Source organism: Lemur catta, chromosome 17 (genome assembly GCF_020740605.2).
Source record: "Lemur catta isolate mLemCat1 chromosome 17, mLemCat1.pri, whole genome shotgun sequence".
Classification (NCBI taxonomy): Eukaryota; Metazoa; Chordata; class Mammalia; order Primates; family Lemuridae; genus Lemur; species Lemur catta.
Window position 1 is genome coordinate 51,111,357 of NC_059144.1, and position 67,278 is coordinate 51,178,634.

The following is a 67,278-nucleotide window of genomic DNA, read 5'->3' on the forward strand; positions in this document are numbered from 1 at the left end:
CCCAGGGACCAGGATGGGTGGGGTGTGGGGAGCCGGATCCTAGCAGCAGCCGCCCCAGAGTCCGGCAGACGCTGAGAACAGAGAGTGCCTGGGAGGGGAGTTTTCAGGGTCCCTTGGGGTCAGCTCTGGGACAGTTGCCATTTTTAATCTGCACAAGTGATTTAGGAGCCACTAGGGCTGTAACCCAGATCCGCTCAGAGCAGGCCGGGGAGGTGCAGGGCAGTGCGGCCCAAGAGCTGCCCCTCCCCCGGCCGTGTGCAGAGTGGGGCAGTGGGGACTGTGGATGCAGCTTCAGCCTGTGGCACAGGCCAGAAACCTGGGTTCCTGGTGGCCCTGCCCCTCCGAGCTCTGTCTGCGGCCTTGCAGGGTCCCCCCGGCATTGTGGGTGGCTCAATGCGGCTGGCTCTCCACTCCCCCTCCGACGCTCCTCCACTCTCCGTGCTGAGGCCCAGAGACTTCTGCATGGCTGCCGGGCAAGGGGCCTCCCCTGGGGTCTTGAAGGAGCCCCATCCCTGACTTTGTAGCACAGACGCCTGGGCCTTAGCAGAAGCCAGCTTTCAGCCCACCCAGCTCGCAGGTGGCAGCTGCACCCCAGGAAGGAAGGCCTGGGCATGAGGGTCCTGGCCTCAGGCCGCGGAGCCTCCTGGGGCACTTCCAGCTCCGTGGCATCTCCACTCAGGACCATGACTCCAGCCTCCCTGCGCCCAGCCCCTGCCAACTCGACCTGGGCTCAGGCTGTCTCCCCCTCTCCAGGTGCAGGGAGGGCTCGGCTGCAGCTCAGGCTGGAGGTCTGACCGTCCATACGGCTTTTCCACTCTGCAGGGTGGCTGTTGGGGTTGGGTTTCGGGATCCCGGAAGGGGATGTGCAGTAACCTTCCCTCCCCTCTGCAAACTGCAGTCCCCTCAGAGAGGTGCCCTGAGCCACAGGTGCGGTGGGAGGGGGGTGAGCTGGTGCTGAGGTGGGGACCTAGGTCACCCCTCCTTTCTCCAAGGGCTGCCTTGTGGACCGCCCCTTGGTGACATCTGACCCTGTGAAACTTTTTGATGGTTCCACAACGTGGAGGAACCAGGAAGAGGCGGCAACCTCTCTGTCCTCCAGGGGTCTTGGCGCCCTTCGTGGAGTCAGGAAGCACATCTGGAACCCTCCGAGCTCAGCCCTTCTCCAGTCCCGTGACTGGTTTCCCAGGTCCACGCTGGAAAGGCAAAATGCAAAGGATCCACGAAGCGCCAAGACCCGGCTCTCAAGCCAAGAGCCAAGGGACACCCGTGACTTCCATGCACCCCATCCTCCCCCACCTTTCCCCTCCCGCCCAGCTTAACATCCCCTCCTCTCCGAGATCCAGGCCGTAGTTTCCCTCTGGTCATTACAGGCAGCTGGCACCAGTGTCCCCCAGGTGAGAGGTCTCCAAGGGACAGGGAGCGAAAGCCGGACCGGATCGCCAGGCGGAGTGGAATGGCTTCTGGTGCTGGTCTGGTCGGTGGCCAGGATCAGTCAGAATTCATTAGATTTACACACGACACAGACAAATACTAAGCGCACGGAGCGGCCCCACGTTGCTGCAGAGCCTGCAGAGACAAGCTCCTTCAAAGGACTCACCGGCTGGCACAACCTTTTGGAAATGCAATTTGGCAAACTCTCTTGGCCTTGAGAACACCCTGCTTGACCGAGCAACACAGTTGCAGAAATCTAGGGTATAAGAAGAGCGCCTAGAGGCGAGGGTCCTTGGACAAGGGTGTGCACTGCAGCCATGTTTGCAGACGCAGAAGGTCTAGAACACGTGTGTCCACCAGCGGAAGGATACGCTGGGCATCAGTACACGGCCCCAGAGGGATGTGCGGCCACCCGCGAGGGCAGGCAGCGGTGCTCACGACAGACGCACCCTGGAAAAAGGCGAGCGGCGGAGTGATGTGTACACTGCATCCGTGGCTGTAAAAGCAAATGACAAAATAGCCCCTAGATAAGAGTGTGCGTGCTTGGAAGGCAGATAGAGAAGGGCGTGAAAAGACACAGCCCAGGTTAGTAACTGGATACCTAGGAGGGGGCGTGGAAAGGACGGTTAACACTTTTTACATCCTTGTTTCACTGGTTGCAGTGAGAATGTTGCACTTTTATTAACAATAACAATAATTAAACACTCACATTTTATCAAAACCTGGGTGTTGCAAGGATAAGACCTCTGAAGGTCTTCTAAGCCAGGGGTGAGATTGGCCCCAGAACATAGGATGGATGACCCTTCAAATTCTGCAGAAATCGTGCAAACTGCACCCTGCCCGGGGAAGGGTGGTGAGTCCCAGGGAATTCAGATCACATCAGGGCTGCAGGGCTCTTGACTCCTACCAGAGTTTATCCTGACATGGGGAGCCATGTGGCTGTCCCCCCCTTGCCACCTGTCAGAACACGAGGTAGGGGTCAAGGATTCTGGAGTGACCTTGACCCATTCCCACAGGGGAGGAGAAGTAGGTCTGGGGCGGGAGCCACCTGTAGGCTTGGGGGGCCCAGAGGCTTAAGCAGCAGTGTTGGGCAGGGACAGTGACTTCTCCCCAGTTCCTCGTGGGGCTCTGGCCCTTCCCCCCTCCTCTCCACATACACACAGCATGGTCACCCGAAGGGTGTGTCCTGTGTGGTCACAGGCTTCCAGTGTGGTTGAAGACTCAAAACGGGACAATTTATGGCATCTTCTCTCCTGGGATAGGTGTCGGGGGGGAAGGGCTGCTCAGAAGTGTCCTTCATCCCGGGCAAGAGACAGAGACAGAGGACAGGCCCCGCAGGGAGCCAGGAAGGAGCAGGCTCTCACAAGCCACGCCCCCCACAACCCCACTGTCCTTGCGGGCACTGGGTAATTAATTCTCTGTGACTCCAGATGTTCAGCAGCTGTCCTGGCCACTTCCGCCCCTTCTTCTGACCTTGCATCCGCCAGGAAGCATCCCCTCCTGTCCTTGGGCTCCAAGCCACCCCCACCTTCCCTGTACCCCATTTCCTGAGCAGAGGCGTTTGTGCAGACTCAGCTCCCCCTCCCGCCAGGACGGCTTCAGCTTTCCTGAGGCCCAGGCAGTGCTCCCTGAGCGTGGGGCCGCTGTGGTTGGTTTATGCCCAGCTGGATGCCCTCTGCCAGGGGTTCTAATCTTGGCTCCTGCCCCTCCAGCCTCTGGGACTGGTTTTCTCTCTCTCCTTTTCTTTCTTCTCCAAGGTTGGCTCTGCAGGCTCCCAAAGCATAAATCAAGGGCCTCCAGGCTCCTCTGTGGGGGAGGGTGACAGCCCAGTGGGGTAGAGTTCTCAAGACCAGCAGGCCCTGTGGGGGTGGGGTGCATGCTCAGATGTCTGGCTGGAGGGCACAGGGGGCTCAGGGGGGTTGCCGCCACAAATGGATAAGCAGGGACACAGACCCACCCCCTGCCCTGCTGCGGATACTTCCCTGAACAGATGGGGGCAGGGGCACAAAAGGTCACTACTGTTGCAGCTGGTCCGGGCTGGGGGGCTCTCTTGGAGAGGGGCAGCTCCCTTCCTGTCACATGCTTTCCTGTCTCAACGGAGCTGGTGGTTCTGGGGCACTCGGGTGGGCTCCCATGGGCTGGTGGGGTCAGGGGCCAGGACACAGGATAAGGCCTGGAACCCCTGGGGGCCAGTGGCTCCAGCCTGTTGACCTCTGCCCCTTGGAGTCCAAATTTGATCTCTGGCTCTCCTCCTCCTCCTCTGAGCTTCTAGCTTTTTGTTTTTTTGAGTTCAGGGCAGGTGGGCCTGGCTGAAGAAAAGCCTCCATTTCCAAAAAAGTTTCAAAGTCTCAGAGTAGATCAAGGTGGGAGACTGCCCCCAGGAGGAGCGGGCTCCTCCAAGTAGGATCTTCTCCTGAGGAATCAGAACAAAATGTGGCATGTCCAGCATCCTGTGTGCACAATCCTCCGGGACACCCGCTGCCGCGTTTGCAGGGTCCAAACCAGGGACGGGAGCCTTCAAGGCACCCTCCCCCACCACTGCCTGGACCTGGGCTAAGGAGGCAGGACCCCCAGTCAGGTCTTCTCTGCTGTGTGGCCAGGGGTCACTCTTGTGGTCTCACACAAATGAGGCTGGAGCCCATGGGCCTCCCCACACCTAGAAGAGGTAGCATCTTAAGTCTATGAAAGAGGTTCCCGGGAGAGTCAATGTCCCCACCTTCCCCCAAGGTTTCCATCTCCACCCTGGACCACATGGCCTCCATTCCCCACAGGGCCAGGGGTGGACATTTCAGGAGGAGAAGAACGACCAGTTCCCACAGGAAGCTCTGCCCATCCCTGGCCCCAGGTGTGGCACCCATGGGCTGGCTCCTGGGGCAGAGCTCCTGCTGCCGCCCAGCACCTAGTGCAGACAGAAGGGTGGGGACCTTGACCAGGAGCACCGGTGGGCCCTGAGACACACCCCCTTGGTCCTCAGAACCTGACCAATGAGTAGAGGAGCCCGAAATGGGATAAAAGCTAGATAATCAGGAAAATCTGGATCTCAGCTAGCTGTGTGTGTGTGTTTGTGTGTGTGTGTTCACCTGCGCTGGGGGTAGGATTGCCAGATTTAGCAAAACCACAACAAACCTAAAAACAGGGTATCCAATTAAATTTGAATTTCAGATAAACAATTTTTAAATATAAGTATATTCCATTCAATATTCGGATCACACTTATACTCAAACAGTAATTGCTGCTGTGGCATTCACCTGTACTGTAGGTAGTCCCAGCTACTTGGGAGGATCATTTGAGTCCAGGAGTTCAAGACCAGCATGGGCAACAGCAAGACCCTATCTCTTAAAAAAAAGAAAAAAAAAAAGAAGTTAATTGTTGTTTATCTGGAATTCAAATTTCACTGGGTATTCCGGATTTTATCTGGAAACTGGGGATGGAGGGAATACCTCGCACCCTCACTCACTCACTCTGCCAGTTGATCCCTGTCCTTCTGTCCCCAGCCTCTGAGGACAGCAGCAGCAAATTCTCAGAGCTGGTGGCGGCTGTTTGGGCCAGGCAGTGCCCAACCCAGACACAGAGCAGGGGAGCAGAGAGGGGTTGCGGGGGCTGGGACTCCCCTTCCCCCAAAAGGCTAAGGTCTCTCAGGCAGGCCTGGCTCCTGGGCTCGGAGGCTTCGGCTGGGCTTGCCTGATTCCCTGGTTTTAGCAGTTTTGTTTCAGGTCTGGGGAACTGTTCAGTGGGGAACCCTGAGCCCCCGCCCTTCCCTGGGGCTCCCCCTGGTGGCCTATAACCAGCCCCTTCCCCCTCAGGTGGGCTGACGCTTCCCAGTGCAGGAGAAAAAGGGGAACCCACCAGAGCCCTCCAGAAAAGAGGAAGGTACAGCTTGTGGGGTGGGGGTGGGGGCTCAGCCAAGGACTGAGAAAGAGGAACCCCAGCCAGGCAGGACCCACCTGAAGAAGGTCATTGCCGCTGCCGGCAGCCAGTGAAAAGAGGATGCAGAACAGGGGGGGTTCTGGCCCACACTCACCCCTTTCCTTAGAGGGAGGTGGTCGGGGCAGGGCGAGCAGCCCTGGTCCTGAAACCAGAGGGCGAGGCCGGGTACTCACGGCAAGCCTTCTTCCCAGAGAGACCCCGGCATCCGCCAGGCGGAGGTCAAGGCTGCCCCTTTCTGCCGCTCTGGCTGTTCATCTCCACTTTAGGGAAGCTGCTAAGGTGTGGGTGGGGGCCGGTGGCCCGCGGAGGGTGCGGCCGCCGCGTGTCCCAGGGCGTCTGGTGCGGGGGCGGGGCAGGACAGAACTTGAGGTCCGCCACCCCGGAGCCCTTTGTGCGCTCATCACCCTAGTGTCGCCTCTGCCCCAGCGACAGCGACTCACAAAGCTGGCCCGTGCTGGGCGGAAGCAGCCTCCCCTTGGCCCTGGAAGGCCCAGGTCACAAAGGCCCCCAGGGCCTGGCCTGCGGTAGGCATGCCCCAGACAGCCCTGTGCGGCGCCCGCCCCGCAGCCGCCCGCCGGGCCGGGCCTGGGTTGTTCCGCGCGAACCGGCCCGGCGACTGGGTTTCGGGCTAGCGCGGAGCGGCTAGCCTCGGCGTCCATGTGTGTCATCTGCTTCGTGAAGGCGCTGGTGCACGTGTTTAAGGTCTACCTGACTGCCAACTACAGCTACAACTTTCGCAGCTGGCCGGTGGACTTCCGCTGGGATGACGTGCGCGCCGCCGGCGGGGGCGGCAGCGGCCACCAAGCGCTGACGTGCGCCGCGGCCGTCGCGGGCGTCTGGCTACTGCGGGACGCGGCGCCGGGCGGGGACGTGCGGGGGCGGCTGCCCCGCGGGGCACGCAGCCAGGCGCAGTGCCTCCTGCAGCAGATCCGCCAGCTGCCGGGCCAGCTCGCCAGCTACGCGCTGGCGCACTCGCTGGGCCGCTGGCTCGTGTACCCGGGCTCCACGTTCCTGATGGCGCACGCGCTGCTGCCGCTGCTGCACCAGGGCCAGGAGCGCCTCGTGGAGCGCTACCGCGGCCGTCGCGCCAAGCTGGTGGCCCGCGACGGCAATGAGATCGACACCATGTTCATGGATCGGCGCCAACAACCCGGCAGCCACGGTCGTGGACTGCGCCTCGTTATCTGCTGCGAGGGCAATGCTGGCTTCTACGAGATGGGCTGTCTATCGGCGCCGCTCGAGGCCGGCTACTCGGTGCTGGGGTGGAACCACCCAGGCTTCGGCGGCAGCACGGGCGCGCCCTTCCCTCAGCACGACGCCAACGCCATGGACGTGGTGGTGAAGTACGCGCTACACCGCCTGCGCTTCCCGCCGGCGCAGGTGGTGGTCTACGGCTGGTCCGTCGGCGGCTTCACAGCCACCTGGGCCACCATGACCTACCCAGAGCTGGGTGCGCTGGTGCTCGACGCCACCTTCGACGACCTCGTGCCGCTGGCACTTAAGGTCATGCCTCACAGTTGGAAAGGGCTGGTGATACGCACCGTGCGCGAGCACTTCAACCTTAATGTCGCTGAGCAGCTGTGCTGCTACCCCGGGCCAGTGCTGCTGCTCCGGCGCACGCAGGACGACGTGGTCAGCACCTCGGGCCACCTGCCCCGGTTGCCCTCCGGCGACGTGAAGGGCAACCGCGGCAACGAGCTGCTGCTTCGTCTGCTGCAGCATCGCTACCCAGTCGTGATGGCACACGAGGGCCAGGCCATCGTGACCCGCTGGCTGCGCGCTGGCAGCCTGGCGCAGGAGGCTGCCTTCTACCGGCGCTACCGCGTGGACGACGAGTGGTGCCTGGCGCTGCTGCGCTCCTACCGAGCGCGCTGCAAGGAGGAACTGGAGGATGAAGAGGCCTGGGGGCCGCATGGGCCCGCCTTCCCCTGGCTTGTGGGCCGGGGCCTGAGCCCCAGACGGCGCCGGCAGCTTGCGCTGTTTCTAGCACGGAAGCACCTCAAGAATGTGGAAGCGACTCACTGCAGCCCGCTAGAGCCTGAGGACTTCCAGTTGCCCTGGGAGCTGTAGCCCACGAGCCAGTGGTGGTCTGCATGCTCGCACACCTTCCAGGCTTCTGTTGGTTCACCTTCCCACACCCCCAGCCAGTAAAGCTAGCCCTGCCAGGGCATCCTGACCTGGTGTCTTTGGGGGGATGGGCAGTACATGGGGACCTGGTGCCCTCCTTCACCGGGGCATTCTGCCCTTTCCTCTGTTCTTCCCTGCTTCCTCCCTCTTTCATCTTCCTCCCAAAATGCTTCTGGACATTTGCACCCAGCTCCTAAAGGGAATGCAAACATTAACCTGACCCAGTTTATGGCAGTGCTGTGTGATGGGTGCCTTGATCATCACAAGAGGATGATGGGAGCAGGGGCTGTGGAGCCATCGGGAAGAACTCTTCACCTGGCCTGGGTTCCAGGATGGCTTCTGGGAAGATGACACCAACTGAGTGTTGAAGGGTTGCCCCCAGCTGTGAAAGGAAGACATTGGCATTGTAGGGATACAAGGCAGGTCTTAGTACCTAGACATTCCCAGAAGTGTGATGCTGCTAATCTGTAGCGTTTTCTCCCCACCCCTACACTTCTGGCTTCTACAGGAGGGGATTCACAGAGGGACTACAGACTCAGAGTAACAGGCACAGTGGCATGTGGGGCTACAGACACCTGCACTGACACTAATTACTGGGTGTCTCCAGTAGCCAGGGCTGGGCTGGGTTTTGCTCCTGACTCAGGGATGCAACATAGAAGGAGAGACAAGGCCTCTGCTCACCACCGTCTATAATGTCACTTCTTTATATTCTGCCCTGAACTGCATGAAGCGGGGACTGTTGGCTATCCCTATTGTCCCTGGCCCCTGGACAGGCCAGGTTAGGTTAGACAAGAATCTCTGTAAAAGGTGGCAAGTGGGAAGACTTGAGAGCACCAGAGCAGGATAAGGCCATGATGGTGAAGGCCCTAGGACCATGCAAGAATACCAGGAAGACACCTGTGGGAGGAGGTGGGCCAGATGAAGGGAGGGGCAGTGGTTGGGGCTTCCGTGCCTAGACAGCCAGTGCCCGCAGAGTGGCCTGGCTGGAAGGGGGAAGTGCAGTCCAGAGGGATCAGATCCTAAAGGGTTTGAATACCATTTAAGGATTTCCTTCCAGTGGCAGGTAGAAGCCAAAGAAGGAAAATTGTGGGACTTGTTTCAGTGGGGCCAGCTGCCTGGTGGTTACACACCTCTCCTTTGAAGTCAGGCAGACTCTTGTTCCAGAGTCTCCTGGTAGCCCTTCATCCGGCTGAGTGACCTTGGGCGAGTTACTTTAACCTCAGTTTCCTCATCTGTGAAGTGGGGAGGGCTCCAGTACTTGCTCTGTGGTTGCTGTGAAAAGGAGGTGAGATGACACCGGGGCGACACAGGGCCGGGCCGCAGGCGAGGGCTTCCCTGCAGTGTCCACGCCCGTGTGAACTCCGCGGGCCGCGACGAGCTGGACTAGGGGAATTCAGAGACCGAGACGCCTCCAGCCAGGTCCGAGCAATTCAGAGGGCAGCGGCGCCTGCAGGGCAATAGGACGAATCCCGGTCTCGTCTTTTTCTGCGTAAACCCCATACGATCAAGTCTCCATAAAAATAACTAAAAAAAAAAAAAAAAAAGACTTCCGGGGGGGAAGGTGACCCCCAGAATCCGGTAGTCAGAACTTGAAGGGATCTCATAGGGTCTGAGTATGACCCGCAGAGGGGCGCGAGCCGTGGCGCTCGTAGGCATCAGCATACGTCCCCGACGGTCCCCGGGGGCTCAGCCCTGGCTTTCCGCAGCACCACGTTGCACGGTCCTCCCACTTCCCAGCTCCCCGTGCACCGCTGCTCTGACCGTTCTACCTGTGCGTCTCGCTGGTGGAGCCAACCACAAGATGGATTGCCTCAAAACTGAGCCTCCTTTTCTTGCGTCGCCCGCAGCTTCGGCCTATCAGGTTGAACCGGATAAACCGGGACGGGGCCAAGCCACGCTCTCATTGGACGCCTCTTGTGGGGGGCGGGACGAAGGCGGACCAAGCGCCCGAGCGGAAGTGGGCTGTCGCGTCGCTGATTACGTAAGGCCGCGTCGACCGAGGAGGTTCCGCTGGCTCGTGAGTACGCGGCGAGCGACTCCGGGCGCGGCCTGTTTGTCTTCTACAGCTCCGGCAACCGCGGCCCAGACGCCAGCTGCGGCCCGGCCGCCGCCTGAACATGGACTCCGCCGGCCAAGGTACCTGCCGGCCCAGCGCCTCCGCCGCAGATCGGCCCGGGCCTCCCCGCGCTCGGCTCCTCCGTGGGGTCTCCCGTGCGACTCTGGGTCCCCTCAGCTTCTGCCCGCCCGCCTCGCGACCCCTCTTCAGCTCCCGGGGCTCTCACCTCAACCTCTCAGGTCACGGGGTGCATCTTCCGCCCCCGGCTCGGACTGCTTCCTGGCCTCTCCAGCTGCCCTCCCTGTCTCCCCTGGGACCGCTCTGAGGTCCGCTTCCCTGGCGCTCTCCCTTGTTCCCAGAGTGTGCGTTTCCTCACTCCGGGCAGCTCTCGTTATGCCACTCATTCCCCACCCGGCCCGTGCACTGCCGCCTTCCGTCTCTGCGAAGGGGCCTCGGGGACACTCCTGTGTGGTGGCCCTGGACCCGGGCCGAGGTGTTGAGGGCGGCTCCGGGGAAGAGAAGGGGAGGTGGAACCGTCCTCCCGTACTGCGCAGCGCCCCTTGGGCGGTAACTCTGCTAGCAGCCCAGCCTACTTCGGGGTTGCCTCGTGGGGAGAGGGATGGAGAGAGTCTGGGGCACACCCCACGTGCCACGCCAGTTTCCAGAACAGACACCCCAGACCAGCATGAGGTGGCATGTGGAGCGGGCCCAGGAGCTTAAAATCTTGAGAAGATAATACAAGTCTGTCTTCCATTTGAGGGCTCTAGAGAGGGGATGCTAAATTTCTACGTTGTCATAACCACACTGGATAAGTCCAGGAAGTTTTTCTAATGTTTGGCTTGCATCCACATGTTAATTATTAGAATTCCTGGGTTCTGGTACATTCTGAAGGTTTTTATACTTTCAGTGGCTATTTACAAAATATTTGAACATCAAACGTCCCCAGGTCTGTTAAATTCAGGAGGCTTTTCACTGTTTAGTTTGCGTCTCTAATTAAGCATCAGAAGAACTAGATTCTGGTCATAAGAATGATAGAAAACATTTATTGAGCACTTACTGTGTGCTGGACACCATTGTAAGCCTGTTTCTCAAATGATCTTTTACTATTTTCTGAGTAATCCTTTGAGATTGGTCTTTCTATTACCCTGATTTTTCAGATAGTATACATTTTTTTTTTTCACCTAGGGCGCCAGCCCATGCTTATTTTTGTAGTGACTTTGTTAAGACTGTCCTGGCCTCTTCAGTCTCCCCCATAAATCAGAATGTGAGTGGCTCCTACCTAAAGGGCTGTGGTGAGGTTGGTATCTCGCAGAGTGATTGTGAGGTGCCTGGCACATGCTTGGTTAAGTGTCCAGTTTCTATCTTGAGGGTGATTTCCGTGGGATCCAATTTTAGCTTCATCAGCAGAAACTGTCCAAAAGCCTTCTGTTTCAGAAATAGAAAAGAAAAAGAGTAGAGATTTTAAGGCACTTACTGAACTGGAGTAGGTTGAACACAGTGGATGCAAATGATGAAATAAAATCGTGTAGGTTGGTCTCAGATAAAAATCAGAATCAGTTGATAAAAAGTGGGTATAGTTCATGTAGTAAACATCTGTTGAACACCAAGAAATTGTGCAACTCCAGCTGTGGGGGACATGGAAACGGAATGGGATGCAGCCGGCTACTTCTGAACAGAACATCTTTAAGTGCGGTCTATTTTTAGTAGACTCTTTAGGATTTATACAGTTGACTAACATATCTGTAATTAAAGACACTTTCACTTCTCTCCAATCTTTATGCCTTTTAACTTACTTTTAAACATGTTAGATCAGTGTGCTCATTGCTTTTATTAAAAAGCACATTAGACACCACACTAAGCTTGTTTCTTTACAAACTGCTTGTCAAGAAGGAAGATGTTTTCAGTACTAATTGCATAAGAGTACTGAACAACGATCACGTGTCTGGAGGTGGAGAGAACTGAAGTCGACCATTTTTCCCTACATGATGTCTTGTAGACTGTTAGTGCGGACAGGCAGATGCATTTAACATGAAGAAAAAATAGTGACTGCAGGAATTTGAATCTGACCTGGGCATAGCTGAGGTGCATGGACCTCTCCACATGCTGGTAGTGTCCTGGCTGTGGGATGAGGGTCAAGGATGTGATTAACGGGGGTTTTTGTTTTGCTGACTCCCTGCAGGGGTTGGGTGACTAGCACATGCTCCTTGTATATAATTTTAGCACGTTCCTTGGCAGATGAGTTGGGTGGAAAGTGATCCTTATTGTGTTTAAGCTATAGTAAGTTCCTTTTCTGTAAAAACTGGAACATCTGTTAGGTTGGACTGTTTTCTTTACAGTGCAGGTTTCCTGCTTCACTAGAGAAGCAGGGAAACCAGAGTTAGGGTTTGGGTGCCTTGGGCCAACATTTCTAGTACCGGTATTAGATTTGCGTCTCATGTGGCCTGAGGTCTGGCTGCTCTCATTCTGACGCCCAAACTGTCTTCACAGACCTTTCAGAGAAGAGGTATTAGTCTCCTGAGTCTCCCTCCCGCCCTTACTTTCCCCCAGTGGAGACCTCTACCCCATTTAACTCCTAGGAACTTACTTGACACTTGCCTGCCTCATTTTGTCTCCGACAGACATCAACCTGAATTCTCCTAACAAAGGTCTGCTGTCTGACTCCATGACTGATGTCCCTGTCGACACAGGTGTGGCTGCCCGGACTCCTTCTGTCGAGGGCCTAACGGAGGCTGAGGAGGAGGAGCTCAGGGCTGAGCTCACCAAGGTGCTGTGGCTTGACTGTCTGTCTTGGGGTGACCATGAATCAAGGCTCTCTTGGGTCAGCGAGAGGCCAGTGCTCTGGAAGAGTTGCCCTCCCACCCTGCCCTGTGTTCCCACTGATTACAGGGCTCTCTCTGCATGTGCCCAGCTCCATGTGTTGGACTCAGAGCCACCTGACAGTGGAGACAGGGCCTGATTTCTTCCTCCCACCTCTGCCTGGCACCTCATAGGTGCTGTGTGAGGAGAATGTGCACACAGGGGTGGCCTCTCTTAGCATGCTATCTGCTGGGAGTTTCTGTGTTGGAATCAGTACTTGACAGTCATTCTTAAGACCCCATGAATCTCTCTGCTCTGGATGTTAATTTTTCTTCTAAAATTACTTCCTTTGTAAAAAGTGCTTTTCACCCTGTAATACGGAGTTTAATAGTGACTCACTTCAGATTCCGGAATCTAGGGAAATGAACATTGTAGAGTTTGGAACACTACTCATTGCAAGCCTCTGCTCTGTTTTAAGAAGCAAGGCCTTTATTTTATTTTGTTTTAGATATGGGGTTTTGCACTGTCACCCAGGCTGGAGTGCAGTCGCACTATATATAGCTCCCTGCAGCTTTAAATTCCTGATTCTCCTGCCTCAGCCTCCTGAAGTAGCTGGGACTGCAGGCACATGCCACCACACCTGGCTAATTTTTTTTATTTCTTCTAGAGGCGAGGTCTCATTTTGTTGTCCAGGGTGGTCTCAAACTCCTGGCCTCTCAAAGTGCTGAAATTACAGGCATAAGCCACTGCACCTGGCCAAATTTTTCTTTTATTTATTTATTTAAAAAAAATTTAGGCCAGGCGCAGTGGCTCAAGCTTGTAATTCTAGCACTTTGAGAGGCCAGGGTAGGAGGATTGCTTGAGGCCAGGAGTCCAAGACCAGCCTGAGCAAGGGCAAGACCCTGTCTGTACAAAAAATAGAAAATTTAGCCGAGCATGGTGGTGCCTGCCTGTAGTCCCAGCTACTCAGGAGGTTGAGGCAGGAGGATGCTTGAGCCTAGGAGTTTGAGGTTGCAATGAGCTGTGATGACACCACTGCACTCTAGCCCAGACAATGGATTGAGACCCTGTCTAAAAAAAAAAAAAAAATTAATTAATTAATATTTTTTTAGAGACAGGATCTCGCTGTGTGGCCTAGGCTGGAGTGCAATGGTGTGTTCATAGATCACTGCAATCTGGAACTGTTCGTAGTCAATCTTCCTGCCTCTCAGGGCTTTGTTATGAGGCATCTTTCTGTTACCCAATTCAAACTGCCTTAAGCACAAAAGGGAATTTACTTTTTGGCTTGTTTTTACGTAGTTCGTTGCAGCATGTATAAGGATGTTAGTCACTTCCTGTGATGGTGATGGTTCATCATGTCAACTGCATGCTTTGCAGGTGGAAGAGGAAATCGTCACTCTGCGCCAGGTGCTGGCAGCCAAGGAGAGGCACTGCGGAGAGCTCAAAAGGAGGCTGGGCCTCTCCGCGCTGGGGGGTCTGAAGCAGAACCTGTCCAGGAGCTGGCATGACGTGCAGGTCTCCAACGCGTAGGTACCTGCCCCACTGTGGGGCTGCCCTGCTGGCTGGAGAAAATGTTCAGCAGGGGTGTGCCTCTGCCCCAGGGGTAGAGAGTGTTCGTGTTTAGGGGTAGGGTGCCTTACAGGAGCAGGGTCAAGTGAGCCTGTCTGGAAGCAGCCATCGGGAGGCCCCAAGTCTTCAACCTGGGGACCGTAATGTTGTTGATTCAAAGAGCTTGGAATCCATGTGTGTTTTAGAAAGGTGAGTGGCTAGTTGTCCTGGCAGAAATAGACAGAAAGGATATATTTTGGGGTCCAGTCTGAGAGAGCACTAATTAGGCCCTTAATGAGAATGGCTTTTCTGTGGTCTCCGTAACTGTGTCTGCTGACCCAGACTATACCATGTGGCCCCAGGACCTCTGACCCAGACGTCACTCAGCTCTCTGAATTTGGGAAGCACTGCTTTCTGACTTGGCCTTGTCTATGTGGCTTCTCTGAAACCTATGGGGGGTGGAATGTTTCCCAGAATCCACGTTTCCACAGCAAGATTCAGTTGCATTTTGTGTATCTCACCTATGAAATGCGCATGTTTTTGTCGTAGGACACTGTAGGTTTTAAACCTCAGAGGGTAACTGTCAAAGAAGTGTGGCCTGTGGGCTGTGCCCTCCCAGCTCCCCACAGCAGTGGTGCTCCCTGAGAGCCTTCAAGTGGAAAACAAGGGCTCCTTTCATGTTTCATGTGACAAGAAAGGAAACGGTCAGTTCTGGCCCGCTGGCACCCTGGTCTCCCCAGCCCTGCACAGGGTGTGGCCGAGGCAGTGGGCCCTGCTCTCAGGCACGCCAGAGAGACGGAGTGGCTGCCAGCCGGCCCTTCTCCGTCTTCCCTGGAATCTCACCTGCAGTCTGAAGCCTGAGTCGCAATAGCTCTTCTAAATAATTCACCACAGACTTTCTGTTTTTAGCTACGTGAAAACTTCTGAGAAACTTGGAGAGTGGAATGAGAAAGTGACCCAGTCGGACCTGTGAGTGCCGTCAGCACCTCCCTGCTCTTCTCACCTCCTGACTCTCCTTAGGGGCAGGGGGGCTGTGCACACTTGGCACAAACCGTGTTTTGGTGTTGGCTGGCTATTTTTTCTCACTATAACTTTTCTCCTCTCAAGTATAAATGAAACAATTCTTTAAACTCTTGTGGAACAGGTACAGTAGCTGAAAGAGATTCACTCAGCAACCAGACCACACTTAAGTCCCTCCTGCCTGACATGCGTCCCTTAGATGAGAGACCCGGCTGGGCTCAGGCTGCACCTTTGACTAGCGGACGGCTCTCGACAGGGAACAAAGTGGAGGGCACCACCTGGCCTGATGTTGTCAGTGGTGAATTTTTGTTGGATTGGGTTTTTTTTGTCTTCCTTCGCCTGCGTACTTAGCTCCAGCTGTCGGGTTCTCAGAGCTTCACTCCTACCTTTAGGGGTGGTTTTGAGAGGAGGGTGTGGTGGAGGTTGTGCTGTTGGGAAGTGAAGGCCTCGTGGTCTAGGAGGCAGTGTGTTGTCCTCACACGGAGTGTCAGTAGAGTGGAAGTAATGCATGGATAGCTCTGTGTCTGTCAGAGGTGTGCCTCAGTGTGACCCCTGGTGTTGTGAGACCCTTGAAGTAGATAATAGCCCTTCATTTATCTGTGCTCCAGTCTGATTACAACCTCTTTGAACTGAACAGGGGAATATTTAAAAATAGCCTCTGTGGGTCTTTTCCATTTCTTGTTTAGAGGGAAGTGCTGTCACGGTTGCCACGGAACATGGGCAGAGAGGAAGTGGTTGCTGCCGGGTTTGTCTCAAAGGTGCCTGGGGGCCAGGTCGGCTCGCTGTGTGCATGGAGTGTCACGGTCCAGTGTCACTGTGGGAGGCAGGTGCCAGGAAGCTCTGGTGGTCCGTGAGCACTGGCACAGCAGCCAGCTGTTGCCCGAGGTATTCTAGGAGTGCTGGTGGGCTGCGTTGTGTCTCTAGGGCTGCACTCGAACATTGCTGGGGAGGAAGTGTTTCCTGGGTTGAGACAGTGACTGTCGTCTGTGCAGTTTGGGCCCCAGCGGACAAGCAGTGCAGGCTCCATCTGAAAATAGTCTTGGGAGACTTGAGTGCTATTCTCTAAAACCACTGAGGTCAAGCTGCTGGGATACTGTTTCCAATAAATAGTTGTTCAAAGAGCTTTGGACACTGGGACTTCTGGCCCCTCTGAGAGAAGCCTTGTGGCTCAGTATGGACATTGGTGGCTGGTGCTCCACCTGCCAGAGGCTGTTCCCAAGTGTCACCCCTGACTCTCTCCGTGGAAGAGTTGTCAGATTGGTGTTTCCAGAGCTGGAGGCGTTTCTGCAGTGACAGCCCAGGAAGAGGGCAGCACAGCTTAGGGGACAGGGTGGCTAAGGATGTTGGCCATGCCATGCTCTCAGCCTAGTTGGGGCCCCTCTGGTCAGGCTTCAGGAGGGGGCTGTGGGGGAGGCTCTGCTGCCCGGTGCGTTTGCAGGGAAGGGGGTGAGAGCAGCTTGCAGACTTTCCTGACCATGTGTTTGCAGGTTCCTTTCAGCCAGTAGCACCTGGAGGACTGGAATGAGAACATGGCCCGGTAGATGACGTGAGCGTCTACACCTCTGGTGCTTGGCCCTCGTAAAGCCGTGCTGCACCTAAATAGTTACGATGCTGCCAACACTGTCTTCTCTCAGCTAAGCACTTCTGCATCTGAGCAGAAATGCGGAATTGAGTCATGAAACAATCACCTCATTGGAGTCTTTTTTTATGATAGATCTAGGTAAAAACTCTGGTGCTAAGAGTGGGCACCATGTACTTCTGCAGTTGCTAGCTGGTTCATTTTGAGTTCTTTTGGTTGCAGGTGACAAAGCACAGTTAAAGGTGGTGTCAGCTGAACAGGAAGGAGGGAGTCCTCACCTGGCAGAGAAGCCCTGCTCCTAGCTTTGTAGTCCCACAGCACTGTGGCCCAGTATGGCCTCGCTGGACCAGTGGCTGTGGCCAGGGACCTCTATCCTCTGTCTGGCTAGGCCTGGATCACTTACCCACCCCAGGTGGTGCTGGGGTAGCCCCCAAAGGCTGATGCAGGAGAAGGGGAGGAAGAGGAGCACCCGCCAGATGCTCCATGCTGGCCGACGGGCACACTTGCTGACAGCTGGGGGAGACTGCTGTCTGTCCAGGGCTCCTTCCCCAAAAGGTCTAATTAACTCCCAAAGGGGAGCTGGCTGGGTTGGCACAGCCTGGCACTCTCCAGTACGGCTGGGCCCAGTTATCTGGGTGTAGACGCTGGCTCTGACCCCAGCCCCCTCACCTGAGCTTAGCCTCCCCACCTGTGTCATGGGGTGATAATAGTCACAGCCTCCCCGTTCACCAAGGACTGTGTGTGTGTGTGAGGTTCTCGGAAGGGTCCCGCGGCACTGTGAGCCCACGGAGCCTACCACAGAGACCCAGGATGGGGCTAGGAAGGAGAAGCAGCCACACGTGTTGGGTGGGGACCTGCTGTAGGGAGAGAAGGGCCAGCGAGGTGCCGGTGGTGGCCTCAGGCTGTGCAGGTGGTGCCCATTGCTTCCAGGGGCATCCCTAGCTTGGAGGTTCCTATTTCTGAAGGAGACTCACTGTGACCCTCCGTTTCCACACCCAAGAAATGCTGGGGGCTGTGGTGTGATCGCAAGTGTAGTTCCTGGCTGCTGGTGTCGGTGGTCTCCGCCCTGCCCCTGAGGCACCCTGCAGACCTTCCCAAGGCAGCACCTGGCACAGGTGCTTGTTACTCTTCTGACTTCCGCCTCCCCACCTCCACCCTGTGGGCACCAACAGAGATTCTGTGAGGATTTTTCTCTAAATCCTCTGCTTTAGACTATTTTAGTTCAACAGACCACAGAATGCTAACATGGTTTTATGTATTTGTTATTTCGGGAAAAATGAAGGTTGAAGATGTGTTCTGAATTTGCATTTTTGAAACAATGTTGCAGGTCATTAGTTACCTTTTCCCTGGTGTTTTATTTTAAAACAAGGATTGTAGGTGCAGATAATCTTCCTTACTTCATTCTGAAAGGCAAGCATGTGGTCTGGGCAGGCCTTAGGTCGCTTCAGCAGGCAGTGCACAGCCGCAGCCTGGCACGCGGCCGGGATGGGCTGGGAGCCTCCTGCGGGGAGTGGGGGAGGGCCTGTTGCTGATGCCCGCTGCACCCTGGTGACACTCACACTGGGGACGAGAGCCTGCATCTTCTCCAGAGGCCTGTCGCCTCCAACTGCGACTCCCTCGGGGTTTGCCAGGCTTGCCAGCTCTTGAGGTTGGCCCTGGTGACGCCGAGACAGCCTCAGAAGCCCGTCTCCGCTTGGCCTCTGGCTCCCTGGCTTTGTTCAGTGAGGAGCCGTGGCCAGGTGGCTTTGGGTTCGGGTTCTGTTTATGGGTTTTGTCGTGTTAGAGGCTGCGTGTCTTTTGGGGGCAGCTGGACAAGGGCAGCAACTTCAGGTGTTGACTCTCAAGGTGGGCCCAAGAGTGTCCCTGTGCCGCCGTGTCCTTGCTCACATTGAGGTTACAGAGCTGTCTCGTGTGATGCGCCCACGTGTGGGTGACACTGGAGGGCGGGAGGGCACCGATGTGACAGTCTTCCCTGTGGCCAGGACCAGACCCTTGCACTGAAGGTTGTGTGAGAACGGAACCCTTCCATTTTCTGAAAGGACGTTGTCCAGATGGCACTGGAGGGCGGAGAAGGGGCCCCCACGGGCCACACATGCTTGCTGTGGAGCTCGTTCCCGAGTGGGTGTGGTTGAGCTTGCATTTTCTCCCCTCCGGGGACTGTCGTCTGTGGGAAGAGGGGAGGGAGCTCTTTGAGCCTGCGCTGGGCTGGGCAGGGAGCTGATGGGAGGACTCCTGGCTTCTCCTCTGGCTCCTCCTGCCCTGGCACTGCCTGCCCGGATCCAGGGCCTCAGTGGCCTGTCTTCTCTGGGGCAGGCAGGTGTGGTGCTTTTCAAGCAGTCAGAGATGCTGAGAGGAGGCAGGAGAGTGGGCTGAGTTTCAGGTGAGGTGGAGGCAAGGTTGACCAGTAAGACAGAAAACAGGAAGTGTCCGCAGGGCTGGGAGGTGGTGACTCCATGCACTGCTGAGAGTCGGTGGGTGTGTCTGCAGCGCTGGCCACTCCTGCTGCCACTGCAGGTGCCCCCGGGGCCAAGGAGCCCTGGGCCGGGTGCCCTGCACAGCCCCCAGCAGGTCTCACTCCCAGTGGCCTCCCTCCAGCCTTCCCCTGGGGTGCTCTCCTGTGCTTTGGTTCCTGGCCGTGGCCGTGGCTGGCCCTTGCTGTTGGATGGTCGGCTGAACTGGTGTGTCTCCTTCCAGCTACAAGAAGACTCAGGAAACTCTCTCACAGGCAGGACAGAAGACTTCAGCTGCCCTGTCCACGGTGGGCTCTGCCATCAGCAGGAAGCTCGGAGACATGAGGTGAGATATCCCCGCCCCGGCCTCTCTGCCCTGGGACCTGGTCAGGGACAGCGAGGTGTGACACGCTGGAGGTGCTGCAGGAAGCCTGCCTAGGCCCGGGGCTCAGAGGCGCAGGCCCTGGGGGTGTGGCCATGCCAGCCTGGGCCAGTCTGCACATGGACCCTTGTTTGGGGGGTCATCTGCTTCCCTTTGGCTGCCTTTCTTCCATTTCTGTATTCCTCAGGGGAGAGGCAGTCGTTAGTGCCGTTGGGTAGCTTGGGGGTGGCAGGAGTTGCCGCTTGCAGCTCCAGTGAGAGGCAAGGACTCTGACCTGGGGTTCAGGGTGGGATGTCAGTCTGGGCAGGTCACCAGCCCCCTCTAGGCCAGGTGCTCAGCAGGGCATTTCCTTAGGGGTGTTTGCCTAGCCCAGGTGTCTGAGAGTATGCAGCCCAGCTCAGAGTGTGATTTCCCAGAGGCTGGTAGAACCTTCTGGCCATCAGAGGTGCCTCAGAGCAGGACAGAGGCCAAGAAGCGAGTGGAGAGCCAGGCACTTGGTGGCCACACACAGCAGCTCCCACCCAGCTTGGTGGGCCAAGCACATTTGCCCGCCATTCTCTGCTCTGGGCTCTCCGGTCACACCACAGATCTCTGACACACAGCAGGTGATAGGGGGACTGGGCCCTGGAGCCAGAAGCCTTGGTGCGAACCCTGGCCGTGCGTGTCTCAGGCAAGGCCTCTCTCACAGGGTGTGAGGGCCAGGTGACAACCATAGTGTGGGTTGTCACCATCATCAGCAGCATCCTGGCTCCAGCCCCCACACTCAAAACCAGTCCCCTCACTTTCAGACCTCAGGGAGTGCGTCCCTGTAGCCCCCGCCCCATCCCGACAAAGGCAGTTTCTGGGCTTTGGCCTCTCATAGTCGAGAATCTTCCGGTGGTGCCCAAGGACCAGGTGTGCTGGGCGCCGTGTGGCCCTTCCCCTCTTCCCTTCTCGTGGCTCTGCAGGACTTGGCGATGTGTGCGTCTCTCCCTTGGGCTGACCCCTCTGAGCCTGCTTCAGGCTAAGCCTGTCCCACTGCCTGGCTTGGGGTGGGCTGATGGGGCCTCGGGCTGGGGTCCTCTGCTGCACCAGCACGCTGCCCTGACCACTGAGCCACAGGGGAGGACACAGACATCCACACCGGGGACCCACCCAGCCATGCCAAGGGGACAGCTTCTGCCTGGGAGTTATGCTCACCTTTTATTTTTGTTTGAGGTGTAATTTACCCCCACCCTACAACCTTTGTTTTGAGAAGTGTCCAACCTTCGGAAAAGCTGCACGGTCAGTACACATTGTGTGTTTCTTCTGTGCATCTTCACACCTGGGGCTGCAGCCCGCAGTAGCTGTGGCTGGGCCCTGTCCCCCACTGCTGAGCTTGGGCACAGGAGGGGACCCTGTCCCCCAGCTGCAGCTGAGCTCAGCCTTAAAGGCTCTGAGCTGGCAGCCAGGGTCTGCCATGACCCCCCGCAGGCTGTGTGGGAGTTCCCCCTGGGGCACCTCCTGTGGCCCCCTGATCTGCATGGCAGCGAGTGCGGTGACAGTCTCTGACCCCATGCAGGGGGCTTGCTCCCAGGGACGGCCACAGGGTGAGCCCCAGGGTGAGGAGGGACCACACCAGGCTGTTGCCTGTTTCCTCCTGAAAACGCCCGTCTTGCCACAGAGCAGTCGTAGCACGGAGCGTTTTAAGGAAGCAACAGGTATCTGCTGTGCCTGAATTGTGCTCTGCTAGGAGTGTTTTCACCTTTGGAGTTACTCGTTTTAAACATCTTCACTCCCTTTTGAGTGCAGAGCGTCCTGGGTGGAAATCAGGTGGGTGTGCGGAACCCTTGGTGCTCATGGGAAGGGCTGGGCAGGAACCTGGCCCTTTTGATCCAGGTGTTTTTTTCTCTTTTTAAACGAGAAGGTGTCGCTCTCTCGCCCAGGCTGGAGTGGCACGACCATAGCACTGCAGCCTCGCACTCTTGGGCGCAAGGGATCCTCCCACCTTGGCCTCCCGAGTAGCAGGGACTGCAGGTGTGAGCCACCATGCCTGGCTCCAGGCAGTTCTTTCTGTGGCCTCTTTTTCTGCGGCAGCACAGGGGGCACAGTCCCATTTCGCTGTCTGCTCCTCCTCCTAGACAAAGCGTGCAGCCCCCACTCTCTCCTCAGAGACCTGGGAGACCCCATGTCATATGGCCCCAGGGCCGTGGCTGGCAGTGCGGGCGGTTCCGGTCTCAATGACATCAGGACAGCTGTGTCTGAGTGCCTGGCCCCACGGTACGGTGTGTGGTATTTGCACAGGTGCTCTGGCATGCAGGGCAGCCAGGTGAGCAGGGGCCAGCTCTCTGCAGTCGGCAGGTCGTGTCCGTGTTGCCCGAGGCGTGTCCTGCCTGCTGGCGTGTCTGAGCCAGGGCCCTGCTGGTGGTGTTTGCGGGGGTGGTGTGAACTCTGGCACTGCAGGCCTTGGAGTCTGCCCACGGCCTCGCAGGTGGTCACGGGTGCTTTCTGAGGTTGAGGCCCGTTAACGTCCTGGCTGAGAGTTCGCTGCTTGTTAAAAATGAGTCAGGTTCGAGGGGGTTTCAGGTTGGATGACACCCAGTGGGGCCCTCCTAATCCTTGGGTGCAGGTCCTTTAGGACAGTTGCCCAAACCACGAATGTGTCTGTGACGGCCCATCATGGGTCAGCCCTGGACTGCGAGGCCCCTGCTGTGCCCCCGCGCCAGGCAATGGGAAGAGGGAGCTGGATTCAGATCAGAGAGCGGTTTGCCCCAGGGTCGGGTCACCCTCCAGCTCTGTGACCTTATATGAGGGCACCTGCCTTCTCTGGACCTCAGGTTGCTCCCCTCTCCCCCAAAGGGGAGCCGGTCCCACTTGTACCGCAGGGTGTGGGCACCTCAGGCAGCGTGAGTGAGCCTATCTGTCCTTAGTAGCTCCGTCTGTGGTGTGGGCCACCTGCACAATGGAGGAGTGGCTACCTGCATCCTCTGTGCCTGCAGCCACCCTCGGGCAGTCGGCAGGTCGTGTCCGTGTTGCCCGAGGCGTGTCCTGCCTGCTGGCGTGTCTGAGCCAGGGCCCTGCTGGTGGTGTTTGCGGGGGTGGTGTGAACTCTGGCACTGCAGGCCTTGGAGTCTGCCCACGGCCTCGCAGGTGGTCACGGGTGCTTTCTGAGGTTGAGGCCCGTTAACGTCCTGGCTGAGAGTTCGCTGCAGGCTGGTGTCTGTTGTCCACGGACAGGGCTTAGAGCAGAAGTGCTTCCCCCGCAAGTGTTCAGGCCCCCTCGTGGCGCTTGTGCTCCTGTTCAACTGAAGTGCTTTGGAGAACACAAGCCCCTGGTGCCAAGCATTGCCCGAGCCTGGCGGACTCGCTGCAGTGCCCCTCAACCTCTGCGCTGCTCTGAGGGGCACTTGTGTTCCAGGTGCTGGCTTTGGCCCTCTCTGGGCTTCTCCCCTCCGACCTCCACACGGGCTGTGGGAGCAGGGGCTGCTCACACAGGGACCGTGCCCAGGAGGCAGAGCTGTGGGCTGTGCAGTTGCCCTTCCAGGGCTCGTGGGAGTCTCTCATGGAGTCAGGACGTGGGGGATTGGAGACAGGGCTGCTCTCCTTGGCGGTGTGGGGACTGGAGTGGCCGTCCAGGGCGTGAGCAGAGCGGCCTGGGGCTCCCGGCAGACGGTTGTGGGCGGGCGCTGGGCTCCCTTGCTTAACGCTGCTTTTCTTCTCTCCTGCTGCCGCCTTCTAGGGCCCATCCGTTCTCACACTCCTTTAGGTAAGACTGAGCCTGGAGGCGTCTGTGGAAGGCCTTCTCTGAATCAGGGCAGGCGGACTCTGGCGGGGCCCTGTGGGGGCTGTGCAGGCAGGAGGGGGGTGAGAGTGGCCATGAAACTTGCGCCTCACGGAACGAAGCCTTGGCTTCTCCATGCTCAGCCAGTGGCGTGATCCATGCAGAGACCACCCCCCCAGTGCTTCACACCTGGGCACGTGCAGCCCACCTGCCTCGGGTCAGCACGTGGCCGACCAGCCTCGTACAACATGGGCCTCTTGGCGTCCACACTTGAGCTTATCCCTAAAAAGCAGCATTTTGACTTGGAAGGGCTGTGCTGATCCTCTCCCTGCTGCTCTCTGATACACTAGTCCTGTGTCCTTGTTTTCCTGAGAAGCACACCTGTCCCCTCCGGTTGAGCTTCGTCTCATTTGTTACCTGAGAACTCTTAGGTCTTTCTCCCAAGCCTGCTCTTCTCATTAGAGCTCCGAGGTCCAGAGCCGAATCCAGAACAATCTGATTTCAGATTTTTTTTTTTTTTTTGAGACAGAGTCTCGCGTTGTTTCCCGGGCTAGAGTGAGTGCCATGGCGTCAGCCTAGCTCACAGCAACCTCAAACCCCTGGGCTTAAGCGATTCTACTGCCTCAGCCTCCCGAGTAGCTGGGACTACAGGCATGTGCCACCATGCCCGGCTAATTTTTTTTTCTATATATATATTTTTTAGTTGGCCCAATAATTTCTTTCTATTTTTAGCAGAGACGGGGGCTCGCTCTTGCTGAGGCTGGTCTCGAACTCCTGACCTCAAGCAATCCACCTGCCTCGGCCTCCCAGAGTGCTAGGATTATAGGCGTGAGCCACCGCGCCCGGCCTGATTTCAGATATTTTTACTTGACTTGGTTGTTTCTCTTTTAGTAAAAGGTCATTTGACTTGCTGTAAAGTCAAGTAAGGGCATCTGAAGGCTGTGGGTACCACGTATTTGTGAAAGCCCAGGCCTAGGTCTCCTCACAGTCCCTGCCGTAAGGCTCCCACCCCCAGTGTCACACTGCCCGGTGGCTTTGGACACTCCTAGGACTGGGGGAGAGGAACCCGGGGACAGTTTTCCTTCTGGGGCACTGCGTGGGGGAGCAGGCAGCTCGCTCCAGCTGTGTTGGAGCAGCGGGCCCCGCGGGGCTGGGTTTACATGCAGACCGTCTGACGCGCGTGCCAGTCTCACCCTCAGTGTTAACTCTTGCTTCCTCTTCTGCTTCTGCCATGCTTCCGAGCAGCAGCTACTCCATCCGCCACTCGATAAGTATGCCGGCCATGAGGTAACGTACGCCTGCCCCCCAGGGCGCCGGAGCTGGGGTGTCTCTGGGTGGGGGTTGGGTGGCTCCTGCTGGTCACACCTTTCCATTCCTGTGTCCCGCCCATTGGCTGAGGGTTGAGAAAGATCCCAAGGCTGACGAGGGAGAGGGGGTGGGGGTGACACTCTTATCCTGCGGCCTCCAGAGGAGACCCTTCTGCCAAACTGGGCCCTGTCCTGACCGTTCCGAGTCCTGGCGGCCTGCAGGGTCAGGCCGGGGAGCGGGTATGGGGGCTCCCACGTGGGCATTGGCACCGGCTGCCACTCGGGGGGGGTTGAGTGTCTCAGAGCCTTTGTGGAAACCCCAGAGCTGTGTCCGGTGTTCCCGTGCCCGCTGTGTCAGGCGTAGCCAACTCTCAGGGGAGCCCTGTTACTATGGAGACTGGTTGGGTGTTGTCAAGGCCTCGGGGCAGGAAGGGGCTCTGGCTGTGTAAGAGAGACTGAGGGACAGGGCTGGGCCACTGTCCCCTCCTCTGCCTCCTCCCCACTCTGCCGTCCCAGCATTGTCCTTGGTTTTCCTTTCGCTGGACTTTTCTGAGATGTGTGTGAGGAACTCTAGGACTTTGCATAACTGCGGTACAGAAGAGCCGAGGGTGTGCACTTAGGGTGACCACAGGTGTGCTGGGGTCCCACCCACTGCACAGTTGGGGGCTTGCGGTTCCCCCGTGTGACATCCGGGCCTGCCCCTGTGGTTGGTGGGCATGGCTGACCTCACTTCTGACCTGGGGAGCCTCTTTAGTGACCCTGGCTGGACCCTCTTGCCAGGGGCCCCCCTGTTTCAGTGTGTCGTGTTTCTGCACTGGGATCACAGGGTGCTGTTAGGGAGCCCCGCGGCCCCAGCCCTGACCCTTCCGGTCTCGGAGGGCGGCACAACAGTTTGCTTTCTACACCAACGTGTCTTCCCTCTCTCTAAAGGAACTCCGCAACTTTCAAGTCATTTGAAGACCGAGTCGGGACCATAAAGGTAATTGTACCTGGACTGTCTGATTCTCTTGATGGGGTGTGTGACGCATCACTCACATCAGCTTATTATTAGTGATTGAATCACTATAGAGAGACTCACGTGCAGTTGTAGGAAGTATTAGGTTGGTGTAAAAGTAATAGCAGTTTTGGACCATGAATTTATATCATTATAACTAGGCTCAAACACATCTTTATTAATCAGAATAGAAACCATTACAATCAACACATTTTTGCCAACAAGAAATAAGTTTGTTTATTCCTGTGGTGTAAAAATCCGTGCTCTGGGGTTCCACAAACTCTTGGAAAGCATATTCTGCATCCTGCTGGTTGTGGAAGCGTTTTCCCTGCAAAAAGTTGTCGAGATGCTTGAAGAAGTGGCATTCGGTTGGCAAGAGGTCAGGTGAATATGGTGGATGAGGCAAAACTTTGTAGCCCAAGTCGTTCAACTTCTGAAGCGTTGGTTGTGCGACATGTGGTCGGGCGTGGAGAAGAATTGGGCCCTTTCTGTTGACCTGCCGCTGCAGGCGCTGCAGTTTTTGGTGCGTCTCATCGGTTTGCGGAGCAGACTTCCCAGATGTCATGGTTTCGCCGGGTTCAGAAAGCTGTGGCGGCTCAGACCACCAAACAGTGACCACAGCCTTTTTTTGGTGCAAGTTTGGCTTTGGGAAGTGCCTTGGGGTTGCTTCTTGGTCCAGCCTCTGAGCTGGTCGTTGCTGGTTGTCGCATAAAATCCAGTTTCCATGGCACATCACAATTCGATTGGGAAATGGTTCATTTTTGTTGCAAGCAATAAGAAAAGAGACTTCAAAACAATGATTTTTTTGATTTTCAGTCAGCTCGTGAGGCACCCACTTATCAAGCTTTTCCACCTTTCCAGTTTGCTTCAAATGTTGAACGACTGTAGAATGGTGGATGTTGAGTCATTTGGCAACTTCTCATGTAGTTGCAAGAGGATCAGCTTGATGATTACTCTCAGTTGGTCGTTGTCAACTTCCGATGGCCGGCCACTGCGCTCCTCATCTTCAAGGCTCTCGACTCCTTTGTAAGACTTCTTGAACCACTGCTGCACTGTGTGTGCGTTAGCAGTTCCTGGGCCAAATGTGTTGTTGATGTTGCGAGTTGTCTCCACTGCTTTGCGACCCATTTTGAACTCGAATAAGAAAATCGCTTGAATTTGCTTTTTTTCTAACATCATTTCCATAGTCTAAAATACATATAAAATAAACAGCAAGTAAATAAGTCATTAAATAAATAAAACATAAAGTGAGAAATGCACCTTAAAATGATGTAGAACATAACCACGTTTATTTAAGAATGTATTCCAGTACATTCTTACTAACACTGCGATTGCTTTTGCACCAACCTTAATAATACAGAGAGGTCCCTTGTGCCTTTTACGCAGTTTCTTCCAATGGTAACGTTTTGCAAAACCGCAGTGCAGTCTCACAACCAGGACGTCAACACTGACAGTCAAGACACAGAACTTCCCTCCACCAAGATCCCTTGTGGCGCCTTCGAAGCAACTGCCCTGCCCCCGGCAGCCCCTAATCTCCTCTCCATTTCTATAATTATGTCATTTCAAGAATGTCCCATAAATGGAGCCCTACAACATGTAGCCTTTGGGCTTCTCTCCGTTCTGCATAATTCTCTGGAGACCTGTCCAGGCTGCTGCCTGTCAGCGATTTGTTCCTTTCCATGGCTGAGCGGTGTTCATGTTACATAAACACAGGTGGGGAACTGAGTATGGACCCAGGACCTGCCAGGTACCGTGTGCTCTATCTCAGGTTTTTCTTTCTTGATTGTTTCCCTCCCATAGTCTAAGGTTGTGGGTGACAGAGAGAACAGCAGTGACAACCTCCCTTCCCCAACGGGGAATGGCGACCAGCCCCTGTCGGATCACGCGCCTTTCTAAGCCTGCAGCAGCTTCGCCCAGCCACAGAACACATGTGAGCACACCCTCCTCCTCACGGCCAGAATCTGCGCTGCGCAGCGGAGCGCCCGTCCGCGTGAGTGGACAGAGCCGGCTGGAGGACCGTCGTGCCGTCCACACGGAGATGTGGCTGCTGCGCTCGCATGGCTCAGAGAACACGGTCTTGTACACAGATGTTTCACACTAAAGTTTGCAGACGAAACAGCACTGTGCCATCCTTCCTAGGGTGCAGGAAGTGGACAGGGTGGAGGATTTGGAGGGGTGTCAGCCAAGCCCGGGCTCCCTTGGGCCTCTTGTTAGCTCATCAGAATGTCCAAGGGTTGTAGAGTCATTTCTGTGAGATAAGTGGCATTTTCTGACCTCCTCCTCCTTCCCTGACTCACGGAAGGAACACAGTCACCCAGAAGCCCTGCCTGATCGAAATTTTTTATCTCAAAATGCCGAATGGGGAGACTGATTACCACAGCAGCTGCCTGATTGTTACACTAATGATCTAGCTTTAACAAAAGCAAATTCATTATTTTTTAAATGCAGTGGACGTTTCAAAATTAAAATTAGGCAAACAACTTTAGCCTCATAGTTAGAGAATTTTATTTCTTTGGACTGAAGCTGAAATACAAGCCTTACATTGCCTTATGCTTTGTTTATGGTTTTTTTATATATAAAAATGGGGGTTCTTTAATGGGTTGTGAGCACTGTGTAGAATTTTATGTCCAGCGCACGTGGCAGCCTGCCTGCCCGGTTGGTGTATTGCATTTCACTAGCACGCTGCATCCCAGCCCATAAAACCTGCTCTCTCCAGGACTGCGGCCGTTCCCACTGGCTCCCCACTCTGCCCTAAAGGGCACCCAGGCCCCTGGGGATGGGAGGGGAGAGAGTGGGCAAAGCCTCTGTCCTCAGGAGAGAGATGCCCCCAGCACAGTGCCACCTTGGCCCACTGATCCCTGACTCCAGCCTGCCTGTTTACTGCACGTAGGATCAATGAAAAGCAGAACTGACCCCACAGGTCAGGTCAGGTCAGGGTGGATGTTGGGATCAGCCAGGACTCCGCTGTCACTTTTTCTCAAGAGCTACAAAGATCTCTTTCCAGTTTTTAAATTGTCACGCCCCACAGCCTCCCATCAGGGCCCTGTGTGTCAGGAGGTGTGGCCTGGAGGGGCAGTTCTGTGCCTTAGTGGCTGTTAGCAGGGCCCTGAGGCCTGGCCCGCTCTGCACTCCCCAGAGGGGAAGGGATGCCGGGCTCAAGGTGTCCTCTGGTAACCAAGTATCCTAGGCCATCTCAGACACTCCACATGACCCGGTGCAGGGCCCAGGGAAGAGAGCTGCTTGGTGTGGTGGGGCGCAGTGAGAAGGCAGCCTGCAGGGGCGGGAAGTGATGTATCTTCTTAAAGTGAATAATGGGCAACCTGTCAATAAACCATTCCTTTGGGGGAAAACCCACCTCAGCTTGTGTGGTGTGTCTTTCAGGACTGTGACACAAAAGTGGTAAACCAACACAGGTCCCTGGCACAATGAGTCCATACCCTTGGGAGAGGCAGGAAACAATCCCAAATACAAATTGCAAATCTTCAATGCTGTAAAGATAAAGGGAGTGAACTGTGAGAATGTAAGGGTGACAAACCTGTGGGGTCAGACCCAACATCTCTGAGGAGGAGCCCACCAGGTCACAGGGTGGGCTGGGCACTCCAGCGGCTTGCCAGACAGCCAGGGCCGGCCCCCGTTGAAGGGGCTTCCCTGCCCCTGCAAGCATTTAGCTGCGATTACAATTGAGCTCTTGTAGTGTGGAGCTCTGGGTGTTGGGAAGGCCACGTGTGGTCCCTCTTGTGCAGGTGGAGAGCTCGGCTGGGTCACACCCGGGTGCAGGGAGCCCACCGGGTGGAAGTGGGCATTGGGAAGAAGAGGATCCCACTCCTAGGGCCAGCACGTGGTGGCTTTCAAAGTGGCTCGGTCACCCCATGCTCACAGTGGCCCTCTGAATGCATCTCATTCTACAGATGAGGGGACCGTGGGAAGCAGGGTGGGTAACCTGAAGCCCCTCAAGTGCTGAACAAACAAGGCAAGTTTGGAGTAGTTGGGCCAAGTCAGATTAGCGAAGATGGCACAGGTGGAATGGAGGAACGGCCCTCGCACAGGGCAGGCTCCCCCCAGACGGCAGCGTCCTGTCAGCTTCCGAGGGGAAGGCTACAGTCTCTGCCTGCTGAGAGCTGCTCTGAGGTGGGGGGGGGTGCATGTGACTGGGGGCCCCGGGTGATGCGAGGACTTCTCTGTTAAGTGTACAAAAGCTCAGAAACACTCCTCACCCGCCCTCTGCGATGGCTCAGTTATTGCTACGTATTCATCTTCCCAGTGTTTCTTCAGTGCAAGAGCAAGCACATGAATATTCAGTCCCTTGCCCTTTCTTACTCAGAGATGGCATAGGCTGGGCACAATGGCTCACACCTGTAGTCCCAACACTTAGGTCCAAGACCAGCTTGGGCAACACAGCGAGACCTCTGTCTCCAAAAAAGATGGCATACAACGTTCTGCACCTGCTTTTCCTTCTTAGCAACAAGCTCTGGGTTGCTCGCCACATCGTAAAGACCCTTGAGGGAGACGCTCCCTTCTGCACCACTCCTGGTGCTTTTGCACCTGTCCATTCCTGCTGTCACAGGAGTTCCCATTGGGAAGCTAATTTAGTGGGAGCATCGGACCTCCTTGAGTGGTCAGAGGGAGTGGGGATCGCCCCAGAGGAAACAGCAAGGCAAGCTAAGTGACCCGGATATGTATGTATGCCCCAATATGACAGTGAACTGGTCCCAACAAAGGGCAAAAGCACCATCGCCACCTGCAGTATTTACTCTGCTTTCTGTTGGTTTATGGGAACCGTGTTTATGGGCTCTGTGTGGTCTTTATTAAACAAATATTGGAAATGTCCTCTGGGTAAGAGTCTGCTGGGCTTTGTGGGGTACAAGGGTGAGTTCAGTGTGGACCCAGCCCTTGAGGACTCTGTGATTCCTCTGTTGGAGAAGACGAGGTGTTCCCCTAAGTACCTGTGGCTTGTGGTGGCTGAGGTGTGAAGAGCTTTGAGAGCTTGAGGACTGGAGCAAATGGAGGGGCTGGCACTGGAGTGTGGCAGCACTGCCTGAAGACTCCCTTTTCTCCGAAGGAAGATACCAGTATCTGCCTCATCTGATTAAAGGGCTTAAAGTGTATAAAGCACTTAACACAGGTTCTGATGCATGGGACGTCAATATGAGACTCCAAACTGTAACCACTGTTGACATTTAACAGCTGTCTTCCTGTCTCATTTCCTCTGAACAGGTTGGCTTGTTTGTTTATTATAAACTTATTTGTAATGCACCTTTTACAGACATGCGTCTTGCTCCTTTTAATTTCAGGAGCTATCACAAACATTTTTGTTGCTCTTGTGTAGCCTTTGTACACATTGTAAATACTGTAACATTCCATTTGGGTGTACTTGCTTGTATGCTTGGGCAGGATTCCATCTTCACTATTATAAATAACACCATTATGAACATCTTAGGGCATATACCTTTTTCTGTATTTGGGAACATTTTATTAGGAAGAATATCCCTGATGTGGAACTACAGGTCCCAGAGGGACTCACTTAAGGCCTGATTCATTCATTCTTGCAGCTCCCAACACAAGCTGAACACAGCTTCAATCTGAAATTGGTACTAGGTCCATTTTGTTCTCTCAGTCTTCCAATTCTGACCTGAAATCTTTCACTGTCTTGAATCAAGAGACAGGGATATCAATCTGGCCTTTCTGCTTCTTGGTTTCATAGGTCTTTTCTTGCTGCCTGTTTGATGTTGCAGTTGGTGACTGCTAGGAAGCTCGCAGCCACTCACTCACAGGCCCTGAGCCTGGAACAAGCTTGGCAGTTCAAGACTGGCATGATGACAGTGAGCTACAAGAGGATGGCAGAGGAAGGTGGGGCCAGAGTGTGTTGGAAAAGAGTTTGCATTTCACTCAGTGTGCCCTGGGAAGCCTTGGATGTCACTTGGTTTGTTTTAAGATGACTCCAGTAAATGCAAAATGGTCAACGGGCAAGAGTAGAAGTGAGGAGGCAGGAGCAGTGGCTGCAGGGGGCTGTCTGGGTGGCTTCTAGGATTAAAAGTGGCACGTCTCCGCACAGGCAGCACAGAGTAGGCACTCAGTACTGGTGATAGGTGTTCTGCGGTGGTCAGGTCTATGCAAACCTACCCCCAAAGTCTGAGGAAGTTGAGAGGCCAGAGGAGGAGGCTGACTTACCTAGTGTCTCAGAAAGTAACATTTAATAGGGACTTAGAAACAGAAGCCACATCTTGGGTGGTGGCCAAGGGAGACGAGTTGGTGGATCCCTGCACCATTACCCCCAGACCCAGGGCTTCCAGACCGGCGGTCCCTAACCTTTTTGCACCAGGGACCGGTTTCAGGGAAGAGTTTTTCCTCCGACGGGGCGGGAGGGGAGCCGATGGGGAGCGGCTGTAAATACAGATGAAGCTTCCCTTGCTCGCCCGCTGCTCGCCTCCTGCTGTGCGGCCCCGTTCCTGAGTTTCCTGGAAGACAATTTTTCCACGGACAAAGGGTGGAGGGGCGGGCGGCGGAGCTCTGCGGCCCTGTCCCTAACAGGCCCGGGGCTGGGGACTGGAGACCACGGGGAAGGAATGGGCAGGGCGGCTGAAGTTGACCCCCCAAGGGAAAGGCCGGATTTGGGTACAGCAGGTAACGCAGAAACGCGGGAATCTGCAGGGGTTCGGCGCTGGCGAGGGGCGGGGGCGGCCTGTCCTGCCCCCCACGCCATTCTTGGGGGTGGTTCTGGAGGTGGCTGGGCTCCGGCGTGGAAGGTGCCACATCGGCGCTCCGGGGACGAGCCAGTGCCGGCCCCGCGACCGGGGCGGGGGCGTCGGGCTCCGCCACCTCCCACCGGCGCCCACTCCACGTCTCTGACGAGAACCATCGCGCGGAGGAAGCTCCGCCGCACGGCGAGCCTCATGCCGCTCCTTCCTCGCGGCTCGCCGCGGCACCGGCCGGCCCACGGGGCCACAGGAACCCCCCGGCCGGCCCGGGAACCGGCGTCCCGCCCCGCCCCCGCCGGGCAGCAGGAACTTCCGGCTCGGCCGCCGCGAGCTCCGCCCACCGCTCGGGAGCTTCCGCCCCCCCCGGCCGTCATCGGGGCTCCGCCCTCGCATGGGCGGAGCCTGTCCCCGGGCTGTCACCTTGAGCCCCACCCCTCGTGGGTGGAGCCTCCGCCGGGCGCTCCTGAGCCTCTGCCCCGGCCGGCCGTCGGGCTCCGCCACCGCAGGGCGGGGCCTCCGCACGCCGCTCTGGGCGCACGCGCGGCCACTCCCGGCCGCGGCTCCGACCCGCCAAAGCCGACGTCTTTCCGGGGGCGCGCGCGCCGGTGCGGGTGCGTGCGCGAGCGTGCGTGAGCGTGCGCGTCCCCGCCACCGCTGCCGGTGCTGCTCCCGCGCCCTCTGCCGCCGCCGCCGCCGCCCCGGGAACCCAGGCTGAGGAGCGCCTCGGCCGCTGCCCAGCAGCGCGGCGGAGCGGGGAGCGGGGAGCGGAGCCGCGGAGCCGGCGGGCGGGCGGCCGGGCGGGCAGGTGAGTTCGCGCCGCCGGGACCGCGTCAGGCCGGGGCGGGGGCGCGGGGCCGGCGCGCCGGAGCCGGAAATGGCGGCGACCCTCGGGCCGGGCTGCGGGCCGCCGGCGGCTGCGACGCGGGGCCTGGGCTGGGCTCGGGGCGAGGCGGACGGCGGCCCGGGCCCCGCCGAGGAGCGTGCTCACCTGCCGGCTCCGCGGAACCGGGTGCTGTGCGGCCGCCGGCCCCGGGGCTTCCCCAGCCCCCGCCCGCGACCCCGCGGAGGGTCCGCGTCGTCCTCCGTGGGAGGCTCGAGGAAGTCGGGAACCGCCGGTTTAAGGGAGCCGGATAATGTAGTCCCCGGGTCACTATATTTATAGCTTGGAGAATTGAAGATTGCCCCTGAGCGCTCTGTAAATGAATCTGCTAGGTGTTGTAAATTCCAAAAAGCATTTGATTTGTTTAAGAAAAACCTTTCATCTGCTGTATAAAAACATTATTTTAAGAAGCGCTTTGTATCGCACTCTTACGGAGAGCGCATTAGGAACTCATCCGTTCGGGTTCTAACTTGGTGTTAAGTGGTTGGATTAAGGACTCCCTTTTTCATGTCCCTAAGAGATGATTTCTCAAAATTCATTCCGTTGTGTCATACAGGAAAAGGAAGTAAGAAGTCCAGCTTTAGTTTTGTTTTCAGGTTTAGGCTTGCTGGGGAAGATTTGGACTGTTGCTTGTTGGTGGTTCGGAGCCTAATAGGTGCTGGGTTTGAATTGTTAGACACTTTGTTTAGAAAAGCCTATTTTAATGATAAAAGCAGTGACATTGCTCCGTCTATCGTCATGGTTGCCTGAAGGCAAAACTATACCCAGAGCTTCTGAGATTTTATGTGCATTTGTTTGCTTCTCCGTTTTTAAAAAGTATCATGCTGAGTTTCAGGAATCTGTAATCTGCCAAACACGGTGAAATTAGAAGCCTCAATTTAAGGGCTTTGGGGAAGTTTCTAACCCACAGTTCTCCTTTCACCTCGGAGTGTTGTAGGACTGATGGTGGCTGGGGGCCCCAGGTGGCTTCTGGCCCAGTGAAGGGCTCTGGGAGCCGCCGCTGGCTGGCTGACTTTGTGGCGTCTAGGTGGAAACCCTTGGTGAGGGGGGATGGCCTGCAGGGTCTCAGTCCCCCCAGCCCTCTGTGACCGCTGGCCCCCGGACTCATCCTGCACCCGCCACAGCAGGCTCCTTTCTGGTCCGCGAACAAACTCGTGTGCTCTGTCCTCAGGCCTGCCTGCAAGGCTGACTTCCTCACCCTCATAGCTCTCTGAGGCATTCCCTGACTACCCTACTTATTTCAACTCTCTGCTTCCTTGTTTCCTGCCTCTCTTCTCTGCTTAATTTTCCCACGGCACTTAATTCTTCTAACGTCCTATTTAATGCATTTATGATACTTATATTTTACCGTGAGGTAAGGTCCGTGGGGAGACTGCTTTGTGCAAAGAGCAGTGCTGGCACACTGGTATGTGCCCAGTAAATATTTGTTGAATGAATGAAAATGAGCCTACCCACAGCTGTGCAGTATGATGGCCTTGTCACCCGGAAGTGCTTGTGGGTGAGTACTGATCGCTTAGAGGTACAGGCTTCTTGGGAGTTGTGGGATGAGTAACATTTGTCCTTGGGACAGAGTCACCAACTCCCACCTGTCCACTGAGGAAAGACGGCCGGGTACCAGGTGGATTGGGGGGTGCTTGGTATCTGCTTGTAAATCTTTTTGCAATTTTGAATCTATAATTATTTAAAAATTTAAAAAGTTTTTAAAAGTCAAATCTGCCACTGGTAAGAATGCTTTTAGAAATTTTGTCTTTGATCACCAGAAAAAACCCTCCTGCTAGTCCTTACGTTCTGTTGTGCCATTTGGTAAGTAGAGTGGGGTGGGATCATGTGCCTGGCTCTTAATTGAGAAGAACTTCTGAGATGAGCCTTCCTGATGCCTCAGCCCAAGGCCCGTCGGCCCTGATGCTGTAGCCGAGCCCAGCAGGACCTGCTTTCTGACTCAAGGCTCTGGAGTCCTTTGCAGAACCTTCACCTCACGTCCACATTAACTCAGAGTGAGTGGCTTTTCTTGAGCTCCTGGAGATGATTCTTTTAGCGTGGTTCAGAGATTAAACAGATGCTGCACATTCCTAAGCCATTTCTGTATTCTCGAGTCCCCCTCACTTGCAGAGGGTGGACATTGGTGGGCTCAGCTGTAGGACTATCCTGGGCACCAGTACCTTGCGCAACATCTCACTGTTAATAGTTGTCAGACCTGGAACTTGAACTCAAGCCTTCTTTACCAGGTTTCTTCTAATTATTCATTGACCACTTACCTGACATTACCGTGAAGAATCCTAGAATAAGCAGCTGATGGTGTAGCTGTGGAGCCCAGATGTGAGATGCTCACATTGGTCCCTGAGGTATAGTAGATGGTCAGTGGGTGTTCGTTGAATGAATAACTGAAGTGCAATGGGGCCGGAGGTCATGATAAGGTACAATTTTATCTAAGGTGGAAGTTCGCTTCTGAAGTTGGGGAGTAAGGTGAAGGGGGTGGTATACAGGGTTTGGAGCGTGTGGTGCTGTGGGCAAACCATACCAGCAAGTGAGAGCAGCCAGTTTTTCTCCAGTGAGGAGACAGACTCCTGGTCTTCAGGAGACAGGTTAGAATACGTCTGTACAGAAGTGAGACGTGAGGACGGGTCCTGCACAGGAGAGACCCTGGATCTCAATGGTGGCCCTCGTGCGCCTCCAGGTGTCCCACGCTGGGCAGTTCACGCTGTCCTACTCCTAAAGTGAGTTCACGACCGTATTCTGATTGGAGCATTCTTGTGCTGCAGGTTGCTGGCATGTGTCCGGGGAGTGTGCTCTTCTGTCAGACACACCTCCTGCCCATCACAGGCCTTCCCTCTGTGCAGCAGCAGACTCTGTGCTAGACTCTCCTTCCTGAAAGAGGATGAGACCAGGACTCCCGTGACTGAGGCCCGTTCTGTCTCTGAGCCTCTGCACTCTGTAACGTGAGGGTAGTTGTCCCTACCCTGCCTGCCCGGAAAGACATCTCATCTGCTGCTTCCTAATAGAAGTGACCGAGATGCTGAAAAATCATAATAGCCTTATTTTATGGAAATGCTACTTTAAGAGCTGGGACTGCCTGGACCCCTTCCCCAGATAATGACGTCTGTGGAAGAGGATTAGCAGCTAGTCTGTTACCAGTCACTAGCAATTCTGCTCTGAAGATTTAAGGATTAGATTACCCAGCAACCTTTAGCGTAGATTTTGTCTCTCATCATCCTTTGCATTGACTTTGAGTACCTTGTGTGTTGATGAAAAAGTGTGTTCTGCTTCATTGTTGGTGCATGGCAGACATTCAATAGATATAGGTCATTAAAAATAAAAATTGTTTTAAATTTGAAGAGTTTTCCAAATACGTTGCTATTTCACATTGCAATTGAAGAAATGGCCAGGTGCCATAGCTCACACCTGTAATCCCAGCCAAGGCAGAAGGACTGTTTGAGGGCAGGAGTTTGAGACCAGCTGGGCAACACAGCAAGACTCCATCTTTACAAAAAAAAAATTAGCTGAGTGTGGAGCCCAGGAGTGTGAGGTTACCGTGAGCTATGATTGTGCCATTGCACTCGAGCCTGGTGACAAAAGAAGACCCTCTCTTGAAAGAGAGAGAGAGAAATGAAGGTCAGCATCTCATTCTCTAAAGAAGGAAGTACTTAATGAGGCCAGGTTTGGGGCGCATCTAAGTGATGCTATCTTGATCAGTTGCAAATTCTATCTTGGTCAGTTTCCGCTTCAGGACTGATCTGTAGACATCAAAATTTCACTTCATTCAAAAATCATTCTATGTTTTACATGAATAGTTTTACAGACCTAGTTCTGTAGCAGAGAACTTTGCCATTTATTTCTGACATATTAAACCTGACATCTTAAGCCAATATTAATATTTATATCTGTTTTTTTTTTTTTTCTTTCTTTCTTTGAGACAGGATGTTGCTCTGTTGCCCAAGCTAGAGTGCAGTAGTGTCATCGTAGCTCACTGTTGCCTCAAATTCCCGGGCTCAGGCAATCCTCTGGCCTCAGCCTCAGAGTAGCTGGGACTACAAGCACACACCACCAGCATGCCTGGCTAATTTTTTTATTTTTTTGTAGAGACGGGTCGCACTATATTGCTCTGGCTGGTCTCCAACTCCTGGCCCCAAGCAGTCCTCCTTCCTGAGCCTCCCAAAGTGTTAGGATTACAGGCGTGAGCCACTGAGCCTGACCTTGATTAATGTTTTTAAATTTTATGATACCTTGTGGGTACTTAGTGAATATTCCTTAAATATATGAATGCAAATAAACCTATCATCATGCATTATTTGTAATTTTATTGTCCTTTTAATTGTTCTACATTGAACATGTATCACCAGCAGCAATGGTCATTTACCAGATGAAGTGTAGAGTCCTTTGGTGTCTGCATTGCTGTGTTCTGAGGGGTTCTGTGCAGACTGGTTATAAAGTTACGATCCTGGCAAGTCAGAGGGTTGGAATGCTGACTGGCCAGCCTCCTATCAGCTGTGCCCCACCCTCCTGGGTCTCTGGAGTGTGGCCAGCCTCTTAGAGAGCTCTCCGTGCACCATCCTCTGCTCTTTCCTCTGGGTGGAGTGGAAATGTGTTCTAGTGAAACCAACAGAACGCAAATACCCAAATACAGAATTAGACGGTCTAATTCTGACCCTGAATTGCTAACCCTGAAGGGGCAGGGGCTGAGTTCAGGTGCTAGAGGTCCAATCCATGGGATCCTCACCCCGTAGCCTCAGAACAGAGGTGAGCCCGGGCCAGAGGCCTCCAGCCACAGCTAGGCTGCAGGTGCCCGGCCAGGTGAAGGGGTGACGGCAGCTCAGCAGAGGGAGTGAGTGCCACGGCCTAGCTTTTTTTTTTTTTTTCTTCTATTGTTGGGAGAGATTAGTAGAAGAGCAAATGTTTCATTTTTTTTAGTTACGCAGTTGCATTGCATTTTTCTTTATTAAATAGGAGTGTCTTTTATTGTGAGAGGGCTTCTCTAAGAAAAATAATGGAAAGAAATTCTGGGTCCAAGAGTACAAACTTCGTAATTTTTGCCACGTATTACCAAATGTATATTCCCTCTGGCAAATGTATCTGTGTCTTTTCCCCTTTACTCAAAAAAGATTTTAACACTTTATATTTTGGCGTTCATTTAGCTACTATTGTAGGGTTTGATATTAAAATCTGAGTGGCTTTTCTTTTTCTTTTTGCCAGTGCAGTACATTTTGCTAGATCTCCCTTGATGTATTTAAAAAAAGAAAATTCAGGCTGGGCGTAGTGGCTCAAGCCTATAATCCTAGCACTCTGGGAGGCCGAGGCGGGAGGATCACTTGAGGTCAGGAATTCGAGACCAGTCTCAGCAAGAGCAAGACCTCGTCTCTACTAAAAATAGAAAGAAATTAGCCAGCCAACTAACAAAAAAAGTAGAAAAAATCTGCCGGGCATGGTTGGCACATGCCTGTAGTCCTAGCTAGTCGGGAGGCTGAGGCAGGAGGATCCCTTGAGCCAGGACTTTGAGGTTGCTGTGAGCTATGATGATGCCACGGCACTCTAGCCCAGGCAACAGAACAAGACTCTGTAAATAAATAAAAATAAAATAAGAAATTTCTTATGAGCCAGTTGTGGTGGTTTGCCTGTGGTCCCAGCTATTCTGTAGTCCCAGCGACTCAGGAGGGTCACTTGAGGCCAGGAGTTCAGAGCCAGCCTGGGAAACACGGTGAGACCTTCCTCTCTTAAGAAAAAATACATTTCTAATTGTAAATGGGCTTGTAAAGATACCTGGAATGAGTCAGTATGTTTTTATTTTTTTTACTTTTATTTTTCTTTTGGAGACAGAGTCTTGCTCTGTTGCCTGGGCGGGCTAGAGTGCCGTGGCGTCAGCCTAGCTCACAGCAACCTCAAACTCCTGGGGTCAAGTGATCTTTCTGCCTCAGCCTCCCGAGTAGCTGGGACTACAGGCATGTGCCACCACGCTCAGCTAATTTTTTCTGCTTTTTTTTAGTTGCCTGGCTAATTTATTTCTATTTTTAGTAGAGAAGGGGTCTCGCTCTTGCTCAGGCTGGTCTTGAACTCCTGACCTCGAGCTATCCTCCCGCCTCGGCCTCCCAGAGTGCTAGGATTACAGGCGTGAGCCACTGCGCCCGGCCAGTCAGTATGTTATTAAAAGTAACTGAAAAAGTTGTATTCCAGACAAGGGCTTTTACTGGATGGTATCCATCTTTTTTGTTGTTTTGTTTTTTAGCTAATAAATGTTCTTCTTTTTTGGAGAGAGAGTATCACTGTTTTCCCAGGCTGGCCTCAAAGTCCTGGGCTCAAGTGATCCTCCCACCTTAGCCTCCCAAGTAGAGAATATAGGTATGTACCACTGTACTCTGCTCAGCTTATACTTTTTTTTTTTTAACTTTAATGGCTGTAAACCATCTTATGCATTTAATGTTTTAATGATGAAGCTCTTCACATAGAAATTTAAAAAAAAATTAACACCATATAATTGTTCAGTTTGATTTTGAGATGAACCTATAAAGTCTGCAGTTTAAATATAACAGGTTTTTTGTTTTTTGAGACAGAGTCTCGCTCTGTCACCCCAGCTAGAGTGCAGTGGCACCATCATAGCTCACTGCAACCTCAAGCTCCTAGGCTTAAGCGATCCTCCTGCCTAAGCCTCCTGAATAGCTGGAACTACAAGCGGGTACTACCACCACCATGCCCAGCTAATTATTTCTGTCTTTTTTTTTTTTTTTTTTTTTTGTAGAGAAGAGGTCTCACTGTTGCTCAGGCTGACACCTATGAAGTATTTCTTAACTTGTCCAAGCTGTATTGCTCCCCCTTTGAAACACTGTATCTTCCTATGAAGTTCATTTGAAGGATTCCCACCCATCCCCAGTAGCAAACTCTCTGAAATGATACTATGTGTAGTTTGTTGAACAGGCACTCTGGGCCAAGGTTACTTAATATGCATTAGCCATTATTCCCAGGACAGCCTTGCAAGGTAGCTCTTAAACAATTTTATAGGCCTGACATGGTGGCCATGGCAGGAGGATTGCTGGAGGCTAGGAGTTTGAGACCAGCCAGAGCAACATAGGGAGACCTCATCTCTACAAAAAGTGGAAATATTAGCCGGGCGTGGTGATGCACTCCTATAGTCCCAGCTACTCTGGAGGCTGAGGCAGGAGGATCACTTTAGCCCAGGAATTTGAGGTTGCAGTGAGCTCTGATGATGCCACTCTAGCCCAGGCAACAGAGCAAGACCCAGTCTCAAATAAGAAAAATTTTTTATAGATAAGGAGACAGTTACACATATTCTCCAGTATAATGCTATAATATTGAAGAAGCATAAACAATGCCATTATACATGTTAAAATGACAACACAGATTTTACAGAATTACCTCTTAAAATGTCATTTCTGCTGGGTACGGTGGCCCACACCTGTAGTCCCAGCTACTTGAGAGGCTGAGGTGGAAGAACACTTGAGCTAGCCTGGGCAACACAGTGAGATCCCTGTCTCTAAAAATAAATAAATTTTTTGTTAAAAAATTTCATTTCTGTTGGTGGCATTTTCTCATGTCATCCTAGTGGATTGTTATTGACAGATGGGCTCACAGCATCATGGCTCCCACGCTTGGTTCGTCTGCCCCTGCCTTTTTCTTTCATAAAAATTTATTTATGGATATACTTTAAGACAAAGGTATTAGAGCTCACACAGAACCTGAGGTGGCCATGAGTAGGCAGCCTGGCCCCTAACCCGTCTCCTCAGGCAGCTGGACTGAGATGCACTCAGGTGTTCATGGCACAGGCATCCTCATGAACATGCTCTAGTTTAGGAGGAACATACCAACACCTCCTAGGTGTCTGTGATTTGTACCTTTTATTTGTGGCGCGTCTTACACTGGCAGCATGTTACAAAGACAGCGTAGCTACGCGCCAGACCTGGGTGCTGGCATGGGCTGGTGTCTTTGCCCTGTGTTCACCAGAATAACCATCCTGCTGGATGACAGCTGCTTCCATGAAAGCCTTAAACATAGGTCTTCCCCTGTATTTTTATTTTTTGGGTTTTTTTAGAGACAGGGTCTCACTCTGCCTCCCAGGCTGGAATGCAGTGGCGTGACCATAGCTCACTGCAGCCTTGAACTCCTGGGCTCAAGTAGTCGGTCCTCCTGCCTACGCCTCCCAAAGTGCTTGGATTACAGGCCTGAGCCACCACACCCAGCTCCTCTGTTTCTAAAAGGCAAAGGACAATAAGGCGAATTAATGAACTGTGAGTTTTTGTTGTTGTTGTTAAGGAAAACACGTTTTACATCTAAAGTGCTATGCAATAATAATTACTGTTAGTCTTTAAGCTGAGAGTTAATTAAAATATAACCAACAAAACTTATGCAGCTATATAAACTTTGTACATGTATTTATTTTATTTTATTGTTATTATTTTTTATTTTTTTTAGAGATGGTCTCACTCTGTCACCCAGGCTGGAGTGCAGTGGCATGATCACGGCTCACCGTAACCTCTAACTCCTGGGCTCAAGCGAGCCTTCTGACTCAGCCTCCTGAATAGCTGGGACTGCAGGCGAGTGCCGCCATGCCTGGCTAGTTTTTTATTTTTATTAAAACATATTATCAAGGGTTAATACAGCACCTTATTCAGAGAAGGCTTGATGTCAGGGCAGGGAAGAATTCCTCCCTTGTATCAAATGGTTGCTGAGAATCGGTCATGAGATACAGTGCTTGGGAATCAGACTTGGGTTTGGATCACAGCCCTACTGATCCCTGGCAATGTGACCTCAAGTAGATGCTCAACCTTTCTGAGCCTCGGTCCTCTCATCCGCAAACGGTTATCGTGTGCCTGGCATTGGTCTGCTCACATCATACAAGCTAGCTCACAGACAGGCCCTGCTCCAGACTATTTTTATCCCCATTTGACAAAGAGGAGACTGAGATGTAGAGATGTCAGTACCTTGTCTGGTCGTTGAGCCCTGCGAATGGCGGAGCCCCGTTCCAGTCCAGGCAGGTCACCCAGAGCTGCCCCCCCCCTCGCGGGACCAGGCGTCCATCGCACAGGCCGCCTGGGGGTGCTTGGTAGGGTACAGGCACGGGTGCCCCTGAGTGCTCCCACAAGGTGAGCGTTCCCTAAGTTGTAGCTGCTGTGTAGGTAAAAACTATAGCAGTGACCACAAGTTCTGTGCCAAACCTACTGTCTTTCCATTTTGAGATGCGTGTGTGTTGTAGCACTGCCTCGGAATTTCAGCACGTTGTACGCCTGGCTTGTCATGGTTTAACTGGTGCATCTTGTACTTGGTTGCATACTCTATTTGATGGAATCGTTTGATTCTAGTCGTCATTGCAGGGAAACAGTCACTCTGAAACCGTGTTTGTAGGCTCCGGCAGAGGCAGTCCACAGTGGCAGGCACTGGCCTGCCGTCTCTTCAGGGTGAATTTCTGTAAGGGCAGCCCCTAGGCCAGGGGTCAGTGCCGGAAAGTTGGTACCATTTCCGTCAGTTATGTTTCAGAAGTACTGCCGTTGGAAGTGCAGGAAACACCCTGGTGTTGCCTGTGGCATTTTATGAGCTCTGACTCACGCACTGTGTGTGTCTTAAGGTTCCGTTCTGGAGTCTCCCTGGTGGAGCAACCAGTCCACCCTGTGGGGTGGAGCCGCGGCTGCAGGGTGGGTCATTGGGTTTACAACATCATAAAATGAGCAGGGCAAAGGTTACTAAGTAAATGTGTTACCAGTAGGATTGTGGTCATGAGCATTTTTATAAATTTGTGTGTTATTTGAAGTTGAAGATTTGAGTGTTACGATTATCTCTTAATTCAGGTAATAAGAGAATTCTTCCTGGTAGGCATGTTTCATTTAAAGTTTGGGACTGTGGTAAGAATTTTGGGTCCTGGTAGTGGTTCTGTCCTAGAATCTTTCTCATGAGTCATTTTAGTGGCAGTGCTGAGGTCATGGACGTGCCGTCCTTTCCGTCAGTCCCATTCGGTTCCTCGGGGTTCCAGCTTGTCGGAGCCTTGGCCGCCCAGGTATCACGCCCCGTGACCTCATTCGTTTCTCTGCTGTTTGGGCCCTGAAAGGTGATGTGTGCGCAGGACTGCGGGGGTGGGCAGAGGCATCTGGGCACCCAGGGCACTTGCTAGAGGATAGGGGCACAGTGGTGGCTCCTCACGGACGGGTCACAGGGAGCCCCCTGTCTTGAGCAGCGGGGTTGGAGCGTATGTGACTCTTCTGCCTCTTCTTGTGTTTAAACGCATATCTGTAGTATTTTTGCTCCATTTCTGTCCTCTACCTTTTGAATGATTGTATTCCAAGCATCAGTTTACTAAGGAAAATCTTTATTAGATGTCTGGCCATAAATCAGTACTGATAAAATTAAGTCAACAAACATTTATTGGATGCTCTGGTAGAACCTGGGCAATAATAGCTGCTTATAAATTAAAAGGGCTTCAGGGTGCTGGGTTTCATTTTCTTTATAGCTAATCACACCCTTGGAATGGTTTTACAGTTTGGGAAACCGGGTTCCAGGCAAGGGTGTGGCTCTGGGTTGAGGCAATTCAGTTTTTCCCCAGGTGTCTGCCTGCAGCAAGTGGTGGTCAGTCTTGTTTCCTTGCGTTAATTTTGTGAAGCATGCTGGGTGCAGTGGCTCCCACCTGCGATCCCAACACTGTAGGGGGCCAAGGTGTGAGGATCCCTGGAGGCCAGGAGTTCGAGACCAGCGTGGGTAAGGTAGTGAGAGTCTGTCTCCACAAAAAAATAAATGAAGTTAAAGGGTTGAAAAGTCAGGAGTGCAGATGAGGAGGCTGCGTGGCACTCGGTGTCCCCAGCCTTCTCGCGTTGGCTCTTGCTTGTCGTTGCTTCAGATGTGTTCGTGGAGTCAGGTGGCGGCCGTTTCCTTCTGTTCTGCAGTCTGCTAAATTTTTTCTTTTGGGATAAATAAGAAATTCAGAGTTACACATTCGTACTGCTGGGCCTTTCTCCTTTTCGCTGTGTTCCGGTTCCTGTCCAGCCTGCTGCTGGACCTGCCTGTTGGAGTGTCCTTTGGCAGTCGAATGTTACATGGTTCATTATGGATTTTAAATATTCCCCAGAAAGTTAGAAATAACACCAGTTTTATTTCATCTTTAGTATTTTTATGTTTAGCAAGAGATTTCCATCTGCACACTGGGCCAGGGGCATCTAAGCAAAGCAGCAGGTACCTGCCCCATCTCCTATCTGCACCTTCGTCCCAACAACTCTGCATGCCGTGTCATGCCTGTTCCCTGACACATGAGGCAGTACCTGTGTCATCCCCGTCCCAGTGTGACTGGCACTCTTGACAGTTTCTTGCTTGTTTCCTTTGTATTTTTATGTGACATTACTTTGTGGTGCTTTACCAACAAATACACATCATCTGTTGTCTCCCTAGCTCTAGGGTGTCAGCATTTCCTCTTTCCCTCCCCTTCCCCTGACGTCTGTTGTCTGTCCTTTCTAGAGTTGTCCCCCTCCCCAACCAGGTTGCTAACAGCCCTTTTCTTGGCTTCTTTATTTTCGGACCATCCATTGTAGGATGTATTATCTTTGTGGCCTGGAACTTCTCTCTGCACACTCTCCAAAACTAGATGAAAAAAAAAGAATTAAAAAAAAGAACATAAGTAAAATTGACTTTTTTTGGTGTGCATTTCTCTAAGTTTTGATATATATAGATTTATGCAGCCGTCACCATAGGATACAGAACAGTGCCATCAGCTGCCCTCCTCTACCGACCCCTGGCTGATCTGTTCACAGTTGCTCTGGTTACGCATTCTTGGGAATGTCCCACAAATGGGATCATAGAGTGTCTCACCTTCTGAAACTAGCTTCTTTCACTCAGGGTAACATCTGCAGAGTCATCCAGGGAGTGTGGGGGCTCCGTGGTTTGTTTATCCATTCACTAGTTGGAGGACATTTCTGGAGTTTGGAGATTGTAAAAATTCATATACAGTTTTTTGTGTGAACATTCATTTTCATTTCTCTTGGGTAGATACATAGAAGTGGGATTGCTAGGTCATGTAGTAAGTCTATTTTTAACTTTATGAGAAACTTCCGAACTTTCCCAGAGCAGCTGAAGCATTTTGCGTTCCTGCTAGCAGCGCTGCTGTTCTTTCTCACTGGCACTTGGTGTTGTCGGGTCTTTTTTTAGAGCAGTTCTAATAGGTGTGTAGCAGCATCTCTTTGTGGTTTTGACTTGATTTCCCAAGTGAGCGGAGATGTTGAGTATCTTCTCTTGTGCCTACTCACTGCAGCAGCGGTTGCCCACCGTGGCTCATGCCCTGCCTCTGCTCGCCACCCCTGCACCAGCTGCTCAGGGACGTTCAGAGCAACCTTACCCGTAATAAGAACTGGGAACAGCCCACGTGCCCTTCCGTGGAAGAACAGATGGATAAGCTGTGGTCTGCACGCAGTGGAGTGTGACCACAACTGGAAATGAATGAGTTATTGCTGTGTCCCGCAACTCAGATGAATTTTAGAAACACCTGTAGTCTCAGCTGCTGGGGATGGGGGAGGCTGAGGTAGGAGGATTGCTTGAGCCAGGATTTAAGACCCTCCCACCCCCAGCAACATAGACCCTCATCTCTTAAAAAAAATTAAAACTAAATAATGTTTTGGGATATACATATGAGGTCATGTTTTTTAAAAGCAACAGAGTAATAAACATTAAATTCAATGTGGTATATGCAGGAGAACACAGGAAGCTTCCGGGTTATTGATAGTTTTCTAGTTTCGAAATTGGGGATGGGATCATGGTATTTATTTTATCACGGTGCATTATAACCTATATTCCCATTCTGTCTTTCACATATTACATAATACTTAAAACAGAACAAAATACCATTTTGAGAAGCAGTCTTCAGGAGAGCCTAGGTGACCTCAGACAGTCTCAGTGATGCTGAATTCAGAGAGGCGACAGAATTTATTAAAATGGATAAAGTGAAAATTGTAGCCTATGATGGTAAAAATACTGGCTTTAATACTACAGGATGAATAAGAAAAAATGGCTTTTTTATGCCATGTTCTGTTATTTATCAATTTTGAAAGGAAGCATGGAAGAAACTTTTTAAAAATTTATTCTAGCGTTGCAGAAATGACTACACTGTGCTATATCAGAGAATTCCAGTAGGAAGAAGCTTATAACTGTGTAGCCTCATATATTACCTTTGTTATACAGCATGAGAAAACATAACTTTTTTGGTTTCTTTTTTTTTGTGACAGGGTCTCACCCTGTCATCCAGGCTGGAATGCAGTATCACAATTATAGCTCACTGTAGCCTCTAACTCCTGGGCTCAAGTGATCCTCCTGTCTCAGCTGAGTAGCTGGGGCTACAGGCACCACTCACCACCTCCGGCTAATTTTTCTTATTCTTTGTAGTGACGGGATCTCACTGTGTTGACCAGGCTGGTCTTGAACTCCTCACCTCAAGCAGTCCTCCCACTACAAACTCCCAAAGTGCTGGGATTATAGGCATGAGCCACTTTGCCTAGCCTTTTTTTGTTTGTTTGATTGTTTGAGACATGGTCTTGCTCTTTTGCCCAGGCTAGAAGTGCAGTGGTGTCATCAATAGTTAACTGCAGCCTCAAATTCCTGGGCTCAAGGAATCCTCCTGCCTCAGCCTCCTGAGTAGCTGGGACTACAAGCATGCGCCACCACACCTGGCTAATTTTTAAAATTTTTGTGTAGAGATGGGTTCTCTCTATTGCGCAGGATAAACATAATTTTTTTAATGACAAATCACAAGTTATTGCCTTCTTAAATACATTCTTTAATAAATTCATTTTAAAACTCAAAAAAAGGAACAAAAATAGGCTTCATTTTAAGGTGTTTTCAAGTTTTGTTCTTTCAGAGTTGGCATATGATTTTCCCCCCAACAGTAGGTTGAATTCAATAGCAACTCTTTACAAAACATTTATTTTCCAAAAGTTAATGTTAATTTTTTAAAACCCACAAAACTTCATTTCTCTTTCCCAGTATCACATATCCTAACAATGAAGTCAGACACTGCTGTTTGGGGCTTAAGTCTGTCTTTTAGTCATAAGACTATGTTCCAAATGAGCTTGAAGCTTTTAAAAGTTCATATTCCCCGACAATGGTTAGTTTTTAACTAGGTTAACTTTTGAAATGTGTGTGAAATGGTATAGAAATCTAAATTTAATAATTTCTATGCTTGGACAACATTTATTCCATTTTGTGGCTCAAGACATAGAATGCCAGTTTTTAAGTATTTATTTTGTTGAGACAGGGTCTTGCTATGTTGCCCAGGCTGGTCTTAAACTCCTGGCCTCAAACGATCCTCCTGCCTTGGCCTCCCAAAGTGCTGGGATTACAGACATGAGCCACCGTGTATGGCATAGAAGGCCAATTTGAATAATGTTCATAGTAGTAGCTACTTCTGGAATGGGCTGTTAATGTACTATTTTCTTACAGGGCCAGCAGACTTTATCTTAGGCTTTGTGTCTGTTGAGAGCAGCTACAGACAGTACAGAAGCAAATTACTGTGTCCCAATGAAAGTTTATTTGTAAAAACAGGTAGCCTGTTGTAGAAGATTGGAGAATTTTATGTTTCACTTGATTTTCTTGTATCTAATTTGCTTTGAGAACAAATAACCTTAATTAGATAGTTTCTTTTCTTTTACTGCAGGTAAAATTGACATACAGTGAAATGCACAGATCTTAACTGTGAGTTTCAGTGAGTTTTGTATATGTATACATTTATAAAATCACCACCCCAATTAAGTTATAGGATATTTCTTTCTTTTCTTTTCTCTCTCTCTCTTTTTTTTTTTTGAGACAGGCTCTCACTATGTGTGCCAGGCTGGTCTTGAACTCCTGGGCTCAAGCTATCCTCCTGCCTCAGTCTCCCAAGGAGCTGGGATTATAGGTGCGTGCCACCGTGCCCAACTAAGTTATAGGATATTTTTATCAAGGTAGAAGATTTTGCTTCACCACTCTTAAACAGTCACTTTACTGATTTATATCATGATAGATTATTTTTCCTGTTAATCTTTGTATAGATGGAGTAATTTTGTATCTAGTTTGTTTTCATTAACATAATATGTTTGAGATCCATCTGTGTTATTGCTTGTGTATGTCATTCCTTTTATTGGTGAATAGTAATCACTTCTGTTGGTGGCCATTGGGGTCGTTTATCCACTTAGAGCTAATATAGTGCCAGTTCCTGTAAAACCCAGAGACTTTCGGCGACATCAGTCTGTCGCCTCAATAGAGTAGCCTTGTGTGTTACCTCACTTGCATTGTACTCCCAAGCCAATGTTGGTAATTTTTGCTACATCCTATGTATTAAAAAAAAGGGGGGGGGGGGAAGAGATCTTTTACCTAGATTTGCCCTTTCCAGTGGTCTTCGTTCCCTTCTGAAAATCTGGATTTGCATGTGGTACCATTTGCCTTTAGCCCAGATAACTTTCTTTGGCATTTCTTGTATTTTAAGTCTTTGTGATGGGTTTTTCTAGCTTCTGGTTATCTGAAAATGTCTTTATTTCACTTTTGTTTCTATAGGATGTTTTTGCTGGAAATAGAATTCTGTTTTTTTGTTTGTTTAAATTTTATTGTGTATACTTAAGATATACACCTGATGTTATAGGATACATAGATAGTAAGATGGTTACCATAGACGAACAACTTAACATAGCAATCATCTCACGTAGTTAGCCTTTTCCCCTGTGTGGCAAGAGCAGCTATAATCTACTCATTTCCCAAAAATTCTGAATACAATACACTATTATATAGTGAATCTCATTGATTTATTTTGAAATGTTAAATCCAGCTTGCAATCCTGGAATAATTACTTAATTGTGATGTATATAACTTTTTCTATATTGTTAGATTCAACATGTTAATATTTTGTTAAGGATTTTTGCATCCGTGTTTATCAGGGATTTTTTTTTTTTTTTAAGACAGACAGGGTCTCACTCTGTCACTCTGGCTAGAGTGCAGTGGCATCATCACAGCTAACTGCAACCTCAAACTCCTGGGCTCAAGTGATCCTCCTGCCTCAGCTTCCCAAGTAGGTGGGACTACAGGCATGCGCCACCAAGCCTGGCTAATTTTTGTATTTTTTGTAGAGACGGGGTCTTGCTGTGTTGCTCAGGCTGGGTGGAGATTTTTTATTACAAATTAGTTTTATTAATAGATACAGGGCTATTCAGATTTTCTGTTTCATTCTGTGTCGATTTTTAAAAAATTATTACGGGTACATAACCGTTGTATATCTTTATAGGGTACATGTGATATTTTGATAAAGTTTACCCTGTCTTATTGATGATTATAGTCCATTCTGTGTCAATTTTGGTAAATTGTATTTTTCAAGGCATTTGTCCATTTCTTCTAACTTTTCTAATTTCTTGGCATGAAGTTCATAATATTCTCTCATCTTTTTCATGCCTCTAGGATCTGTGGGGATGAACCCTCTTTCCTCATGTTGCTGATGTCTGTTCTCTATTTCTTGGTCAGTTTGGCTAGCTGTTAATCAATTTTTTTGTTGTTTCAGAAGAACCAACTTTGGGCTTTGTTAAATTTCTCTGTTGTTTGTTTTCTATTTGACTCGTTGCTGTTGTTTATTATTTCCTTCCTTCCATGTATTTTGGGTTTATTTTGCTATTTTATAGCATCATGAGGTGGAACCTTAGGTCTTGATGAATATATTGTGCACTGTTCTCCAGGAAAACAGAACTAATGTCTTTCTCTGTCTCTACTGTCTCTACCTACGTACCTTTCCAAAGGAGATTTGTTACAAGGAGTTGGCTCATGTGATTGTGGAGTCTGCAGGCTGCGGACTGAGGAACGGTGGGGTGTAATCCCAGTCCCAGGGCAGGAGGAGACCAGTGTAGCAGCTTAGCCTGGCATGCAGGAAGAAAGAACAGGCAAATTCCTCCTCCTCTACCTCTTCGTTTTATTCCCTGTCCTTGGAGATCCAGGCATTGGCTGCGGCCCACCCATGTGGGGGAGGGCAGGCTACTTCACTGAGTCCATGAGTCCTAACACTCATCCCATCCAGAAACATCCTCACAGACAAATGCAGAAATAATGTTTAATCTGGACACCCATTGGCACAGTCAGGGTGCCACATAAAATTCACCATCACATATGTTGTATTTTATTTTTCAATTTAATATATTCTCTAGCTGGGCTCAGTGGCACACGCCTGTAGTCCCAGCTAATCTGGAGGCTGAGGCAGTAGGATCACTTGAGCCCAGGAGTTCAAGGAGAGGTATGATCAGGCCACTGCACTCCAGCCTGGGCAACAGAGGGAGACCCTGTCTCTTAAAAAAAAAAAGAAAAGAAAATTATAATTTCCGTTGTGATTTCTTCTTTGGGCTACATGTTATGTAGAAGTATGTAGAAGAAGAATGTTGTTTGATATCAAATACTTGAGGTTTTCCTATGTATCTTACTATAAACCTTTAAATTAGGGTTTCTGATTCTCTTAAGGTCAGGGCACACTGTGTGATTTCAGTGCATTTAAATTTATTGGAATCTCTTTTAAGGCCCAGCATATGATATGTCTTGGTCAATGTGCAGTGTGTGCTTAGAAAGATTGTTCTGTAGATTGGTGGTGGTTCTGTGACTATAGTTGGGTCATGGTGGTTTGAGAGTGTGGTTTTATCTTTTTTTGTTTGTTTGTTTCTTTCTTGTCTCTAGAGATGGGGTCTCACTGTGCTCAGGCTGGTGTCGAACCCCTGAGCTGCAGCGATCCTCCCGCCTCGGCCTCCCAAAAAGCAAGGATTATAGGCATGAGCCACCGCACCCAGCTGAGAGTGTGGTTTTAAATCATCAGTATTTTTCATGATTTTTTTTTATGTCGATTTCTGAGGAAAGTATTAAAATTACAATTGGGTATTACATTTTCATCCATTCTGACAATCCCTGACTTTAAGAGTTTCATTTTCATTTATCTTTTAACTTTTTAGCTATACTTCTTATTTTTTGTGTAGGTGTTGCTCTAGGGATTAAAATACATATCTTTAATTTTTCAGAGTCTGCTTAGGGTAGCAATATTGTAGTCTGTCATGTCCAGTGTGGCACGGGACTGCTCCTCCACACGCCCGTATACTGTGGGGTCTGCCTGTAAATATTATAAACCCCACAAGACAGTGTCTTGATTTTTTGCTTTGAACAGTCTTATGGAATAAAGTCCATCAGCTCCACGCTTGATATTTTCATCTGTACTTGTTGATGGTTTTTTTTTTGTTTTTTTAATTTTTTTTGTAGATTAGCCTAACATGGCAGACCAGAGACAGCGCTCACTCTCTACCTCGGGGGATTCACTGTACCACGTTCTTGGGCTGGACAAGAATGCAACCTCAGATGACATCAAGAAGTCCTATCGGTAAGAGGCCACGCATGGGCCACCCTGTTCCCTTAGAAGGACAAGGAAGCCCTCCTGTGGTTTAGTCAGCATTTTACCAAGCACTACTGCGCACACTTTTTCCTGGCAGACTTGGTATTAGTCTGTAACAGTTCTGTTGCAGCTTTGTGTGTGTAGTGTGCTCCTTATAGCCTAAAATTGTTATGTTAATGCTCTCTTGGCAACAAAAAATAGCACTGCGTAGGTCTTACAGACTGCGCACAGCTCCACAGGGAGTCGGGGCTGGAACCTGTTGAGAGGCCACCGTGGTGCAAGCAGAGCTTTGCAAAGGCGAAAGGAGTTACTTGTTTTAACGCAGTGGTAACAGTCTCTTTGCTCTGTTGTGTTCTTCCAATTGAACTTGAAGAACTTAACTCTCAGGTACGGTTTCATTTAGTAACCTGTAAGAGACATATATCATCATTAATCCAGACGATTCAGATAGTCCTCCTTTTGTGTTCTTCGCGTTGTAAAACTTACTAAACATTAAATTGCTGTCATTAAGCTCTCTACGCTCACCACCACCTTGACAGTGTGCAGTGAGCCGGCTGGGACACCAGGGCTCAGTGGTGGGGTTTGCCTTTGCACGGTTCAAGTTACCGGGGCCCAGACCCTCACTCACCTGGGGACCTCTGTGGGTGGGTCGGGGTGAGAGGGGGGTTGCCCTGAAACGACCCTGACATTCTGGAGCTCTGGAAAGCTGGAGAGTGAAGTGGTAATGGGTAAACATTTCTTCCACCGGGCCCTCCAATGGATAAGTGTAAAACTTGAAACCAAGATACAGCCAGGAAATGATTTTGGTTTGCAGGAAACTTGCCTTGAAATATCACCCTGACAAGAACCCTGATAACCCAGAGGCCGCGGACAAGTTTAAGGAGATCAACAACGCCCACGCCATCCTGACGGACGCCACAAAAAGAAACATCTACGACAAGTACGGCTCCCTGGGGCTCTACGTGGCGGAGCAGTTCGGGGAGGAGAACGTTAACACCTACTTCGTGCTGTCCAGCTGGTGGGCCAAGGTGAGGGGCAGGTGGTGAACCACTAAGCTGCGGGGCACTGAGGGCGCCTCATGCCTGCGAGGACTGCAGACCTGAGGGACCAGTGCATCTGATTCGGACACTTACACTCCTGAGACATGGTTCCTTTCTCCTCGCCCTGTGACGGGTGAGGGTCCGTGGCTGCTCGTGGCCCGTGGTAACGATCAAAGCGCAGCGCAGGGGCTGCAGAGCGAGACCTGTGGAGCCCGTCGAATCAACACGATGTTCTTTTATAAATGACTCCAGGTTCTTAAAAGGATGAGGTGGGGAGGAAGCCTTCATTTCTTACTAGCATTTCTCTGTTTCCTTATTTTATTCCCAGTGTGCCTCTCATGTACAGCCGAAGGGTGTGAGGTATCCCAGGGCCCTTAGCTGTGGGAAGCCCGGTTCCAGCTTTTACTGCTCAGCCGTCATTCCGTCTTTAAACATTTTTCTTTAAGCCACCGATGTCCTTCTGTCTCTTCTATTCAGTTCTGTCTTTGTCCTCATCTGGACAGCACTGTTCTCGGTGTGGAACGTGCCACAGCCTGCCGGTGGTCTCGGAGGCCGTGCAACGCCAGGCTCTTGTCTCCCCAGGCCCTGTTTGTCGTCTGTGGCCTCCTCACGTGCTGCTACTGCTGCTGCTGCCTGTGCTGCTGCTTCAACTGCTGCTGCGGGAAGTGCAAGCCCAAAGCGCCCGAGGGCGAGGAGACGGAGTTCTACGTGTCCCCCGAGGACCTGGAGGCACAGCTGCAGTCCGACGAGAGGGGTGAGTCCTGTCCTGGGACCCGCATGCCTGTGTGGGGCGGAGCCCACACGGGCCCTGAATGCTGTCAACCTATCTTGTCAAACAGGAGGGCACTGACACTGTGCCGCGAGTGTTTGTGGTGGCAGCTGGGACTGTTGAGGTGTGAACATGGACCCTGGAGGTAAAGCAGGCGCAGAGGGCTGTCCCCACCCGTGACCTGCGGTAGCCATAGATCCCAGGGGCCGAGAGGTGGGGCGGGTGGCAAGCAGGTGGGCAGGGGCCCAGGGCCAAGGGCTGGCGGTGACTGGAGGTGCCTGAGGAAAGCCGTATTGGGTGGAGGTCAGCCGGTAGCCTCTCCCCGTGGAGCGTTTGTCCAGGTGACCGAACTTTGTGTGCAGGACGGTGTTGATGGGCACAGCCAGGCGGCTGCCCTCCTGCAGAGCCCCGAGTCTGCCACACAGGCCGGTGTGGACGGGCGAGGCCAGGCGGCTGCCCTCCTGCAGTGCCCTGCGTCTGCTTGCTTTTCAGAGGCCACAGACACGCCGATCGTCATACAGCCAGCGTCTGCCACCGAGACCACCCAGCTCACGGCCGACTCCCACCCCAGCTACCACACTGACGGGTTCAACTAAGTCTGGGAGAAGCTGTGGTCCCAGGCGGTCAGTGCCTGGCCACCCCAACCTTAGAATCATGAACTGTAGTCACAGACACGGGGAGGCTGCTGCCTGCCTGCCGCGGCTGCGCTGGGCCCCGCCCGCCACCTCCACGCCCGCCCAGCATCGACCCCTGACCCACGAAGTGCGTAGCATGCAGTATTTAAAGCAGTGTAGCTACGGCCTCCTTCCGTTTTTCCTTTTTTAATAGCATGTGTGGGGTTATGTTCCATGTCTGTGTTGTGGACGTGCACGGCGTGGCCGTGTTAGCCGGACGGTGGAGCTGCCTGGGGGTTTCGGTCAGGTCGGTCCAGTGAGGGTTGATCGCAGCCGCCAGGTGCTGCCCGGCCAGGTGGGCAAGGAAAGGAAGGAGCTGCCCCTTCCTGCCCTGTGTTCTCGGAGGCCGGAGGCAGGTGCTGCCTGGCGGAGCTGCGTCTCCGTGTTGGCCTTAGGGTCTGGTGTGCGCTCTGTGCTCCCCAGCCCCAAGGCCGCAGCAAAGTTGTGATGTCACCTGCCGGGTCCTCCGGGTACCACCAGCATCCTTGCCCGTTTCGCGTGTTTGTGTTGGGCACGGGTTACGTGGGGTCTCTTCGCCTTGTTGACGGGGCCTTGCAGTGGGATTTTTCCTGTGGGCAGATTTGCTGTGGAAGGCACAGGAGGGCCCCTTCTGGGACTGAAGCCACGTTCTCTGCACGGTGTTTCTAGCCTGAGTCTCCCTGTCACAGGGACTGTGAGGGTCCTGTCCTTGGAGCTGTGTCCTTCGCCAGTGTGTGGGAGGTCGTTTGCATTCCTGCCCCTTCCCAGGCAGAGAGCTGGATTGTCGGGGCCACGTTTCCCCTCTCCCCCACCCGGGGTCACCCTCCACATTCCTTCAAGCCACCTGTCCCTTTTGTAATAAATCCTTTCTGGACCTTTAGAACCACAAGTGGTAGGACCAGCCCAGTCAGTCAGTCAGAGGGACTGAGTTCTGGTGTGGGTGGTGCACGGCTGCCTGTACCCTGCCCTGGCGACGGGCAGCCCCCAGAGCCGTGTTGGCCAGAGCACTCCGACTCCACTCGCCTTCGCCCCTCCCCGATGGTCAGGCAGGACTAGAGACGCTGGGTCCCTGGAGGAAGGGCTGGCTGGACCAAGGTCCCTCGGCCACGGGAGGGCTGCGTCCCAGGGAGGCCAGTGGCCAGCCCGTGGGATCCCTTTGGGAACCCTGGGAGCTGGTCTTTCTCCCAGACTGGGTGGGGGCTGAGGCAGTGTGGGTGTGACGTGCCCGTGCTGGCCCAGGGCTGGGAGCTGCCCACTCCCCCGGCAGCGCAGGCTGCCCCCGTCCGGGCCCCGGAGCAGAGTCTGGGGCTGGTTTCTGCAGAACTTGCCGCTGGCTGCTGCTGAGGGTCTTCCGAACTTGCAGTAGAGATGAAGACGAGGAGGAGGCTGTGCCTCTGCCGGCTCTCTGGCTGGGCCAGACCAGAAGGTGGTCCCGAAGCCCATTCCTCCCCGCCCACCTGCCGACTCTGGCCCACCCGGGGCTGTGAGAGGAGGACGTGTCAGGAAGGTGCTGCTGGTGGGGGCCCCGCCGGGTCCAGCCAGGCTGTGTGCCGGCCAGGCCCCCGCTGGCCCCTGCAGACCCGACATGAGCCCAAGCTGGCTGCCAGCACCAGGTCCTGGGGCAGCTCGATCCATTTTCTTTGCTTTTTACTCATTGAAATGATCATGAAGACCTTCCGTGAGAGGGAGATATGCACTACACTGTGTTATTAAGTTAGAAATAGTTTGTTAAAATCAGACCTCTCATAAAAGGATAAGAGATTTACTGTCTGACCCATCCTGGAGCAAGGGAGGAGGCGAGATGACAGGGACCCTCCTCTGCTGACCCCGGACAGCAAAGGATTCAGTCTGAGGTGCTGCTGCAGCCGTGGTGATTTTTCTAGACACAACTTAGGAAGTGAGTTGTTTCCCCCGGAATGGCCCAGAGCCAAGCTCCACCTGGCCCTCGGGGTCTGCACGCAGCTGTGGCTGGAGCAGGCCCGGGCCCTTCCGCACTGTCCAGGTGGGCCCCTTGCCAGGTGGCTTCCCAGTCCCAGGATCCCCTGACCATTGCTCAGAGTCGCACAGCTGCCCCGGACGGCGGGGCATAGCAGAAAAGAGCAGCAGGTCTGGAAGTTTGTGGAACCCAGGCCCCCGTATCTGTAAAAACTAAACATAAATCAAGGATGCCCGGCACTCTTCCCACTAACTGACCCTGAGGCAAAGCCCCCTTTTCATGTTTTACTCTGTGGGTTGTAAGGCTTTGTTTTCATTCAAGGAAAAAGATCTCCCTGGTTTCGCTTCCCTTTCTCTCGAGTGGACTGTTTGTTTCCCTTCTAATAAGCAGAGCTGGTGTGTCCCGGGGGCGGCCTGAGCTCCTTCCTGCTCACTTGCTGCCAGGTCAGGATGCCCCTGCAGCCGCCAGCACCCCCGCCTGCTGGTGGTGGCGACACGGGCACCTCAGCCCCACTCCTGGCAGCGGGTGGCGCGGCCGGCGTGTTGCCAGGGGGGTGCTGGGGTCGGTGTGTGCTGAAGACCCTCCAGGTTCACCCAGGGTTCCCTAAGGGGTCCGGCAGCACTGACCCCTCTGAGCGGCAGGAAGGGGGCCCAGGAGACCTGCGGGCCCCTCCCGGGTAGCCTAGCCGCTCATGTGTAGATTTCTGTTTCCCCTCAGTGACATGGGCTTTTCTTGTCTTCCTTTTGGCTTTATTTTTAAACTGCTTTAGATATACTGCTTAATGTTCGTGGACTTCCCTAGTTCTCTGACGTTCGGTTAATGCAGCCAACACCCAATGGGGACCTTTTAGAGAGAGAGAGCCGAGTGTGCTGTGTGTGGTTGGCGGGAAGCTCCGTCTCCTTGTCGTCGGCTGCTGGACTTGGCCACCAGGGTCCAGTTCAGGAAAGGGCCCGCAGCATAGAACAGTCAGGACTGTCCTCAGACGTTCTAACCCGGGTGTCACCATGGCGGTGCCCGTTGTCCTGTGGAGCCCCTGGCAGTCCGTCCCAGGTGAGCCTCGTGCTGGAATATCTCCCCGCGCAGCTGGTGGTCTGGGAGGTGCCCGCCTTCCCCAGCTCCGGACAGGTGGGCACTGGCATGCAGGCAGGGCACGGGGTGGGTCCTGCCCACCCTCTCCTGGCTGTGGCGTGGCTTCTGAGGGGTATAAAAAGCGACTGATCTCATTCCTTTCCCAGTGGTCTGAGCTGTGCGCCCGCGTGGCACAGGACTGACCTGTTCCTTCGGTTGTGAGTCATGCTCCTGTGGAATTGGCAAAAGCTACATTATTACTGTCCTTACAGGCACGGTTCGCGTTGTCACATACTGTGAGTGTGGGCTGTGGTATGTGTCCGTGTGTGTACATATGTGTATATGTATATATCACACAGCAGGCGTGTCATGCTGCTGTCTGGCAGTGAAGCAACAAGTACAATAAATGTTGGCTCTAAAATGGCCTCTGGTTTCTTGGCAAGCCGGACAGGGACAGGGTCTCCACGTGGCGGGCGCACAGAAGGGACCACCTCAGCCGTGGTGTGCCGGGAGCGCGTGAGCCTGAGCACGCTGCCCGGCATCAGGCATCTGCAGGGTCGCGTGAGGGTGACTGTCACAAACACCAGCCCATCCCTGGGGGCTGTCGTCCTCCCCTGATCCACAGGTGTGTGTCCCCATGGAATCTAAGTGGTGACTGGAAACCCTTCCCTCCCTTGAAGCATTAAAACCAGTTTTCCAAGCAGCAGGTACAGTGGGTGGGGAAGCGCCTGTCGGGCAAGCTGGGAAGGCCCCGCCCTGGCCCCAGGCCCACCCTGAGAGGTTGGGCAAGAGGGGCAGGAGGGGTCGGGGGCCACCGCCCTCCAGGGAAGGGGCTGGGGCTCTTACAGGCAGCACCTTCCCACAGATTTTGTTTTCCTGGAAAATGGGGTTAATGTTTCAAGCCAAATGAGGGGAGGAAGTTTACACTGAAACATACATACCTTGTTTCTAAAATTAAATGCAGATGCGTGGAAGTCAGTTGTCCATGCTCTGGTTCTCACTGGAATCGGACCGTGCTGGGTGCAGGCTGTGTCAGAACCCCTGGCCAACCCTGGCTCCCACGGGCACATCTGAGGGCCAGTCTGGTGTCGCATGGTGATCGCTGTCTTGTGTGTCTGAATGTTGACCTAAAATAAAAGATATCTGTTGTAAAAATAAATGTTTTCACTGCAGACCACGTGCATGGCTTAGTCACTGATTTCCTGCAGAATTCTGATTTTGGTGAGTCTCCGACTGAGGTGGCAGCTGACTTGGGACGCCCCCTGGGGGCTTGGACTTCACTTCCGTTTTCTGAAGGCCAATGCTGCAGTGACAGAAAGGGACCTGTTGGCAGCTGGGACCACGGGTTCTGGAGCCCTCGTGGGGCATGTCCAGCTCCCAACAGTGAAGCCCCAGCAGCTTTCTTGCAGCCCGTGGCTGGGCTGCCCAGAGTAGGTAGCACCTTACTCGTGCCCAGTGGTAGCCCTGTGGCCGTGGTGGCCAAACCAAGCCGGTGGCCACCAGCCCTTGGTCCAGCCAGCTGTCCACCTGGCTGACCATTGCCAGCTGCTACCTGCCTGGGCTTCCGAGAACTCTCCCTGCCACCCTCTAGTGCCTGGTGGTGACGGTGTGTGCTGGCCGCAGTCCCAGGAGGAGCAGACTGCTGCTGGTGAGCACACGGTGAGCCGTCGTGAGCCAGTCCTGGGCCTGAGCCCTCAGCCGCGCCGCAGGCCTCCGTCCTGAGCCGGCCGTGGACGGAGAGGAGGAGGCAGAGGCCGTCTGGAGAGCAGTGTGCTCTGACACAGGCGGGCCTGCCCCTCCTGTCCTCTGGGGCAGTGACCACCGCAGCTGAGCCTGTGTTCTTTGCTGACCTCCAGGCAGCTCTGTCTCCGTGTCTACCTGGTGTCCTGGCCGTAAGGGACAGATTTCCCAGGGTTGTCCTGGTTCCTGCCCCATCCAAGGTGCCTGGACACGCGGCTGCAGCAACTTCTTTGCACCAACTGCCTGGATGTCTCGAAGCCAGGGTTACCCGACCCTGTGCCCTGGCATCTCAGGGTAGAGCCCATCCTCCCACGCAGCCCTCCAGGAGCCGCAGCCACTGGGTATGTTCTGGGATTCCCTTCACCTGGCACCTGGGCAGGGGGAGGAGCAGGTGAGCCTGGGCCCAGCCAGGCTCACCGGGATGCAGTGCAGACTGCAGCCCGGGTGGCTCTTCTGGCGGTTTCCCCACCTCTGGGATGAGCGTCTTGGGCTCCTGCAGGAAGCACCTCTGACCGGGGACTGTTCCGCACACACCGGGGCCAGGGAGGGGCCTGCCTGGGTGCAGCTGGGACCAACCTGAGGCTCTTGCCTGAGGACCCTGGGTCAGGGCAGTAGACCCCTCCTGAAAGCCCAGGGAGGCTCACAGGTCTGAGCGCCCCTCAGCTGCAGTTGCACCTCCACACCCTGTGACTTGTCCCTAATGCAGACGGCAGCCACAGGGGGGACTCCTCTCTGGCCTGCGCCCCTCTGGAGCAGGAGACAGGACCTTCCTGTGCCCTGAGAACAAGGCAGAAAGTTCTCAGAACTGAAAAGCAATTTAAAGCTTTTTTTTTTTTGGAGACAGAGTCTCACTCTGTTTCCCAGGCTAGAGTGCCATGGTGTCAGCCTAGCTCACAGCAACCTCAAACTCCTGGGCTCAGGCGATCCTCCTGCCTCAGCCTCCCGAGTAGCTGGGAGGGACTACAGGTATGCACCACCATGCCCGGCTAATGTTTTCTATATATTTCTAGTTGTCAAGCTAGTTTCTATTTTTAGTAGAGATGGGGCCTCACTCTTGCTCAGGCTGGTCTCGAACTCCTGAGCTCAAACGATCCGCCTGCCTCGGCCTCCCAGAGTGCTGGGATTACAGGCGTGAGCCACCGCGCCTGGTTCAGACCCTGTCTTAAAAAACAAAAAACTCCATGTGGCTCTAGGTCTGGCCCTTAGCTGTAACTGCGGTACAGAACGTGCACGTGAATTAATGCTAACTGGCCCTGGTCTACTCACCACACAGATTTTCGGGTTTTCACTGTTGAAACAAAGCTGCCCCGGGGTCGGGGCTGGAAGACTTTCCGTGACTACTGGGGGCCTCAACTGCCCCGCGAAGGGGCCTCCCTGCCTTCTGCCATCCCTTCCTCACCTCCCTGCCGGCCTGGCGCTGTCGCACGGTTTTTCTCGTTTGGTCTACATTTTCTTAGGTAGAGTCCACGTTTATTATAACATGTTCAGTGTTTTATATATAGAATTCGTACAGAGAAACACGAAGTGACACCAGGCCGGAATGATGGACGTTCTGGTGGGCGGCTGGACCTCTGGGCCCGCCGCCCCCGGGCCGGCCCGGGGCTGGGCAGCCCTAACCCTCATCGCTTCCCGCGCGGGTGCTGGGTCCTGGGTCCGGCGCGAGGGGGAGCGCGCGGGACCCGAGCAGCAACACGGACTGCCTGGCTCGCGGGGGCGCGGCGGGGGCCGCGGGACGCGCATGGGCCTCCAGATCTGCGGAAGCGCGCGGGGCGGGCGCCGCCAGCGGTCCCCTGTCACCTGCCCGCGCTGCAGCAGGTGGCGCCCCGGACCCGGGCCGTGTAGCGCGGCTCCAGCGCTGTGGGTCTCCCGGCGGCCCCGCCGACCGCACGCCCCCGCCGCCCTGTCCCGGCCGGAAGGACCCGTCGCCGTGGGGAGGCCGCTGTCCTCAGCCCGCCCGCGCGCCCCGCCAGGTCCGGAGCCCCCACTCGCTTCTGTGGCCCCCGGCGCCACCCAGGCAAGGCCTGCGGCGCCCAGCTCAGCCGCGGACTCGCCAGAGCTCCGGAGTGTCGCGCCCCGGCCCCGCGTCCAGGACCCCGAGCGCCTGCTGCGCCCGCGCGTGTGGCCCCTCCGCCGGGGACACGCTCGGCTCCGCTCCTCCCGCGCTGGAATGGGGGCGCCGGGCGGGGATCGAGGCGGGTAGGCGCCGCCACCCCCGCCCCCGAGCCGCGTGACGCCGGGGCGGGCGGCGGGCTCCAGCTGGAAGCCGGCTGGTGGGACGTGCGTGGACCCGCGCCCCGAGCTAGGTCCGCCCGCTCACCCGCCGTCCCAGTGGATGTCACCGCTGAAGTCGCCCTTGCACCCAACCCCGTCCCTCCAGGGCCATCGTCCTCGCTCAGACCCTGTACGCCAGCCGCCCTCCTCCTAAGCCCGGCCCGAGGTCCACCCGCTCCCGCCCACTCCGGTGCCCTCCCCCATGCCTGGCTTAGGATCCTCCGTGAGCCCGCAAATGCCCTGACCTCCCGGGTCCTCTCTGGGCTACCTCGTGCCTCCCACATGGTGGTGGAACCTGTACAGCCCCACAGGTGTTTCCTCCAGATGCCCTTTTCCCAGGATTCATCCTGGAGCACGTGGGCCTACAAATGCCCGCGCCCAGGAATCCAGGCACATCTGCTGCCTTCTTGACTCCAGGTGGCCTGAGCCCCAGTCCACCCCAGATTTTCAGACCCTACTGCTGAACCACATGTGCCTTGTGCTGGGGAAAGAGCCTGTCCCCTGGCACTGGGCACACCAGGCTTCCCTTCCACCAAGCCAGGGTACCCGTCACCCCCCATGTCAGACTCTGTGGGGAAGGGGCGGCACCTCACGGGCTGACAAACCTGAGATTGACCCTGGAGACTCACCATTCTCAGGTTGGACAGTCCTGGAGGCACTGCCCAGGGCAGCTGGCAGAGCCGGGCAAGCAGGCTTCTCCTCCATGACACTCAGACCAGCTCAGACCAGGTGTCACGGGTTTGCGTCCAGCCTGCCCCGCGCCCTCCCGGGCTCTGAAGAGTAGCTCTGGGCCGAGGCCCCATGTCACGCTCCCCTGGGCTTCTCCGACAGGGTGCCGGCCAGCACCCCTCAGCCCCTGCTGGGTCCAGAGGAGCCCGGGTGGCTGAGGGCAGCACAAGGGCTGTCTGGCTCCAGCCCCACAGCAGCCCTTTGGGGGTTTCCTGGGGATGGACCCTTCCTCCCTGGAGAGCTCGGCCCAAGCCTCACCCCAGGCCCCGGCCCACACTGGACGCCCCCAGTGTCTCTGGCAGCTGTGTTGGGGTTTGGTCTCATGGAGGCCTTGGACGTTGGATCCTGGCCCTCTTTCGTGGGACCAGAAAGTTCCCAGGGCTGGAGGAGTTGCCCCCTTCCCCCACTGGCACCCTGAAAACCCTCCCCTAGGGCTACTTGAAAGGTGGCCCGCCTCTGACACCCCCCAGGGCCCTGGCAGGAAGTGGGCCCAAGAACTCCCCTAAATTGTCACGTAGCCTTGCCAGGCCCTGAGCCGCCCTCCAGTAAGGAGACCCAGCCCAAGGCCTGCCAGCAGCACCACAGCCTCCACGTGGGCAGGATCTGAGGCCAGGCTCCAGCACAGACCTCCACTGACCCTCAGAAGAGGGAGGAAGCTGCCCTTCCCTTGGGGCTGGGGGCTAATTGCAGTGGGGGCGGCTGGGCCCTTCCCTCCAGCCCTGAGCTGTATCATGCATGCAGTGTGTGTGGGGGGGGGTGTTGGCACACATGTGCCTCTCCGGGAGCGGATCAGCCCCTGGTTGGGGCCCTCCCAGGAGTGACCTGGCCCCCGCCAGCTCCTGGTGAACCGTTTCCACCATCCCTCTTCTGGGAAGACCTGGATGAAAGGAAGCAGAGGCACCTTCTCCGGGCGCACAGGGCAGGGCCAGGCTGTCGCCCGAGCGTGAGTGAGGGATGGGAGAGGGGTCTACTCACCAGGGTAGGGAGGGAAGACCCTCCTGCTGACCTCTGAGCCCTACCTTGCTCCTCTGTCCCCGGTGGTGGCTGGCTGCCCCCTGGACAAGCCTCTTGTCTTTATCTGCCTGCCTTGGCCTGGCCTCCACCCGGTGACTTCCTGTCCCCACCCCCTCTCAAGCTTTTCCATGACAAGGCCTTGGGGGGGAGGGGCGACCAGGGAAGCAGGAAAGAGGCAAGAGCAGGTCTGGAGGGACAGAAGAGGGAGTCTGCCTCAGGGTCCCAGCCCATCTGCCATGGCTGAGCCCACGGCCCACACGAGCACTGGGTGTCAAGTGTGCACATACGCATCGTGGACACCACACCCAGGCAGGCTCTCCATGGGGGAACGTTTGGGGGTGGCCAGGGAAGCCTAGCATCCTTGAGTGCAGGAGCAGCGGCTGCAGGGCTGGACATGGCGTCTAGGCCTGAGCAGCACAGCTGGTCCACTGAGGCCCTGGCCAACTCTTGCAGCCGGGGCCTCCCTCCCACGGCCGCCCACACACCAGTTTCCGCTGGGTCCCTTGATGGTACAAATCTGTGGGTAGCGCGGAACCGTCACAGGGTGGGGCTGCCTCTTGTGGGCCCCAGGTGGCCCTGTCCCCTCCCCAGGTCCAGGCCAGGTGGACACTAAGCTGTGTGGTTCTAGGGGACCCATCCCACAGAGCTGGGGGCGCACAAGTGCAAGGCTGGGACTGCCCAGTCCTGCCGGGGAGAGGCCGGGGCCTTGCGGCTCCCAGCTCCTGCAGCCGGGAGAGCTTCCACAAGCCACGTCTGGCTGGGTACCACTCCTGTGCCATATCTAACCAGCCACACCTCCATTTTTCTAAAGCTTTATTTTATAAAATGTGTAGAGTAAGCTATATTGATGACATTTTAGAAATTAAGTTATGTGTTGTACACTGCAATCCTGGGGTAAGCGGAAGTCAGGTGTGGACTGGGTGGCTCGGCCTGGGCAGTTAACCTGTGGAGGCCACTTCCTCCTCATCACTGCCATCAGGGACCGCGTCCGTCCCAAAGTAGCGGTCACCAAAGTTCCCTAGAGAAAGAAGCCAGCATGGCAGGGCCTCCTGGGGCCACCTCCGACCCCCACGCTCTGCCGAAGGGGCCGGGCAGCCTCACCGATGCCCGGGATGATTCGGAAAAGATCATTCACTCGCTTGTCCACAGCCGTGGTGATGATTTTCACACGTGGGAATGCGTAAGCCACCGAGTGCACGCCCATCTCCGCCATGAGCAGTGACAGCAGGAAGATCTTGTCCTCGGGTACATCGTGGTCCTGCGGATCACAAGGGGCAGGTGAATCCCAGTCCTCCGCGGACCGTCTGCAGCCCGCCTGGGGCCCACTCACCAGGAGCACGCGCACAGCCATCATGGCCGCGGCGCCCGTGGACACGGTGCAGTCCATGAGGATCACGTGGTCGTCGCTGATGTCCTTGGGCAGCCGGAGGTAGTGGAGCTGCAGGTAGCACGGGTCAGGGCCACGTGTCGGGGCCCCCACGGCCCCTCCCGTAGACCGCCTCTGACTCCGCCCCTGCTCCCCGTCCTGCAGCCTCCAGGCCAGCCCCGTCCTGGCACCTCAGGCTCCCCCGTGAGCTGGTTGGTCTGGATGAGGATGGTGCCGATGCGCACGTCTTTGCACACGGCACGCAGCGCAGGCTCCATGGTCTCACCGGCCCGCAGGATGGACACGCCCGTGATCTGGGGGCAGAGGGGCTGAGCGAGCCCGCGCCCACCCCAGCCGCCCGGCCCCGCCCCCAGGCGCCGGGCAAGTACCTGCTTCCCGGAGTAGCACTTGCCGGCATAGTCCTGCCCCTGCGGGGTCTGCACCACGCAGTCCTGCACAGACCGTGGGGCACCGTGAGTGCAGGGCCCCTCCCCAGCCCGGCTCCCACGCTCCCACCCCGCCGTGAGTGCAGGACCCCTCCCCAGCCCGGCTCCCACGCTCCCACCCCGCCTGCTGCGCACCTGGAAGGGCAGGAAGGAGAGTGCGTGCTCGATGAGCAGCCGCATCAGCCTCTTGGAGTAGAAGATGAATTCATCGCGGCTTGTCTCCTTGTCCCTGTGGGGCCAGCGGCTTAGCAGAGGGCGGGCCCCCGGGGCACCCCACCCCGCAGGTGGGCCCTCACCTGATGATGGTGTGCATGCCCCGCACCTGCGGCGTGCTCTTGAGAACGCTCAGCGTCCGCGGCAGGGGGTGGCACTGGTGGGCTGAGGCCAGTGCAGCCCTGGGGACACAAGCCAATTGGGGACACTGAAGAAGCGGCGTCTTCTCCCACAGCCCCTCCCCCCACAGGACAGCACGCGTCACTGTGAGGGCACACCCGTGGGGGCGCCGCTGGATGTGCAGGGTGGAACCTGGCTGCCTCCCTGCGGCTGCCCTGGGGGGCAGACGTCCCCCCACCTCAACTACCCGGCACGGGTAAAAGCGCAGCGGAAGGCGGAGCGACTGTCGGGCAGGAAGCCAGGCGCTGGGCTGTGAGGCGTCCCCTTCCAGTCCAGCACCCTCCCGAGCTCAGAAGCAGAAAAGGGCAGGCACAGGGTGGGCTCTCAGGCATGCAGACACATCTTAGCCCCCGGAATGGGCCCTCATCCCCGGCCTCTCTGTGGGGGGGCTAAGCTTTGGCTCAATCCCTGCTCTGGCTCATCCTCCAGGTGGTGCGTGGCCCGTCTCAGGAGAGGAGGGCAAAGCTGGCTCAGTGTCGCCTGACTGCCCCGCCCTGCTGCCCCAGGCCTGGAGAGGGAAGAGGGTAGGGCCACGAGGAAGGGCAGGGGTGGGGGCCCGGGCAGGAATAGGAGCAGGAGGCGGGGCAAGGCAGGCGCAGGGGCGGGGCAGGAATAGGAGCAGGGGGCGGGGCAAGGCAGGCGCAGGGGGCGGGGCAGGAGGCGGGGCAAGGCAGGCGCAGAGGCGGGTAGGGGCAGGTGCAGGGGGCGGGGCAGGCATAGGAGCAGGGGGCGGGGCAGGCATAGGAGCAGGGGGCGGGTCGGGGCAGGAATAGGAGCAGGAGGCGGGGCAGGTGCAGGGGGCGGGGCAGGCATAGGAGCAGGGGGCGGGGCAGGCGCAGGGGGCGGGGCAAGGCAGGCGCAGGGGCGGGGCAGGAATAGAAGCAGGGGCGGGGCAGGAGGCGGGTAGGGGGAGGTGCAGGGGGCGGGGCAGGAATAGGAGCAGGGGGCGGGGCAGGCATAGGAGCAGGGGGCGGGTCGGGGCAGGAATAGGAGCGGGGGGCGGGGCAGGCGCGGGGGGCGGGGCAGGCGTGGGGGGCGGGTCGGGGCAGGAATAGGAGCAGGAGGCGGGGCAGGTGCAGGGGGCGGGGCAGGGCAGGCGCAGGGGCGGGGCAGGCGCAGGGGGAGCGGCCGGCGCACCGCAGGGGCAGGTGCAGGGCTGGGGGCGGCGCAGCAGGAGCAGCGCACACGGCAACACTACAACCAGAGCACACTCCGCTCACATATCCCAACGCAGCTTCCTCTGCTCACCAGGTGAAGAGCGTGTTCGGGGAGGGAACAAGGCAGGAGACGGGGTTTACACAGAAGAGGAAGAGAACAGAGAGAAGCCCACTTAGTCCGGGGAGCAGGGCCAGTCCCGGCAGAAGCCAACAGGGCGGCCACGAGGCCTGAGGGCGAGGCCGGGCCTCTGCTCCCTCGGGCAGGAGCGCCCGCCAGCCAGCCGCGCCCAGCCCCGCGGCCCCTCCCTGCGGCCACCAGCCGCACTTCCTGGGCTGCGAGCCGCGCGTCGGGCCTCTGGCCACCACTTCCTTGGCTGAGAGAATGGAAACTGTGGCTGGCCGTATTCAGGCGCTTTTCTCGAGTTGAAACCCTGGAAACTTTTTTTTCTGAGAACAAAGGCTTCAAGAGGAAACTGCCGTGACAAGCCCTGTGTGTCTTGGTGGGGGCCAAGCAGAGCCTCATGCGGGGACAGGAGGTGGGGGTGGGGAGGGTGCACAGCTGGCAGACGGGCCTGGGAGGCATTTCCAACCACAGTGAACCCTGGGGGCAGCCAGGGCCAGCGTACGGCTCTCCAACCAGGTGGCTCAGCAGCAAGCCTCCCGACTCCACAGAAAGCCTGGCAAAGGGCAGGTCCCTCGTGGCAGGTGCTCACTTCCCGGCCTGCCTGCCCTCGTGGTGGGGCTGCAGGAGGCAACCCCAGCCCAAGCAGAGCTTGCTGCCTGCAGCACCAACACTGCTGCTCTTGGCCTGAGTCGCACTGGGCTCGAGGACAAAGGTGGGACAGGGCAGGACCAGGATGGGCAGGGACGGGGGGCCAGGCCCTCACCACCCAGAGTCGATGGCCCCATGAGATTGGTCGGAGTGGCTGTAATGGGCACCCTCTGTCTGCGGTCGTGCCTGTGGTCACTGCTCTGGGAGCCTGCAGTGCTGTCTCAGAACAGCTGTGCTCTGTGCAGTCCAATCCAGAGATGGTCCCCGGTGTTGGGGGAGGCTCCAGCAAGGTCTGTGTGACCTTGGGCATGCTACTTAAACTCTCTGTGCCTCAGTGTCCTCGTCTGCCAGCAAGGAGAGGCGAAAGCAGCAGTGGGACTGCGCCACACCACCCCTGCTGTGTCTGGGGAAAGGCCGCCTGCCTGGGCCACAGCCCAGACCCGGAGCTCCGTGTGGATGTTGGAAATGCCTCCATCTGTGCGGCAGCTGCACAAGTCTTACCTGACGCTGAGTTCACGCTGTGGCAGCAACACAGGGAGACACAAGGGAACGGTGACGTGTCAGTGACCAGGGCAGGTGGCCAGGCCGGTCCCACCCAGGAATGGCTATGCTGCAGCCCCATGGGAGCACGGCCAGCCAGGGGAGGTGGTGAGCTTCTAGTG

The 67,278-nt window shown here is 54.6% G+C and overlaps 4 protein-coding genes and 1 long non-coding RNA gene across 17 annotated transcripts in view; 3 read left to right on the plus strand and 2 right to left on the minus strand.

The window, feature by feature from the left end:
- Positions 1–2,087: 2,087 nt before the first annotated feature.
- On the minus strand, positions 2,088–4,720 carry LOC123622791. The gene is made up of 2 exons (XR_006729632.1): positions 4,680–4,720; positions 2,088–4,087 (listed from the first exon to the last, which is right to left on the minus strand). It is a non-coding gene; the product is annotated as an uncharacterized LOC123622791 (long non-coding RNA).
- Positions 4,721–5,953: 1,233 nt separating this feature from the next.
- ABHD16B (abhydrolase domain containing 16B) lies at positions 5,954–7,571 on the plus strand. The gene has a single exon (XM_045529402.1). It carries the CDS (start codon positions 6,016–6,018, stop codon positions 7,426–7,428), a length of 1,413 nt encoding a protein of 470 aa, XP_045385358.1. The 5' UTR covers positions 5,954–6,015; the 3' UTR covers positions 7,429–7,571.
- Positions 7,572–9,477: 1,906 nt separating this feature from the next.
- TPD52L2 (TPD52 like 2) lies at positions 9,478–28,710 on the plus strand. 3 transcript variants are annotated; one of them, XM_045529409.1, is made up of 7 exons: positions 9,478–9,621; positions 12,160–12,305; positions 13,715–13,863; positions 14,795–14,854; positions 19,179–19,280; positions 25,293–25,341; positions 27,157–28,710. In XM_045529409.1, exons 1-7 carry the CDS (start codon positions 9,603–9,605, stop codon positions 27,250–27,252), a joined length of 621 nt encoding a protein of 206 aa, XP_045385365.1. In that variant the 5' UTR covers positions 9,478–9,602; the 3' UTR covers positions 27,253–28,710. The 3 variants fall into 3 exon arrangements, with proteins under 3 accessions (XP_045385365.1, XP_045385367.1, XP_045385366.1); XM_045529411.1 differs by lacking the exon at positions 25,293–25,341; XM_045529410.1 differs by lacking the exon at positions 14,795–14,854.
- Positions 28,711–32,696: 3,986 nt separating this feature from the next.
- On the plus strand, positions 32,697–57,900 carry DNAJC5 (DnaJ heat shock protein family (Hsp40) member C5). Of its 6 annotated transcripts, XR_006729633.1 has the most exons (6): positions 33,116–34,925; positions 51,133–51,250; positions 52,077–52,290; positions 52,885–53,056; positions 53,142–53,216; positions 53,564–53,587. XR_006729633.1 is itself a non-coding variant. In XM_045529405.1 (5 exons), exons 2-5 carry the CDS (start codon positions 51,144–51,146, stop codon positions 53,652–53,654), a joined length of 744 nt encoding a protein of 247 aa, XP_045385361.1. In that variant the 5' UTR covers positions 32,697–32,856; positions 51,133–51,143; the 3' UTR covers positions 53,655–57,900. The 6 variants fall into 6 exon arrangements, 5 of the variants coding, with proteins under 5 accessions (XP_045385361.1, XP_045385359.1, XP_045385363.1 ...); XM_045529405.1 differs by lacking the exon at positions 33,116–34,925 and adding an exon at positions 32,697–32,856 and having other exon boundaries at positions 52,885–53,216; positions 53,564–57,900; XM_045529403.1 differs by having other exon boundaries at positions 33,109–34,925; positions 52,885–53,216; positions 53,564–57,900.
- Positions 57,901–63,278: 5,378 nt separating this feature from the next.
- The window catches only part of UCKL1 (uridine-cytidine kinase 1 like 1), a 15,109-nt gene continuing 11,109 nt past the window's right edge, over positions 63,279–67,278 (minus strand). For 3 of the 6 annotated variants that reach the window (XM_045529415.1, XM_045529419.1, XM_045529413.1), the window contains exons 8-15: positions 65,908–65,927; positions 64,591–64,689; positions 64,430–64,523; positions 64,238–64,300; positions 64,040–64,162; positions 63,813–63,920; positions 63,584–63,740; positions 63,279–63,500 (exon numbers count right to left, since the gene is read on the minus strand). In XM_045529415.1, the coding sequence (XP_045385371.1) occupies positions 63,421–63,500; positions 63,584–63,740; positions 63,813–63,920; positions 64,040–64,162; positions 64,238–64,300; positions 64,430–64,523; positions 64,591–64,689; positions 65,908–65,927 (744 nt within the window). In that variant the 3' untranslated portion in view covers positions 63,279–63,420. Of the gene's footprint in view, positions 63,501–63,583; positions 63,741–63,812; positions 63,921–64,039; positions 64,163–64,237; positions 64,301–64,429; positions 64,524–64,590; positions 64,690–65,907; positions 65,928–67,117; positions 67,135–67,278 lie in introns of all 6 variants that reach the window. The other 3 variants (XM_045529417.1, XM_045529418.1, XM_045529414.1) reach the window with 1 other exon arrangement.

Excerpts from the sequence above, each read along its gene's own strand:
- ABHD16B (XM_045529402.1), top strand. The coding sequence starts at position 6,016 with ATGTGTGTCATCTGCTTCGTGAAGGCGCTGGTGCACGTGTTTAAGGTC.
- TPD52L2 (XM_045529411.1), top strand. Across the intron at positions 12,306-13,714 it reads TCAGGGCTGAGCTCACCAAG|GTGGAAGAGGAAATCGTCAC; the intron begins GTGCTGTGGCTT and ends CATGCTTTGCAG. Across the intron at positions 19,281-27,156 it reads AGGAAGCTCGGAGACATGAG|TCTAAGGTTGTGGGTGACAG; the intron begins GTGAGATATCCC and ends TCCCTCCCATAG.
- DNAJC5 (XM_045529405.1), top strand. The coding sequence starts at position 51,144 with ATGGCAGACCAGAGACAGCGCTCACTCTCTACCTCGGGGGATTCACTG. Across the intron at positions 51,251-52,076 it reads GACATCAAGAAGTCCTATCG|GAAACTTGCCTTGAAATATC; the intron begins GTAAGAGGCCAC and ends TTTGGTTTGCAG. Across the intron at positions 53,217-53,563 it reads TGTGAACATGGACCCTGGAG|AGGCCACAGACACGCCGATC; the intron begins GTAAAGCAGGCG and ends CTTGCTTTTCAG.